Source organism: Pleurodeles waltl, chromosome 2_1 (genome assembly GCF_031143425.1).
Source record: "Pleurodeles waltl isolate 20211129_DDA chromosome 2_1, aPleWal1.hap1.20221129, whole genome shotgun sequence".
Lineage (NCBI taxonomy): Eukaryota > Metazoa > Chordata > Amphibia > Caudata > Salamandridae > Pleurodeles > Pleurodeles waltl.
Window position 1 is genome coordinate 224,522,704 of NC_090438.1, and position 72,089 is coordinate 224,594,792.

A 72,089-nucleotide genomic window follows, 5' to 3' on the forward strand; every position below is an offset into this window, starting at 1 on the left:
TGGTGTGGCGGACTTTTGTGGATGTCTGTATTTTGGCGGTTTGCCTGTTGTGGGTCAGAATGACTGTGGCGGTTTACCGTGGCGGTGTTATGGCGGTCTTCTGAACGGCAGTAAGCTCCTTTTACCGCCGAGGTTGGAATGACCCCCTTAGTGTGAAAGTGGTCAGCAATCGGTTTTGCATTGGACATGCCACCTTCAAACAACTTGCAGATTGCCACTGCCCCACATTTACTACAAGCTTGAAACCTGAGGCAGCACCCTCAAACAATGCCACCCTAAGGTGCCCTCATCATTGTCCTATCAAGTCAAATACCCAATACTCTCATTGTGTTTGCTTTTCCTATGTGTGGTGCATAGTGCAGCACAGAGTAAAATAGGAAATTGCCGTCACTGATGGATCATGGATAAGAAGGGACACCTTACTGCAATGAAACAATCAAACCCACAAAACTGTCATATTTCTACATGCATCAAGGGTGCCTACAGTGTACTTTGGCAGCTGAACTACTGCCAGCGCATACTGCCAGTAGACATGGCACACTGTTGACTTTTACCGGTGATGTCTGGCAGTGCAGAAAATCACCTCAGGCCCTGTTGTGTGCCACTGGTGTTTGCTAATTTGTCACATGCATAGCAAAACATCTCAAGTTACTATGCCACATTCTGCATGATCTCTACATACACACATGCATGCTACCCAGGACTCAGCGACAACAGATTAGTGTGCAAGGGAGGTATACCGTGTCTAAGGAGAGGTTCATATGCAACACACAGTGCACGATATCTGTCTTACGTCACACAACATACAAAATAGGTACAAATGTATCCAACATGACTCTATTGCAGGTTAAAAGTTATGGGACTAAGGGACAATGACTTTCAATATCACACATATCCTGCATGTACAAACTGTCATGACAGACAAATCCCACATCACCATGCCCCTGAGCCACAGCCCGTGACTGGAAAGTGCACCACCACACACGTACAACAATGCATGCAAACAGGAACATACACACTGCCAGATGCCAGACAGAATTTCCACTCCAATGACAAATATTGTGCCAGGCCAGTTAGAAAGAAACACAAATACAAGTCTGACACTGTTTCTCACCTTCCATTGCAGCAGACCAAGGTAGTGGCATCCAGCCATGGGTAATGACCCCATATTGAAACCCACATACAGATGCTGAGAAATCTTACAGTGACGCACCCAAAAGGACCAGAAATGTGGAGGAGAAGGCATTTGGCATCCAGGAATGCTGGTCAAGGTGTCCAGATCTATTATATGCCCCACCTCTTGTGTGCAAAATAACACTAGTCTGTGCAATTCTATGTCAAGACCGAAGGCTTCGGATTATGCTTCTCTTTCTTTACTGTCAATCAAAACAGCAGCCAATAAGTTTGCAGAAAATAAAAACTACAATTCCCATGAACACCTGTAGTCCAGCCTGACCAATCCCAGATTAGCCCTTCACTATAAGAGTCACCATAACAATAGTCCTTCCTCTGTCTTTGCTGCTGCGCAGCCGGAGATAAGTCACCCTTTTATCTTACTAGAACAATTATCTTGTATTGTTGACTTTATTGTGTGTATTAGGGCTGTGGAGCGGGAGCGGGACTGAGCGGCACTCGTTTTTTGGCTTTTGATCTAGGACATGTTTGCGGTCCTGTCCTTGTGCTGTTAAACCGCCTGCGGGATCGGGGACCTTTTCCTTTTCCCGATCGCGCGTTGCAGCTTTTCCCTTTGCATTCTCAGTAGTACCCGCCTGCGTGAGCTTGAGGTTTCCCCTCTTTTGCACGGCCGGTCGGCGGTTGAGTTAAACAAATTCAGACCTCCATGGGAGGCCTGCCGAGCGCGGCCACAGAGAGCAGTCTGCTCTCTATTTTTAATCACTTTGCCCTCGTGCATGCACACAACAGGAGTTGCCGATTTTGAATCGTGCAAACTCTGTTAATGCCCCTGGAATTCCCGACACGGCCAAAAACGTTTGAGGCCTGACTTACGAGGTTAATACAGGTGCTCTCTCCACCTATTATTGGGCCCTATTGAGACAGTGTCTCTGTGACTGTCAGGACAGTTGTTTCTGCCTTTATTGGACATGTAGGGGCTTTCCTACCCCCATTGAACTCCTTCTGTGCACCTACCATGGCTTATTTTGCTGAGGAGGATGAATACTATCAGGAGGAGGTGGAAGGAACATTCCCTGAACAGTTGGAGGAAAGAGTGGTACAGCCCATGGCCACCATGTACAAGACTCAGTTAATCAAGCTTTAATTAAAGCATTGAAACCCTTTACAGCACCCTTGGTCAGATATGGGCAAATAGAGTTGATGGGACCTCCACCCTCTGGGTCACGGAGTAGAGAGCCTCAGTCTGAGAAAGGTGGTTTTAATTCCAGAACATCCTCGGGGTCGTTATCCTCTGCAGAAATTCTTTCTCAGATGGCCAGTGAGGTCCTTAGAGATCACAAATGTGGTCCTGGTCTTGCTGCCGCTTCTGATATTTTTCCACCGCCATCAGACTCACGCAAAGAACTCTTGCAGTCTTTGGATTCTCATTCAGACTTCGAGTTCTCTGTGCCCAAGCAATCGGGTAAGCGCAAACGTGAATCTCATCACACTCCAGATGAGATGATGTCTCAAAAAAATGTATTTTTTGATCCAGAGAACATCATTCACCCTCGTTCTACAGAATGGGTTCCATGTGTGGAAGTGGCCCACTATGTGCAGGATAGACTGCGCAGGAGTTTCAATAAGGATGTCCGCAACAACTTGCGTTCTGAGTGTCCTTGTCCCTCTCTGTTGGGGAAGGTGGCTGACACTCCGGAGCTTGACCCTAGTGTGGCTACCTTCTTGGAGAAGTTTACGAAAGACCCCAAGAAAGGACTTGATCGTGCCTGGATGGGCTGTCAGGACAAAATGTTAGCTCTTTCGGGCCCCATTACAAAAATTCTGGAATTAGCGGTCCAAGCTAAAGAGACTAATACGCCTTTGGATCCAGAAGCCGCTCTTGAATGGGCACAGAGAGACATCTGTCTCCTGGGAAATGCGAACTGTGCCATATACACAGAGCACACAAAATCCTTTCTTATATACATCAACCCGAAATTGGCGGAGCTAGCTCCTACTGAACCAGGTTCCCTGACTAATGGACTCCTCTTCAGGTACAAATTTGTTGAGGACCTGGGTAAATATGTTTCCACCTTTACAGTGCTAGATAAGGCCCAATTTTCAATGAAACGGATGTTCAGTGGTGGTCTTTTTACCAGGGCGGGGCGCTACCGTGGTCGTGCGCCAGGCTGTGATTTTCAACAGACCTCCAACAAGTACACCCGTAGAGGCCGAGGTTACTACTAGTCCTCTTCAGGATTTTATCCATCCAGAGCCATAAGAGGTCGAGGTTGTGGTTTTAGAGGAAAGTGATTGGAGCGCAATCAAGACTCCTCTGCCTCAGGTGAGAATTATTCCCTTTTCAGAGGTTATTTTTTGGGAGGGATTAGAGAGTCATGCTCAAGCCTGGGGTTGTATTACGCAAGCTCCCTGGGTTCTGCAGACGGTACTTGGTTTCTGACTAGAATTTTATTCCACCCCGGTTCAACACCATCCTCCTCTTCCTCTCCTTTTTTTCCCAAACAGAGAGTGCCTTTTGTAGACATAGAAATCAAGGATCTTCTTCACAAAAATGCAATAGTCTGCTCAGCGCCACACCCAAATGGTTTTGTCAGTACTATTTTCCTAGTGCAAAAGAAGGGCGGAGGTGTTCGCCTAGTACTAAACTTTAAAGATTTCAATTCCTGGATATTCTATCGTCATTTCAAGATAGAAGGTATCCATTTATTACAAGATCTGCTGCAAGAAGGAGATTAGTTAGTACGTCTGGATCTCAAAGACGCCTATTTAGCGGTGCCAATTTTCTGTCCGCACCAACGCTTTCTGCAGTTTCTTTTGGTAGCACCAATGGTATGAGTCCAAGGTTCTCCCCTTTGGCCTATCTTCCGTCCCTTGGTGTTTCACCAAATTGCTACACCCTGTAGCGCAATTCCTTCAGGAACGAGGCATTTGCCTCATCATCTAGCTCAATGACATGTTGATCATGGCCCAATTCAAAGACTTAGCCTTACTCCATCTGACCTGGGCAATTCAACTCCTCCAGGATCTGGGGTTCTTGATCAACAGCGAGAAGTCAGTAACTCTCCCCTTGCAATGTGTAGACTTCTTAGGTTTTAAGGTGGATTCTGTTCAGGCCCAACTAAGGTTACCGTTGACGAAACGGTCTTCAATCAAGAGAGAGTTACGGAGAGCCCTTGCGTCTCCGACTATATCCTTACGGATTTTGGCCCAATTGGTGGGGCTGCTGGCTTCGTCAATCCAGGTAATTTTTCCATGCCCATTACGTTATCGGGCTCTTCAACGCCTAAAGATTTTGCATCTCTGCAAAGGTCTGGCTTGTATGGAACAGATTCCGTTATCGGAGGAAGCCAAATGGAGATCATTTGATGGCTAAACCATATGGAAGCCTAAAAAACAGCAGGGCCATTTTTGCATCCTGAGATTGTGATAGAATCGTATGCCAGTCAGTGGGGTTGGGGAGCTCGTTATGGCTCGGTGGAGACAAGAGGACGGTGGTCCTCGGAGGAATTGAGTCTTCACATCAATTGCTTGGAGTTGCTATTTTATTTATTTATTTATTTATTGATTTTATATAGCGCACAGCTACCCGAAGGTTTCCCGGCGCTAAAGACAATGCAAGACAAAGGCAGGCTCAGGCGAGCAACTTAGGCAATTACTGGTTAAAGAGCCATGTCTTAAGCTCTTTGCGAAATCTAATGAACACCCTTTCATGACGCAAGTAAGAGGGAAGAGAATTCCAGAGAGAGGGAGCTAGGAAAGCAAAAGAGCGTCCCCCCCATTTTGGCACGTCTGAATTAGGGCACCTGGAATTTTAGTTGATTAGAGGATCGAAGTAAACGAGAGGGCCGGTATTGTTGGACCAGGATATTAAGGTAGCTAGGAGCTAGGCCCGTATTAATTTTATGCATGTAGCATAGGGCTTTAAATTTGATACGATTCTCAATTCTTAGCCAATGAAGTTCACGAAGTGCACCAGAAGTAGGAGTGATTCTGGGAAGTTGGCAAAGAAGCCTGGCCGCCGAGTTCTGAACAACTTGCAGTTTATGTAGCGCTTCTTTATTCGCACCCAAATAGAGCACGTTTCCGTAATCCAGTCTAGAAATAACTAGCGCTTGGATCACAGTTCTCTGGGCAGCCATAGGAAGCATCCAGAGAATTTTGCGAAGCCACTTCAAGATAGCGAAACAGGTAGAAGCTACTTTGGTCACCTGTTTTTTCATATTCAACTGATCATCAATTATGATGCCTAGGTTACGTGCAGAGAGGGAAGGCATAGGGGGGGCACCCAACTCAGAGGGCCAATGTTGGGGGCCCCAAAGAGATTTTTTATTTCCAAAAATGAGGAGTTCTGTCTTACCTCCATTAAGTTTGAGTTTATTAAAATGGATCCAATTGGCTATCTTAGATAGTCCCATTTGCAAAGAGGGAGGGTTAGCGGTTTCTTTAGAAGAGAGTGAAAAAATAAGTTGAGTGTCATCGGCATAAGAAAAAATTGTTAAACCAGCTTGTTCTGCTATGCTCGCCAAAGGACTGACATATATATTAAAGAGTAGTGGACTGAGAATGGAGCCCTGGGGAACTCCATAAGGGGATGCATGAGTCAAAGAGGAAGCTATATGAGAGAAAACCTGAAAAGTCCTATTAGATCAAAAACTGGATAACCACAGAAGGGCTTTGCCGCCAATGCCCTTAGTATAAAGAGTTTTTAGGAGATATGAGAGAGATACAGTGTCAAAAGCTGCGCTTAAATCCAATAGGATAAGAGCTACAGTTTCTCCTTTGTCAATTTGTTGGCGGATATTTTCAGTCACACCCAGTAAGGTCGCCTCAGTTGAGTAGCCAACACGAAAACCAGATTGGGAAGGGTGGAGGATGTTATTGGTTTCTACAAACTGGGATAATTGAAAATTAACATGTTTTTCCAAAATTTGGGAAAAAACAGGCAAAAGAGAAATTGGGCGAAAGTTAGAGAAAATTTCAGGATCAGAGTTAGTTTTCTTAAGTAAAGGAAGAACCATTGCATGCTTCCATGATGCCGGCACATAAGCTTCGGTAAATGACAAGTTAAGAAACTGCATAATGAAGAGAAGTATGGAGGGGTCAAGCTTTTGAAGTACTGAGATGGGGATAGGATCTTGCGGGGAACCAGTTTTAATGCTTGTGAGAATATTAGAGAAAGAGGCAGTATCCATAGGAAGCCATTCATTGAGTAAGTTAGAATGATTGACTTGGGTTGTTTCTTGAATGATAGGAAAAGGTAAAGAGTGAGTAGATTGGGATTTAGTGATAATACTGGCATGATTAGAGTCATTGTGGAATTCAGCATAAATTTTGTCAATTTTATCCACAAAGAAGGTCGCCAAATCATTACATTTCTTGGAGTCAAAGTCAGGGGGCTTAGATAGGCGAGAGCCACCAGAGAGTTCCTGAACTACTTCAAACAGCACTTTGGGGCAATTCTGGGATTGTAGAATAATCTCGGTGGCGTGTTTGGCGCGCGCGATCTTACATAATCGGTGATAATTAAGAAGGGCTAGTTTGTAAGTAGCTTTTCTGTCTGGGTCATAGTTTTTTCGCCATTTCCTTTCCAAGTTCTTGCATTTAGTTTTTTCTATTTTAAGGGTTTCTGAAAACCAAGGGGCAGGAGGATGTTGGTAGCCCTGTTTGTTCTTTTTATTTGATAATGGAAGACATTCATCAGTGGCAAATGAAAGCCAATCAACAATGACCCCATCATCTCTTATACTCGTGATTAAAGGTAACGTTTTTCCCAACATCGAGTTCATAATATCAATATCTAAGTTTTTCCAATTCCTGTAAGTGCTGGATTTGGCGGAGGAAGAGGAAAGAGTCAGACCCTGTTTTGGTACATTCGAAAATTCCACCAAAAAATGATCAGACCATGGAATGGGAATGGCTTGTTTACATGAAATCGTAGCAAGATTGGAAAAAATAGGGTCTAATAAATATCCTGCCTTATGCGTGGGGCCTGAGTTGTGTAAAAAAACATTTAATGCCGCTAAGTTATCTAAAAGAGTAGCGCTCGTAGTACAGGATATATCATTAAAATGTAAGTTCAGGTCACCTAAGATCAGAAAGTTAGTGGTTTCTAATAAAAAGGGAGCAATAAGATCGGGGAAGGTCGATGCCCAGGGACCAGCGGGGCCAGGAGGACGGTATATGAGGGCCCCGGAAAGAGTGAAGTTAGGTGATAGTAAAAGTTTAAAAAACCCGGCTACACAGTTTTTAAAATCCAGATCTACCCATTTACATGTATGGTCTGTTTTAAAAATTAAAGCTATACCCCCACCAGTTCGGTCAATGCGATTTCTTCCAAGATAGGTGTAATTGGGGGGAAGTGCATAGGCCATATCGGGTCCAGAACTCACATTGAGCCAGGTTTCGGTTAAGAAAAGGGCATCAGGTTGTCGGTCCGTGAGAATGCTCAGAATATCGTCCTTATGCTTAGGTAGTGAGCGACAGTTTAAGCTGAAGAAAGTGAAGGGGGTAAGAGATAAGTTAGTCTTGTTAGTCAGAAGAGGAATTCGGCTAGACTCGTAACGAAGGGAGCTCAAATAAAGGGGTGGTGAAAGAGTAAAGCTGCAGCAAGAGCAGCTGTATGGGGCTATATCAGGGATAAGGAGAGAACAAAAAGGATTGGGAACAGGTCGTAGGATCAAAAGATTATTACGTGTATAAGCAACAGAATTCTGAGCAGGGGTTCTGGCCCCAGGCCCCGGACGGTCACGGACGGTCACGGACGGGCGCAGACGGGCTTGCCTTAGGCACGCCTTCGGCGCGCCAACGGCGCGCCCGCTGTGCGCGTCCGCTGCGCGTTGCGGGAGGCATCTGAATTTAAACTAAATAGTCAGCTGTGGAATTTCCAATTAATGAGCAACCCGGAAGTGGTTAATCACTTCCTGTTGCACCAGTCGTCCCTCCACACAATCCAAACAATTGGCGGTGGATCGGGGACGCAGTGCAGGTAAGGGGAACGATTCAAAGATTAGAATAACTAATCCAAAGGTGCGATGAAATAATGAAAGACAGAGTCTGGTTTTAATTTAAAAGCAGCACACGCGAAAAGTACAATGATTAAAGAAACCGGAGCCCTTTACCAGGCGCTCCGCTGCAGCCAGTGATAAGCGCTGTACTAAAGTTAAAATATGAGCAGATATATCATTAAAATATTAGCGGCGAAAAAAAAAAACACGGAGCCCTTTACTCGGCGCTCCTTATCAGCAGATTCAAGCATAGTCATAAAAAAGGAACATTCAATTCGAAATTCGAAATTACTAAATTACAGGCAGCAGAAGACAGAGCCCTTTACCAGGCACTTAGTCAATTTACCAAAGTTAGGGAGAGCTGCCACTCATCCAGCGCGTTCGCTGCGCGTTGCGGGAGGCATCTGAATTTAAACTAAATAGTCAGCTGTGGAATTTCCAATTAATGAGCAACCCGGAAGTGGTTAATCACTTCCTGTTGCACCAGTCGTCCCTCCACACAATCCAAACAATTGGCGGTGGATCGGGGACGCAGTGCAGGTAAGGGGAACGATTCAAAGATTAGAATAACTAATCCAAAGGTGCGATGAAATAATGAAAGACAGAGTGTGGTTTTAATTTAAAAGCAGCACACGCGAAAAGTACAATGATTAAAGAAACCGGAGCCCTTTACCAGGCGCTCCGCTGCAGCCAGTGATAAGCGATGTACTAAAGTTAAAATATGAGCAGATATACCATTAAAATATTAGCGGCGAAAAAAAAAAACACGGAGCCCTTTACTCGGCGCTCCTTATCAGCAGATTCAAGTATAGTCATAAAAAAGGAACATTCAATTCGAAATTCGAAATTTGAAATTACGAAATTACAGGCAGCAGAAGACAGAGCCCTTTACCAGGCACTTAGTCAATTTACCAAAGTTAGGGAGAGCTGCTATTCATCCAGCGCGTTCGCCAGCAGGTGCCTTTGAGATTCGCTCGCTCTCCCTCAGCAAAGCCCGTTGCTGTATTCTGCTTTGAATGGACAACGTCTCAGCAGTGAGATATATAGATCGACTGGGCGGGAACAGATCTTGCATGCTGGTGGAGATTGCCAAGGAGTTTTGGCATTATTTTCTACGGAACCAGATTCATGTGATAGCGGAGTACATTCCAGGTCACTCCAATGTTGTGGCGGATTGGAACTCTCATTTTCTGAGAGATGGCAGCGACTGGAAGCATCACAAGTCGATATTTCAGACTCTGACACAGAAATGGGGTCCCTGCTCAACAGACCTTGTTGCATCACAGCTCAACTCCCAACTGCCTCAGTTTTTCAGTTGGAGGCCAGATCCCTTAGCGATGGGCTTGGATGCATTCCTTCAGAGCTGTTGTCTGGATCTGCTTTATGCCTTTCCCCCATTCTCAATGATTCAGAAAGTCCTTGCTCAGGTCAAAAGGCAACAGTCCGAGATCATTTTAGTGACACCGCTCTGGAAAGCTCAAGTTTGGATTCCTGTTGCAATGTCCCTATCATGTGCACCCTCAGTTCTTCTTCCATTGTTCCCGTCGTTGCTTCTGGATCCCTTGGGTCTTCCCCATCCTCTAGTAGTACAAGGACAATTGAACCTCATGGCTTGGTGACTTTCCGGAGAGGTTGGCAAATGCCAGAAATTTCAGAAGAAGCTATGTTTTTCAGATCTCAATCATGGGCTCCCTCCACCCATAAACGTTGTGAAGCCCCCTAGAGGAGAAGGGTGGGTTGGTGCAGTGAACGGAGTATTGATCCCTTAGGGGCCCAGATTTCCATGATCGCTAATTTCCTCTCAGAATTGGCAACTCAAGGTCTCGCTTACAGACATGTTAATAATTTCAGATCTGCAATCTCAGTGGGGCTTCCGCATGTGGGTGGTAAGCCAATTGGACAACATCCTTTGATTTCTAAAATCCTTTGGGGTATTTGAATGGTTAATCCTCTTCAAAAGTGATATTTGGTCCTTTGGGACGTGGATGTTGTCCTTCGCTTTATCAGGTCTTGGCCATCCAATGATGATTTGTCACATAAGCAGTTATCTGCCAAGCTTGAGGTTCTTTTGTGTCTAATCTCGTGTATCACACAAAGAAGTACGGGGTTCACTAATAAATCAAAGAGCAAAAGTCAGGGGTACAACTTGTGCCCCCGACTAATCAAAGTCCTTTTTAGGAGAATGAGGTCAGTATGATGCTGTGGAGTATTGGATGGACACAGGGGAATTCCCTTTACAGACTAGGTGGTCTCACACACTATATAGTGTCATGCTTCATCATTTTACCACCTAGTCCCACCCAGGTAGGACAGTGCCACCTGGGCGGAGTCAACCTCACTGTTAAAAGAACAGGAGGGAGTGCGTAAATTAATTATTGGTCTGAAAGATTTGGGATCCAGCTAACCTAGGGAAAATAAAAACACCTCACCAGTCACCTGTGCGAAGTTACAGTTTAATAATGGTGTCTGTTTGGTGTAGTTAAAAACATAAGTGGGACACCTCTGTGAGAGCAAGGACTCACAGGGTCACCTATCTAAAAATCAGTAGCCATGTTTCTGCCCTTAATTGTGAGCCAAGGAAGGTCTCGGGCATTCATCAGGGCCTCGGATCCCTAAAACTCAAATTAGAGTGAAAGAAACTATTCCAAATTAACGGAGAGTGAGAGTTAAGATGAAAGGCCTACCTTACCCAAGGAAATAGCTTGAGGTGGCCTGAAGAATGCAAAACAGAAAAGCAATTAAAACAATAGTGAACCACAACACTGCACAGCAGACCAAACACACACGTGACAGAGAAATTTACTCATGCGCAGTATATATACGTAGTAAGCACTTCTACCACTAAGAGGAGGTAGAAAATCTTACCCTATCCCTAGAGACTAATGGCCTCTGGTATCCAGGAGGGGGAGTGTCCCCTTATTGTCAAACACTAAGGATAAATAAAATAAAACAAAAATTAAACAAAACAAAAGAAGCAAGGTAAAGGGTGAGGAGTTCACACTAAAATGGGAGGATGACCCAAAACTGTATCTGCGTCTATCAAAGAAAAAGCGGAAAGAGGGAAGAGCCCAAACGGTTACCAGCACTATCTGGAAAAAAGGGCTGGTTGGTAGAGCACAGAGAGGTCTATACCAGATCAAGGAGGAGCTCGACATAAGGGAGTGTACCACTGAATGAACAATTAGTAAAATACAATCAAACCGGACAATGCGTGGAGGGACACAAGAATAAGGAAAGAAGAAATATATTATCTCTGCTGCGTGAAGTCCGATAAGTCACTCACTGCTTCAAAGGGTACGCTCGCTGTGCGCCTATGCCGTCCTCTCCTTGGACCCCTTGATAGAAAGGGCCGAGGAGAGGCTGTCTTTTATTGAGGGTGTAAGTGAGTGGCGCGCAAAATTATCGCTGCCACCGCTAAGAATCCTTGAAACAGGTGTTCAAAATCACCGTCGCGGGCCCGTGGGGCAGCTGGGGGCCGACGCGGAGACCGGAAACGTGTCTCTACAGTCGGGTCCGGCGACCCGGCATTGTACTGCAGTAGGCCCGCGGACGCTGGGAAATGCAGTTCCCAGCGGCCGCGCGGAGCTCTGAGGCACTGCAGGAGGTCCGTGGCCGCTGGGAAATGTAGTTCCCAGCGGCCGCGCGGGGTTCCGATGTGGAGGAGAGGGAGGAGAGGAAACGGCTCCAAAGTGGAGGAAAGTTGAAAAACAAACAGGAACACACTCAGGAACAACAAACAACTACACACAATGCACTTATAAATGAATGTGTGGGTGAGATGTATGCATAGCCTGCTCTACAAATATTTCAACACAAATATCACACAAGTGTGTCTGGTTGACATTTGACAGCAGCCACACTGAAAAAACATGTGAAGACTGCTATCTAGATGTGTGGCCTAGGAAGGACAAGAGCAGTCAGTATTAACAACAGTAGGTCAGTGACTGCTATGTATCAAATCAATGACTGAATGCTACAATCAATGTTGACAAGTTACACCATACCCCTTAGTGGCACTCACATGTATGACTAATAGAAAGTTAAATACAAAGGACAAAAAATGTGAATGTCTTGGTCTGTCAGACTCTATCCAGTTGGTATCTTGCTTGCATGTCAATCAATATCAAAACAAGTGACAAACCCTTGACAAAGTGTATGTGTGAATAAGGACACAGACATGTTAAAACAGTCATGTTCTACTCATAGCTGTCAGGAGTATTCACACAATTCAAACACACTTATAGTGCATGCGACAAAGAATGGTGAACAAATCTGTGTATGAGTGCTCATGTAAAACAAACAAACGTGGAAGGACAGATGAGACACTCCTCTACTTAACATTGCCAGCCAATATGTGGATGTGACTCAGACACTACACAAGTGCTGTGGCAGCTGTTGAGAGATGTGTGGGGTCAGTCATCTCATCTTGCAGACAATGGAAATGGTATGAAAAATAATGCTCAGCCCATAGAAGAAGCAATCCATTAATAAAGTTCACAAGTATGAATTACTATGATGTGCATGAAGGACCGGTCAGTGGGGGTAAGGAAGATGAGTAACTAGTAAATCTGAAGAAACTGTGCCAGCAATGTTGATCTAGAAGCCTACATCACACACTCTAGTTTCAGTGTGTGTAAATGATCACTCATTGTCAACTACTCAATATACAAAACAATATTGTAGCCATGTAAGTCCAGACACATTTTCACACACATTGTGTGGGGCAGAAATATCCTAGTCACATTGCCAACAACAACACCTGTGTGCCTGGCCAGCACAAACAAGTGTAACCGATGGAAGTGGCAACTGGCACTATCTGTACGCTGGGTCTGCAGACATGACCCTGTTCCACCGTCTACCAATGACCTTGTGATGCATAAGAGAAAGAAATATCAATTAATAAAACATAGTCATGTCAATCCCTAGTAAATGATAAGTCCAACACAACAAACCTGTAAGTTCCTATTACATAATAGGGCAAGGCTGACATCAACGACCTGTGAGTTCCTAGTGCATATTAGGGAATCAACAACCTGTGAGTTCCTAGTGCATATTAGAGCATCAACAACCTTTAATTCCCTAGTATATAATAGGGCAAGGCTGACATCAGCAACCTATAAGTGCCCAGTACATAATGGGGCAGGGGACTTCAGTTGCACAGTTAGATTTCTGCACTTGACTGCACTGCAGTGCCAAAATTAAACTTGAGAATGCCACCCCCCAAAAACAAAAATCATCCCAAGGGGGTTCTATCTACTCTGTACACAGTCAGGGGCCTGCTGCCTGTGCACAGTAAACTGTGCTGAGAAGGCCACCTTGATCTTAGGCCCACACCACCACCAATGGGGATGGGGGAGCATTTAAAATGCTACTGGTTCACTGATGGGTGGACTGCCATCCTTGTCTGACAGCAACCCTGCCATGCCGATTGTATGCTAAAAGGGAAGTCCTTGCAAAACTCCATGGTGAGTAACTGTGCAGTCAAAGTGTATGTGCTAACAATATTGACACTAAATTAATTCCCACATGTCCCCCCTAAGTGGCCTGGGCTTGGTGTGCCCTGTTACTTTGCATATAGACAAAGGAAAACATGCAACATATGTCATGGTGTTTGAGAAAATAAAATGTTTAAAACTGATATGAATAAAGAGTTTTGTTATGATAGTGCACAATTACCCATGAAGGATATCAAAGCAGAATGTATATCCCTAAACACACCACTGTAGTAGGTATTACTGATCACACATGAAGAACTCATTCCACTCATTAGTATTTCACATAAATACCAACCATAACACATGTCTACCATATCCAAATACTTCCATGCAAGGCGAACTGTCATTTACACATGTTGCATTACATCATGATGTGAGGCCCTTGGTAAAAACCATAGGTTGTCACACACATGCACAAACATAGTCCTGGGTTAGCTGATCATATACCAGGCAAAGTCTCCAGCATCCCTAGGTATACAGTTGTCAAGGGTATCACGTGCATGAACTCATCTCACACATAGGCCAGCTATCAGAAGCTGTGTGTTGAAACAAATAATGGAAATGTAAAAACTGCGTTGTGTAAGACCAACAATGCAAGTTTATTGACATATGTACACTTACAGTACACACATTGTATACATGTGAAAACAGGCATGTAGGAAATTGGATCATACACATGCACACTTGCACCCTATATCACTCCTCTCACCCATCGCACAAAGTAACATACCTAAAGTAACAGATTTCACCATTTGTGTAAAAATAAATGCATGCGGTCATTTTCAACCATTGTGCATTCATAAAATGGCGCATCACACCACCATGTCAAAATTTAACTGTTATGCCTTGTCAGCCATCCTTAAAAAAACATCCATGGCTGTCATGCATAAAAATATAGCATGTAACATGAAACCGTGAGACATACACCTAGGAAGTGATGCAATTGAACTTACTTGCTACACACATGGAAAAGTGAAGTTACTTTTATTTTCCTTTTACAGTCTTTTTGTCTGTGCTAGGGAGTGGTTGTGTGGTGCCGGTGCTGGTGTGAGGAGTGGTCTTTTGTGAGTCTTTTGTGCTTTCTGCTGTCTGTGTTGTGTCCCTGAAGTCTTTTTTGTGCTGTTTTTTGTAATTTTGTGCTGTCATTTACTGTGTATTGTCAGGTGTTTATTTCCGGTGCTGGTGTGAGGAGTGGTATTTTGTGAGTCTTTTGTGGTTTCTGCTTTCTGTGTTGTGTCCCTGAAGTCTTTTTTGTGATGTTTTTTGTCATTTTGTGCTGTCATTTACTGTGTATTGTTGGGTGTTTATTTCTGGGGTAGATAAGTTAGTTGGGGTAGTTGGGTTATTTTGTTTGGGTTTTTTGTTTGCACTAGAGTTTGGGTGCAACCTATCAGTGAAGGGCAAGGAGAATGACTGGGAGAGTTTATTTGGCTGTTCTGCCACTACCTTCCCAGTATGGTGGCCATCGGTGGGCATGGAATTCTGGTGTATAAGGCACGGAAGATACAGTGGGGCAAGGTGCTATCTCAGCATCTTTGCTGTGGAGCGCACAGGCCACCAGTTGAAGCACTAGTGGGCAGACTTAATTTACCAGAAACAGGACCTCCTGGATCATCTGAAAATAGAGGTTGGCGGAACTGTCAATAAGTACACCTTCTATGTTGCTCCATTCTAGTTTGCAATTGCATGACTGAAGACCATAGGGGTTACTTTATCATGTTATGACAAAGGCCAGGACTACAAGTAGTGTGTCTGCATCAACCTGCATCCATGAGAAGGGCTGCAATCACCATCAGTAGACAAAAGGCATATTCCATTCCTTGTTCCTTGTGTTTAGCCAGAAACATTTGATGTGCACCAAAGCCAACACACATGTGTCTATGTGTAAGTGTACATGGTTACCAGGCACAACTGTCCATGTCCATCCAAGGCCTGGCCACTGTGGTATTTTGCATGGTAATGTACATGTGATGATAGACATTACCCCGGAGTATAGGTAGTCATGTATGTTCAGAGTGACACAACAATGTGCAATGCTTGTCAAAAATGTCAATGGACTGTCCTCTGCAAAATGTTACCAATGTTGCTGACACATATACATAGGGTTCAAGCACATATTTTAACATTTTAGCCTGGTCTACAAATGGCTGTGAAAGAGACATGTTGTAGGGCTCACTTGAATATTCCCTAAACTAATTCTTCTATGTCCATCCTCAAAACAATTGTCCATATTGTTTATTGTTCAACATTCACAGTGCTATGTCTCATGTCATGTCTTGCAGGTGGACTTGCCCCTACACCATAGGTGAGATTGCAAGGTTTGCAGACCCTGATTCTACCAGTAAGTGTCATCTTGTATGTCTAATGTGTAGTGCAAGGATTGTATGTGATGTTGTATGATGTGTGCAATGCCATGGAAAAATTGCATTTGTGGACAATATTATCCATCTTTGGATATTGACACTATGGCCCTCATTATGACTTTGGTGGTCTTTACCAAAGATTGCCGTAGTGATAGATGCAAAAAGACCGCTGCAGAGCCATCAATCTGCCTGCCAGAAAATGACTCAGAAACACCAAACCGCCAGAAATCAGCCAAAACTATAATCCTGCCAGACCCAATGAAGGCGTGAAATAGTCTGCTCCCAACACACTCTCCATCATGCCTGCAGCACAACACTCTCCAAATAATGTCCAATGAATCACCACAGTGGTCACTCAACGCAGTTACACATTGGCGGCGCGAATCGCCGCAATCGATTTTGCCACTCCACACCAACAGAAGCCAATATTGGTCAGATTGAAAAACCCACACCTGATACATATACACACACCGTACACACCCACCAACAGCATTATAAAACACATCCCCACACAACGCACAATAATTTGCAAGCATGAAAACTTAGCTACATGTTGCCAGTACAAACATTTCCTGAACTGCACACACAAACCACAACCACCTATACACCCGTCATGTATCACACACCACACACCATACCTATACACCTAACACACAACAACACTGAACACAATCAGAACTTCACAGCTTTCCACATACTCTCATGTCCACACAAAAGAACCCCTGTTTCACTGATGAGGAGTTGTGGGTCATGGTAGACAAAATCGGAAGGGTAGAGCCACAGCTGTTTGGTGCACAGGTCCAGCAGATATCCATTGACAGGAAGATGGAGCTATGGCGGAGAATCGTGGACAAGGTGAACTCCGTGGGTACCTATCCACGCACAAGAGATGACATTCACAAGAGGTGGACCGAACTACGGGGGAACGTGCATGCAATGGCATCCAGGTACCACACTGCAGTAATGAAGACTGGTGCTGGATACCCACCTCCTCCCCCAGATTTGACAATATGGGAGGAGAAAGTCTTGGCTATCCTGCATCCAGAATGCCTCACTGGAATCACTGGAGGGCTGGACACTGTTAAGTCACCATTACTTCCCCACCACCACCTTCATCTGCATAGTATGTCTCCCCATCACTCCAACTCATTTCGACCCCACTCCATCCCAAACAGAGAACCACCCCACTAACCATCCACAACAATTTACCCCTGCATGCCCTACCCACAACAATCATACCACTCCAAGGTCAGCATGTACACACATCAGTAATGCATGGGCAGCATGTAGCACTACCAATCCCACAATGCATCACCATACACAAGCCAAAGGTGTCCACAGGACCCCAGCCAATGTCAGCTGGCAGCATGTCCCACATCAACCCAGTCTTCCACCAGAAGAAGGCCCCAGTGATGACAGCAACTCTGGATCTGGATAATCTCCTGGCCCATCTGGTACCATTGGTCAGTTGAACATCACATGCAATACCCAGCCCCCCCTCAACAGCCCACATGGGACACCACCACCACAGCAGCCACCCAACATCCCCAAACGTCTGTCTCCAGGACATGTCAATCATCAGTGTTGCCACCTGTACAGGGACCCAAGTCGACCTCACACAGGCAAGACAATGAAGGTCCTGGTGTCAGTGTGAGTGGTCACATAGTTCAGGGGACACAGGCACAGTGGGCCAGGGCCAGTGGGAGGATATCTGTGTGTCAACCCAGGGAACCAGTTGCCCAGGAGGCACTGCCACATATCCGGGGAGCATGCCAGAAAGCCTAGGACAGGATGGGCCAGGTACTTATCATCTAGCCAGAGAACCAGAGGCTGCAATGGGGACACCACCAGGAGGTCATGCAGCAGTTGCAGGCTTTAAATGCTAGCATGGTCTCCATTGCAGGGATGCTGAGTAATATGGCTACCATCATGCGTGAGTACACAACACATCAGCGGGCCCTTTTCTCTAGCCAGTGTACTGACCAGCCCTCCACATCTGCTGCAGCTAATGGACAGGAGGACCTGCCACAGGATTCACAGACCACCAGCACCCCTCCCTCTGCAACAGAAAAACCACCCGCTAACGTTCCCTGCGACCCAGACAGCCACCAGAGACTGTAGCCAAGACCCAAACCACTGCCAGGAAGAGAGCCTCACCAACATGCCTTCCTTGTGTGCCACTAAGGCACACTGTTTACTTTGTACTGTCATTGCTCCTTTTCCTACAGCCTTATGGATACTGGACCTGTGCTACACCCATCTGGGCCACGAACTGAAGATTTTGTCCACCATCGCCCGACTCCATTGCACTATCCCTACCTTTTTGTCAATTAAGTGAACACACTTAAACACAACTGAAGAATGTGTGCTTTAATTTCAACAATATGCAATGTTTTGATCTTTATTGTCCAGTACAAATGTAATATAAAGTGTGCATCCATTCAATGGACAGTCAGTGTGGGGTAGAACATGCCACAAGTCACCATCCACCAAACTGTGTGCAAGCAGTCTATAGGCATAGCATGAGTACATAGTAGTGACTACTCCAACATCTGTAAAAAGGGAAACCATCAGTAACATTCATATGAGAAGTCAATGAAGTAGAGCAACATTAGCTCATATAACACAACAGCCTACATTCAGCTGGTCACATCAACTGAGAAATTTGCACTGCTATTGACTCCACACAGCAGCAGTGAGGAGAAGCATCTCATTTCAGTCCCTCACACAAGATAGCACAGTATTAGCTATGCCAGATTGTCAGTATGTCAATATATCCTCTGTACCACCTAGTCTTGCCCATGCTGTCAGGCACATTTGAAGACAGAGAGCAGTTGTGTAAGCACATTGTAACTCACATAACATTCCCAACAACAAATGCTAAGTATTGTATGGAATGAGGACACTGTTTAAAGTGGGCATGTATTTGTAAATGCAAAACAGCTGATATATTGCATGGGCTGAATAATCTTTATCACTATCATCATAACACTGGCATGACTGACCACAGCTGGAACAGTGTCAAGTTACCTAATGCACACATTTGTGCTTGTACATCATAGCTGCCGCACAGCTCTTTATTGTAATGGTGGTGTGAACAGAAGTAAAGTCTTACCTGAGTGTCATTGGAAGTACTGCCGTGTCAGATGTGTCATGCTGTTTACATCCTCCTCCTCCCCATCTTCATCAGTGTTTTCAGTGCCCTCTGCTGACACAGGTGCATTGTATCCCCCCTCCCTCTGAAGGAATGGCACATGCCATTTGAGGGCCAAATTGGGAAGCATGCAGCGGTCCACCACTATCTGGCAGACCTTTCCAGGAGTGTAGAGTAGGGATCCACCATAAATATAGAGGTACCTGAATCTGGCTTTTAGTAGCCAAACAGTCCTTTTGATTACTCTTCTGGTCCGTCCATGTGCCTCAATATAATGATTCTCTGCCCTTTTCCTCAGATTTCTTACTGGTGTTGAAAGCCAGGATAGGATTGGGTAGCTAGAATCACCTGGAAATAATGAGAGACACACATTACTTATGTACAATAGCACAGAGGACAATTCCAGGTGGCATACAGTGACATACATTGTGTGAAACATCAAACTCACCTATGAGCCAGACTTTCCCTCATCTGTGGCACACTGCTGTTACTCAGTAGAGAGGCATCATGCACAGATCCCCGAAACATGGCAAAAATACTGATCAGCAAGGAACTCCATCTGCACATTTATAGAATGGTAATTCTTCCTATTTCTGTACATCTGCTCATTTGTCCTGAGAGGGACCAAAGGAATATGGGTCCTGTCAATAGCCCCAATCACATGTGGAATGTGTCCCATCGTGTAGAAAGCAGCCTTCACAGTGGGCAGATCATCACTGTGAAGGAATGAGATATAGTTGCTCATACGTTTTAGCAAGGCAGTCAAAACTCTACTGAGCACAGTAGAAAACATTGGCTGTGACATACCTGCAGCCAAGCCTACAGACACCTGAAATGATCCACTGGCCAGGAAGTAGAGCAATGGCAGCACCTGTACAGTAGGGGGTAATTGCTGTAGAACTATGAATAGCAGGAATGAGATCTGGCTCCAATTGTGCACATAGTTCAGTGGTCGTTGCCCTGTCCAGATGATAGGCGAGTAGAATATGGCGTTCCTCCAGTGTAGCCAAGTCGACTAGGGTTCTGCACGCGGTTGCATGCCTCCTCCTCCTCCTACCATCCGCAGTGGATGATATCTAATCAAACCAAACATCAAAAGTGTGTGACAGCAGGAAGGATGGACACACTGCATCAAAGTATACAGAGCTGTCTCATACAATGCACGTAACCAATTATTTTAATCTGTACTGGTGTACTCTACATGCAAAGGACTTCTGAAAGATGTAGTCAGAGTCGTGTGATGGGATTTGTAGCATCACATTGTACATGTTCTGTCAACTACTCAGCTGCAATCAGTGCACTGGTATGAGATCTAATATAAGAGCAAGAGTCTACAACCAAACTAAAATATAGATGGCTTGGAATTCTCTTGATATGTTCCATCCGTACCTATGACGCACATTAAATTGAATGCCATGAATACCATCATCAGGAAATGGCACCCGCCTGCCCAGCATGCAGGGACAGGTGGAAGTGACCTCACTCCGCCGGCGTTTGGTGTCATGGCAGAGGGCGCTCTTAACTGCTGTGCAACTCTTTATTGGTTAACATAGAAGTCTTTGAAGTACAGGGGACAATGATGATCACCACCAGCAGTGACGGTGTTCAACAGCGCGGATGCAATCACCATTTTCAGGAGCCCATTTTACTTGACTCATCACCCTATCAACCCCTCCACTGTGTGTGCTGCTATGTCCTGTGTCTGGAACCCACAATGACCGGCTCTTCAGCCTTCATATCTGAAGAAATGGAGAAGCTTGTAGATGGAGTCCTCCCCTTGTATGGACAGTTGAATGAGCTTCCAGAACAACGACTAAGTACCTTTTGAGTATGTTTGATGCAACATGGCTGTATGTAGATGTGTGTGTGAGTGCAGGTAGTGTGTCCTCTTTGGAATGCTTCTTTTCCTACATACAATGTGTACGCTGAGGTATTAGTTATGTGTTGGATGAATGTGGGATCAATGCAGCATGTAGTCTACTGTAACAGAATGTAGTGTGGAGTTCACGGTGTCCTTTCGTCTGTGTTCCCTATGCAGGTCAGCGGCCATCAGAAGAAAGGGTTGTGGCATGCCACCACCAAGGCCATGCAGACCCTCCGAGGGCACTTAACTGGTGGAGCACCCACTACACAAAGAGATGGTAGGATCTGCGATGCTGGGCCCGGAAGACCTTGGAGGCCCAGCTGGGGATGTCCTCCCAATGAGGGAGGGGTGCCATTCAGACCATGACCCCACTAATGGCCCGTATCCTGGTGGTGCCCAATCCGGAGTTGGATGGGTGCTTGAGGGCAGCACAGCAGCCACAAGGGGGTGAGTACACATTGTGTGGAATTCTTTCTGGATGCCTGCTATGGTGTATGGATGCAAGGTTCTAATCAGTGGAAGTCCCAATATGCCCATTTAGCTAATCTTGTAGAGTCCTACTTAGCAATAAAGAGCAGAATGTACATTTGGTATTGACAAGTAGTTGGCATACCATGGTAGACATGGCTTAGTGAGTCCCAGTTGGAGTGCAGATGGTAGTGTTTCAGTTCATTTTGGCTGTTGTTCCCAGTCAAGGGTTTGGTTTTGTGGTTGTTACTGCACTGTGTTTGTTCCAGTGAGTCATTGTGATGTGTATGCCATATGTGCTGTTGTTTTTGTAATTGACCCAGTGCTACCTTTCTTTCTCCTCCACCCTCTCTCCTTTTCTCATTCTGTCCTTATGCATCAGCATCATCTGGTGAAGGAGCAGGGGCAACAGCGAGTGGGGGAGTTACAGCCCACGGGACCCAGGAGGTAGAGCCCACCACTGCCGGAGGACCAGTGGGTTTAAGGGTGAGGAGAGCACCACAAGAGAGACAGGAGCAATGACAGCAGACCGTGATTCCTCCTCCAATGAAAGCTCCCTGGTGGTGGCAGAACCCTCTGGGACTACCCCAGCTACATCATTTTCTGCCACCCCGTATTATCACTGCCCTCCCAGTAGCCCCCCACCCAGTTGCCCGTACCCACTCACCCAGGAGTGTGGGTGTCTCCTTCGCCCCAGGCACCTCAGGCCCTGCCCCAGTCAGCCCTGCTGCCCACACTGAGGAGGCTATTGACCTCCTGAGATCCATCTCTGTAGGGCAGTCAATCATAGGGAATGCCATCCAGGGGCTGGCATCCTAGATGTAGCAATGCCTACCTGGATGGCATTCACGTGACTTGACTCCCCTACAGAGATCATTTAAGACTCTGGACTCCTCTTTGATGGCAGCCAGTGTCTCTGGTTCTTCTGCCTCCCCTCCAACTACCTGTTCCCAGTCCCAAAGCCCTCTCTCTGCACCCATCCCAAGCACACAATCAGACCAGCATGTACCCAAAACAACAAACAGGACTCAGACAGACAAGCACAGGCACCACAGATCACACCACAAGCATACACACAACCAACACACAGAAGCACACACAACAACAGCCACTGCCTCCACTGTCTCCCACTCCTCTACTCTTCCTCCCTCACAGTCACATCAGCACTCACACCTGCAAACCCTGCATCTTCAGTCCCAGATCCTGCCACCTGTACAGCCTTGCCTACAGGCAATACAACAGCAGACACACAGACTAGCACCCCTTTTACCACATGTGCAGTCACTACCACCACCATCACAACCACATGCAGCACACCCACCTCACTTGCAGACACCACCACAACATACATGCACACAACCTGTTAATCATCTTCCTCCCTGTCTGCCCACCCTCTCCAAAAACACATAAAGGCTCCCACTCAGACACTCAACAGCATGCATACTGTACATGCACTTGCAACCCAGTCCAACAGACCTACTCCTCCTACAACCACTCCCTCTACCTCCACTCCCAAACCTGCTCTGACAACCCACCCTATTGGACCAAAGAAACTTTTCCTTGCCCGCCTTGACCTCTTCCCTCCTCATCCCCTCTGTCCTGCATGGGAAAGGAAGGAGCCTCTCCCCAGCACAGTACCTCTACCTCACAGTCCTCTCATTTCCGTCCCCCTGCAGCAAAACCTACCATTAAGGGGCACAAGACTGCCACTCTGAGCCCCAGCTCCAAACCCACTCCTCCGCCCCTAAACAAAAGAGAAAGGACCCACCGCTTTCCAAACGCAAGTCCAAGGACCCCCTCCCAAGAAAACCTCCCCACCTTCGCCCTCCCCTGCCTCCTGATGAACCTGCCTTCCATCATGATGTCCCTGTCCAGTGGAGTGACTTACGCTGTCAGGAGTCAAGTTGGGCCTTATACGTTGCCATGTGGGTTGAACAGAACATTGGACTGGCCAATGGCCCTTTGTATGTATAGTTATTTTAATGTAATCGCTATTCCCACCGAAATACAGTGATTGGACCAAATGTATGTGTCCTGGCTTTCTTTACTTCTGGCTTATGTTGTTGTTGAATTCTCAGCAGATTGTTCTCAGTGTGTGGTATGTGTGTATGATGTGTGTTGTGCCTGTGGGTGTGTCACTCTCCCCTCCCTCCCTTGTGTGCTAGGCGCCTATACTCACCGTCATCAGTGCCGTTGCTGCTCATGGGTTGCCATCACGTGGTACAGCATCGCCAAGGTTTCAAGTTCAGGTTCCATGGCAGCTGCAGACTCCACTGTGTCCCTGGAGATGAGTGTCTCCTATATATGAATTGTTTCCATCAGGCTTTTTGTGGTGGTGGTCCCGCCTCTGAAATCCTGGCAGTCTGGCATGTCATAATATGGTGGGCGGGGAATGGTGTTCCACCAGCCTGTAGATGGCACCCGTCGTGGTCCGTGGCCGGACTGCACTGGCGTTTCAAGTGGTACTTTGGCTGTCTATGGGAGGGATCACCACCATGGTCATAACTTGGTGGTCTTCACCAATGCCATAATAAGGGCCTATGTGTTGGATTTGGCAACATGTCATCCTCATGGATCTTGACATGTGTGTATGACATGAGGGATATCCATACAACATTGTCATATAACATGACATTACTCAGTACAGGAAGTTCAGGTCTTGAGAATGTCCAGTAATGTTATGCTAACAGCTTCACATAAGGTACAGTATCAGCCAGTGCTGTTACTAGATCACTGTGCAGTAAGATGTGGGGCATGCATGCACCCACTTATCAGATGGTGGTGCTGAGTGTTGTTGTGCAACATACTGACCTGAACTTATTGACACATATACAGGCATTGGGCAGCATAGTGTGACACATTGAGGTGCATTAGGACTATGCATGTTGTCATGGCACATACCATCATGTAGTGAGCTGAGTGGATATTAGAGTGGATTACCACATCTCTGTATCATATCAGTGAGTAATCCACATACAATACATGTCACATGTAGATTCAATATAGGAGTGTGTCCAGATAAATGACTTTGTCATATCGGTCACATAGGGGCTTCTTTACAAGCCCCTTACACAGCCAGTGCGTCACTTTTTATATGTAAAAAAGTGATGCTTCGGTGGTGCAAAGGGTTTGTTGAGAAGCCCCATAGCTTGTTGAGTCCACATTTGAGTGGCAGACTTTGTACAGATGAGTGTGGTACATGGGAACGGATCTCTGGTAAATGATGTATACACAGGGACATTCATGAGCTATCCAGCATGATGAGTGAGACCAACCAAGGTTACACAACTGCTGTATAGGATGAGTATGGTGAATGTTTACCTGGTAACTAGGAGATGTTACAAGCTTGTGCACTGGTAGTGTGCAACATTGGACACCTTGGCCATGAACAATATGAAGATGATGGTTGTGATGAAGTTGTGTTTTCACCTTGGCATTGATGATGGTATTGTGAGTTTGTTTTGGCCCAACGTATGTGATCTGAAGATGCTGTTTCTATTGCATGCTTGCTCTTCCTCTGCCCAAAGCACAATTTGATAACATGTTTCCTTCATGTTTCATCAGCCACCATGAATTCAGCACAGACGTGTGCTTTCAAGAAGTGTGCTGAAAGGTATCAGCAAATCTGTGCGGTTGTAAAAAGATACCGAAAGATAGACCGGCTTTACAACAGTGAGAATGCATCGGGGTCCTGGCTGGCATTTCACAATGGAGAACCTCTCAAACAGCCAGCAACTAGCAGCCACACACCTGGAAAGTTAACACAAAAGGACAAGGGCGGCTCTGCAGGTTTTATGTTGAGACTATGTTGGTCATTACATCATTGGCGGTAAAAGCCGCTTGCCGCCATGCAGAAGACCGCCAACACAACGCCGCGGTCGTAGAAATCCGCCACAGCTATTATGAGACACAGCACGGACTTTCAGACACCCACACAAGTCAGCCACACCAAAGGTCAGTGATAAACTGGCGATAACAAATCCTCAACCGTCACAGCAACAGAAATACGCCCACACTATCACGACACACAAATCCACGCAGCGGTCTTTCAACCGCGGTATTCCATTGGCGGTACACACCGCTGCACTCAAAATACACACACTCTTACAAAACACAGCCACATTGGACAATTCGAAATACACTCACCTGATACACATTCACACATCACTCCCACACATGCAATACAATATAAAACACACACCCACATCACCCACAAACCCCTATGACCACAATTACCGAGAGAAGGCCAGAGAGAGACACTACAAACTACTACCAAGCATCCACAGGCACACAATACCATCACCCACATAACTTCCATGCACCTCACACAACACACCACTACATATCAGCACACTTATCACCACACACACCACCCCTCACATCACCCACACCACCCCATGGCACGGCAAAGACACCTCAGGTTCTCTGAGGAGGAGCTCAGGGTCATGGTGGAGGAAATCGTCCGGGTAGAGACACAGCTATTCGGATCACAGGTGCAGCACAACTCCATAGCTAGGAAGATGGAGCTATGGTGCAGAATCGTGGACAGGGTCAATGCAGTGGGACAGCACCCAAGAAATCGGGATGACATCAGGAAGAGGTGGAACGACCTACGGGGGAAGGTGCGTTCCGTGGTCTCAAGACACCACCTTGCGGTTCAGCGGACTGGCGGCGGACCCCCATCTCCTCCCCCACAACTAACAACATGGGAGGAGCAGGTCTTGGCGATTCTGCATCCTGAGGGCCTCGCAGGAGTAGATGGTGGTTGAGGGGATTGGGACTGGGTAGAGGAAGTTGGAGGGGGGATGCTAGAGACAGGGGCAATGGCTACCATCACTGACTCTCAGATTCACATACTGGTTCTGTAAATGAAGAGCTGCATCATTGTTACAATAGATGTGTGAATGTGACCCTCTGCTCAACGTTTTCCTCCCTAGGCTTCAACCGCTGAGCATGAATATGAGATGGAGACATCCTCCAGTGTACAGACCCCTGGTGGACCTTGCGACAATGGAGGACAGACACATTATCCTAACATACAGACTTGATGGGGCCACAATCCAAGAACTGCGTGCCCAATTGGAGACAGACCTGATATCAGCTATCCGCCAGCCCACAGGTATCCCACCTCTAGTGCAGGTCTTGACAGTGCTCCATTTCCTGGCAAGTGGTTCCTTCCAAACAATAGTGGCCATGGCATCAGGGATGTCTCAGCCAATGTTCTCAAACGCGTTGACCAGAGTGTTGTCTGCTCTGCTGAAACACATGCACAGCTATATCGTATTCCCCCAGGTGGATGATTTGGCCACAGTGAAAGCTGACTTTTATGTCCTGGGACATATCCCCAACATCATTGGTGCCATTGATGGTACACATGTAGCATTTGCCCCCCCCGAGAAATGAACAGGTGTTCAGGAATAGAAAAAGCTATCACTCTATGAATGTGCAGATGGTGTGTTTGGCTGATCAGTACATCTCCCATGAGAATGCCAAGTATCCTGGTTCTGTGAATGATGCCTTTATCTTGAGGAATAGCAGCATCCCATATGTGTCTAATAGGTAAGCCCGAGGTACCCACGCAGTATATGTTGGTGTCTCAGTATGGGGTTGTCCCTAAGGGTTAGTGTGTGTCTAACAATTGTCCCTCGATATTTGCAGGTGACTCTGGTTACCCCAACCTCTCATGGCAACTGACCCCAGTGAGGAATGTCAGTTCAAGGGCAGAGGAACGTTACAGTGAGGCATATGGGCGAACAAGGAGGATTATTGAGAGAACCTTTGGCCTCCTGAAGGCCAGGTTCAGGTGTCTCCATCTGACTGGTGGATCCCTGTACTACTCACCCAAGAAGGTGTGCCAGATCATCGCTGCATGTTGCATGTTGCACAACCTGGCCTTGAGACACCAGGTGCCTTTTCTGCAGGAGGATGAGCCTGGAGATGGTCTTGTGGCAGCTGTGGAGCCTGTGGACAGTAAGGAAGAGGAGGCAGAGGATGAAGATGTGGACAACAGAAGTAAGATCATACAGCAGTACTTACAGTGACACACAGGTAAGACATTGTAACTTCACTTTACTTTTCAGTTTTCTGTTGGACATTGTACATGGCAGCATGATTTCCCTATGTCTATGGCCATTTACTGTACCCTTTGGCATCTCTATTTTCAGATCTCTGTGCTCCACTCTGGGTCCTGGTGTGTTTACTGCTGCCCACTACAAGTAATACCAATGTATAAATTGCTGTACATATGATTTGCAATGTTTTCAGAATGTTGTACTAATACATATTTCAATCAATTGACATACTCCAGAATTGTATTTGTTCAAAGGGTGTTTATTTAAGTGCTAATAAGTAGAGGGGTATGTGCAATGGGCTGGGGTGATTGTGTAGGAATATCCAGTTAGAGTCCAGTCTCTTGGTGTCACAGGTGCATTGTCCAATAGGGCATAGTAAGTGGAGCAATGGCAGTTCAAGGTGGACAGGGTGAAAGAATGGGACAGAAGGGTGTCAATCAGGAGAGTCTTTTTTCCTGGCAGGGTCTTGGCAATGTTCTCTGGCTTCTGCCTGGATCACAAGGACCGTTTGTAGGGTGGTTCTCCTTCTGCAGGTGGTGGGGTGCTGGTGGCCTGTTCCAGTGGCGGGCCTCCTGACCACTAGCACCGGCGGAGGAGGAGGGCTGTTCATTGATGTGGCTAGTGTCAGGGGCCCTTTGGTGTGCCACTGCCTCCCTCATGGTGATGGCCATGTCAGCCACACCCCTGCAATGGTGACCAGGATGGTGTGGAAGTGTTTCAGGTCCTCCCTGAACCCCAGGTACTGTCCCTCCTGCAGCTGCTGGGTTTCCTGCAACTTGGCCAGTATCTGGCCCAAGGTCTCCTGGGAATGTTGGTATGCTCCCAGGATCCCTGCAAGTGCCTCCTGGAGAGTGGATTCCCTGGGCCTGTCCTCCCCCTGTCGCACAGCAGTCCTCCCAGCTTCCCTGTTGTCCTGTGTCTCTGTCCCCTGAACCGTGTGCCCACTGCCACTGACCCCAGGTCCCTGATATTCTTGGGTTTGTAGGGTTGCCTCGGGACCCTGTAGTGGTGGACACACTGCTGATTGATGTGTCCTGGGGACAGTGGTATGGGCCCACTGGGTGGGTGGTGTGCTGGTGTTTCCTGAGGGGGGAAGGTCTGTTGTGGTAAGGGACTGTAGTAGGGTAACCGACTATTCAGAGGTCCCTGATGGGTCAGATTGATCATCGTGATCCAGGCGTGCAGAGCTGCTGTTATCACTGTGGGCCTCTTCTATGGGGGGACTGGATGTGGTTGGAACCTCCTCTCCGGTGACGTTGAGTGGGGGTCCTGTGGGGATGAAAATGCAGTGTTAATGTATCTGTGTATGCCATCTTGTGCATGGGTGTGTTTCCCTGTATGGTTGTGATTGCCCTGTCAGCTTTGCCTTGTGTGCGCAGTGAGTTTGTGGGCTAGGTGATTCCCTCTAATGGGCATGCTGTGGTGATGGGTGTCCATGCAGGTCTGTGACGGATGTCCATGCATAGGTGTTGCATCCAGGGCTTGGTATTGGGATGGGTGGGTTGTGATAGTGGGGTATATGTGAGGTGGTGGAGTGATTGAGGTGAGGGTAGGGGTAGGAGTTTGTGATGTAATGCAGGTAGGGTGGGGGATATAGTAATAAAGATTTGACTTATCAGAGTCCAGTCCTCCTGCTACTCCTGCGAGGCCCTCAGGATGCATGATCGCCAAGACTTGCTCCTCCCATGTAGTTAGTTGTGGGGGAGGAGGTGGGGGTCCACAGCCAGTCTCCTGAACAGCTATCTGGTGTCTTGCAACCACAGAGCGCACCTTCCCCCATAGGTCGTTCAACCTCTTCCTGATGTCATTCCTTGTTCTTGAGTGCTGTCCCACAGCATTGACCCTGTCCACGACTCTCCACCATAGCTCCATCTTCCTTGCAATGGAAGTCTGCTGCACCTGTGATCCGAATAGCTGTGGCTCTACCCAGATGATTTCCTCCACCATGACCCTTAGCTCCTCCTCTGAAATCCTGGTGTGTCTTTGGGGTACTATGGATGTGGTGTGAGTGGAATGTATGAGGATGTGTGGGGTGATACGTTGTGGTGTGTGCTGTGAGGTGCGTGGATGGTGTATGGGTGATGGTGTTCTGTGGCTCAGATTGAGTGGATGCTCCTGGTTTGTCTCTCTCTCCGGTCGCAATCTTTTATTTTGTTGAAAGGTTTGTGGGTAATGTGGGTGTGTGTTTTATAGTGGTCTGAGTGTGTGGGTGAGGTGGGTGTATGTGTGTCCGGTGTGTGTAGTTAGAATTTTCCAATGTGGTGTAGTTGTGTAGGTGTGTGTGTATTTTGAGCGCAGCAGTGTGTACCACCAATGGTTTACCGCAGTTGAAATACCACCACAGTGATTCGTGGGTCTTGATACTCTGGGCATATTCCTGCTGGCGTAACGGTGCAGGTTTTGGTACCGCCAGTTGATCACCGACCTTTGGTCTGGCAGACTTGTGTGGGTGTCTGTATAGTGGCGTATTTCTCTGTGTGGGTCATAATACCCGTAGCGGTATACCGCTGCAGTCACGGTATGTTGGCGGCCATCAGCACGGCGGTAAGCGGCATTTACCGCAAGGTTGTAATGAGGGCTTTTGTGTATCTCACATGGCCAAGTACCTGTAATGATGGCAACTGCATTACATCAGACACTCAAGACACTCTTGAACATTGTTCATGACACTGTGCTTGTGTATTGATACACATCCCAAAACAGGTTATCTTACACAACTCATTTGTGTTGGCAAGTAATGAGACTTTCATTGTTTAGAAGTTGTAGTCATTGCAGTCCCCCTAAACTGGGAAATTGATACTGGTACACTCGTGGCTTTCCCCTACAGTCTTATACATGTCTAATTTTGTTGCCACATCAGTGTTATATTGTTGCTAACATCCTAGCTTTTCCCAGACATATGTGTAGTATATCATACAAGCCATCGCAAAAGGTGCATGCTACCTGTTGCATGACATGCTTGGGAGACTCAAAAATTACTTGCCAGACTATATTGCTGTTAGTCACCTTAATCATGTTTCAGCCATTGTGTGTGGCTTGGTGCCTGACACTAAGCCACACATTTACTTTTGTTTGGTACTCAGGGCCAGATGTAGGTAGGAAATATTTTGCGAGTCGGAAATTGCGAGTCAATGCGAATCGCAATTTCCGACTCGCAAAATGGGATCCAAGAAAAAAAAACGACATCAATTTGCGTCTTGCAAATGATGTCGCACCGCAGATTGCGAGTCCGCTGTTGGCGAGTTCGCTTTTTGCGACCTCCCTAACAGCGAACTGGCAATTTGCGAGTCGGGTGTCGCAAATTCCGACTGGCCCGCAAATTGCATGCAGGTGCAGCAAAACAGTTGGAAAAACACTTCTTGGCTCTTGCTGATGACATCAGAACCAGGAAGTCATCAAATACACCTGGGAGGAGGGAGAACCACACCCTTTTCAAACTGCTGTGCAACTACCTGGAGAGAGGAGCTGCTGCTACCATGGAAGACACAGCCAGTGCAGGAAGGAAAATGAAACTCAAGTTCTCAGAAAAAGAACTTGAGGTGCTAACAGAAGAATGCTGCCAGCACCATGACCATCATTTTTGCAAGGCAGCCCTGAGTGTCCCAGACACTGAGAAGAGGAACATCTGGCTGCAAATCCATGAGAGGATCAATGCCATTGGGGTGAGCCACCGAACCCTTGATGAAATCAAAAAAGGTGGTACGACCTGCGCTCCAGAACAAAGGAGAAGGTGGCAGAGCGCCTCAGGGAAATGAGGGGCACAGGAGGAGGCCCATCCACCATCCCACCACCCACAGCCATGGAGGAATTGGTGGTGCAGACACTGGAGCCTGAGGCTGTGTCAGGAATGGGATCATTGGACACTTGAGCGCAAGGGACATCCAAAAGTGAGTATCATGAAATATGCATGTACACCTACAAATGCTATATCCACACTCTCCCAGTACACAGCAGCAGGAACAACCAGACAAGCTCCATTCCAGACTAGCAACCGCCAGAATGGTGCATTATGGGCAATGTAGTACAGTAATCAGCATATAGGCAAATGTTTATTATGAGGCATACAACAGATGTTAGAGACTGACAGTGTGTTCCCTATGTCCCACAGGTCTCCCACATGACATCCCCACCAGCCACACCATCCAGGGAGAAGACAGCAGGCCACAGGCAGTGCAGGAGGCTGCAGCAGCCATTCCAGGACCCAGCACGACACCACCACAGTCCACTCCAGAAGAAGTACAGGACATGGAGGAAGAAAACACAACACCTGGCCCCAGCCACACAGTGAGACATCCAGAGCCAGCAGCACAACCGGGTCGCAGACGCAGAGGCCAAGTCCAGGCGGTGCCCCAGGAGGATATAGGGGAGGCATCAATGTCTGCAGTCAAGACATCCCTCTTTTCCGGTCAGCGCCTGCAAACAAGGCAATTACGGATAATATCAGGTGCATTGCAGAGACCGGAAAATAATATGACACATGGCCTGGCTGATGTGACCACACAGTTCACAAGACTAAATGACAATGTTAGTGAACGTACACAGTCAATTTGCCAACTGTTGACGGAACTGGTGGCTGAGAGACACAGCGCAAGGTGCTGGGAACGCCACCTAGTTACTAGATTTGACCGCATGGCAGCGTCCATTTGCCGTCTTACCATGAACACTACAGGCCTGTCAAGACGGACCGTGAGTCTGCAGGTGGAACTTGGCCACTTTGTAGGGGATGTGGCATGGGGACTGGGACGCATTAGCCATGGAGTGGACATGTTGGAGGCCAGGCAGGTGGCAGGGGGCACTGGTGAGACCCCTCAGGACAGTGAGGAGGGGTCCACTATCAGCAGTGTATCTGCCACTGACACACGTGTACTGAGGAGTGGAAGTGCACGTCAGGGGTCAGCTGACCCACGTTGGGACGAGCCATGCTGGGCGAACCAGGAGGAGGATGTAGGCAAGAACACAGCAGGACTCGTGATGCACATGCAGTTAATGTGTCCTCATAAAGGGTGGACATGTGCAGCCCCTTACGGACAGTTATGTTCTTTCAACATTTGGTTCACTAATTAAAAAGTTTTGTTTGTTCCAATACACAACTCGGCTCTTTGTGTGTGACATTAGTGAGTGTGGTGTCAGTTGCCACGTACCTTCCAAAGTATTGGGTTGCAATGTGGTCCCGTCTCTGTCTGCCTTGATTTCCAATGCTTCTATCTCCAGGCTGCCGATGTGGTAGCTCTTGCTCCTCATCCTCCAAATCTGCGTCTGCAGGGGTGAGATGTAGCCCACGTCTGGTGGCGATGTGTAGTATTGCGCATGCGCCAACCATCTTGAATGCTGTTATTGGGGCATACTGGAACGCACCTCCACTTCTGTGGAGGCATCTGAATCTTGCCTTTAACAGTCCAAAGGTCCTCTCTATGACATTTCTGGTCCGCCGATGTGCACTGTTATATTGCCTCTCATTCTCATTGCTAGGTGTTAGGTACGGGGTTAGTATCCATGGTCGTAGTGCATATGCACTGTCACCTGTTTGACAAAAATAAGCAATGTTAGCACAGCATGGATGGTTTCTACAGTGACCTGTGTGTATGGCTTCAGGGTGTATTCAGCAATACCTAATAGATATCCGTCTCCAAACTTCCCACGTTCTAGGCGTTGGTGTATCCCACTGTGCCTGAAAATGTAAGATTCATGTGTACTCCCTGGAAATTTGGCAACAATGTCAGTGATGACATTATGGGCGTCACATACCACCTGGATGTTCAGTGAGTGGGTACATATCCTATTGCGGAACAGATATTCCAGATTTGCAGGAGGGCAAATTTGTATATGTGTCCCGTCCACACACCCTATTACATGAGGGAAGTTGGCACTTCTGTAGAATTCCAACTTGGTGCTGTTAATTTCTACCTCATTCCTGGGTAGGTATATGTATCTGGACATGTGTGTGAGTATGGCATCTAGGAAACATCTGAAGAACCGTGAGAGTGCACTTTGGGATACCCCACCTGCCACTGCAATCACCCCCTGATAGCTACCCGAGGCCAAGAGGTGCAGTGAGCATAGCACTTGTACATGTGTGGGGATGGCGCTGCCGCGCACAGTCTGGCGTTGAAGCTGCAGATTGAGTAGATCAATTAATTCTAATATTGCTTCACTGCTGAGTCTGTATTTGTCATATATATGCTCCTCAGTTTGTTGGAAAAGTGTCTGCCTGGTTCTGTATATCCTCTCCTGTCTCTGGCTCCTCCTCCTCCTCTGCTGGGCGGCATGGACTCTCCTCCTCCTTGCTATCACATATATTTCAGCCATTTTGAGTAACCCACATGCCTTCTGGGTCTCCTTTCATACTTTGGTTCTGGTTACCACCTGCTCTGACTTAGTGGTAATTTGGGTGTGCAAAATGGGCTTTTTGCGACTAGTCGCAATTTGCGAGTGGCTTTTTCATATGGTTTGCGACTCGCAAATTGCGACTTCCTATTTGCGGGTCGCAAAATCAGGTCGCAAATTTTGCGAGTCGGTAATGGCTCGCATCGCAATTTGCACTACGAAAATTGTATTTTTGCATCCCGTTTCCGATTTTGTGGGGTCGCAAATTGGGATTCGAGCCATTCTCGACTCGCAAAATTTTGCTACATCTGGCCCTCAGTGTTTTGGCTTCACACATTGCATACAGTTCAAACAGACACAAAATCAACACAAATGTTACTTTAGTAACTGTATTTACATGTGCACGTTTTGTTTCTGATGATGTACATTTGCAGAAGATTGCCCCCAAGAGATATCCCAAGCCATCAGATGATGCAGTTAGAGCCTGGGGGAGTATGTCATGAGACATGTGTAGGAGAGGAGTGCATCAGTGAGGAAGTGTTCAAGTTGCCATTAGGTGGGATTTGCCACAATGACAGTCCATGCATGGTAAATCAACAATGGGAGAGTAGAGAGGGGACGTTGACAGTTGTTACAACACTGGCCTGATCTTAAGTACAGATCTAAGGAGAAACTATGCTTGTGCCACATACTGTAGCTATCGGATGTTTTTTCGGCTGAATGATGTTCCTTCCACATCTTCATCCTCTGATGTGTGCAGTGCCTCCTTTGCCATAGGTGGAGCAGTTGTTGAAATTCAGGGAGGAGACACACATCAGGGGCTGGCTATGTGATTTTAAAGGTCCCGGCAGTGCCGTGTGCAGAACGATGAAAGGCATCACTGCAGCAAAGAGGAACTGCTGATTTCAAAACACAGCAGCAACATCATGGCAGTAGGCAACCAGGTTGTCTGCGAGGGAGCCGAGCATCTGCTGCATGAACTCCAAGACAGTTTGGATAGACCCCAGACTGTTGTAAATCACACTGATGCAACTGTGGAGGGGGGCTTTGTTCAAACCTCTGCTTCAGGACACTAGCTATGTTGGCTAGGGACTGCTGGAGTCTACGTAGCGGAGAGTGGGGACCTCTGATGGCAGTAGAATTGTCCTTTTTTGGACTGAGACACCTATGGACTTCCTCTAGGCTGCCCACCATGGTCTCCATCCCCACCCACATACCTGCTGTGTCACCTCTTGCTACACTCCTACCACTGTTTTTTGGAAGCTAATGTCTGGGTCCTGGGAGTCCAGGGCTGTGGGTGAGTTGGTGAGCGGTGTGCATTTGATGGGTCATGTGGAGACCTTGCAATACTGCGTGCCCTCTCTGTGACAGGAGATAGTGTCCGGATGGTGCCCAGGACATTCTGGAGAGTGTTGACATCGATAGTCGGCACCTGGGCAACCAATTCATCATAGAAATCCAGGACAGGCAGCTCGGCAGGAGGTAAGACATCATCCTCTGCAATGAGATAGTGACATGTCAATCTTGGACTGTAGTAGCTGTTGACATAAGTCATCAGGTATTAGATACTGGTGCCTTAGTGACATTGTGCAGAGCCACACATCAAAGCCTCCTTTATGGGCCCCTAATGGCACACAGTGCCACCAGACCATCATTTTTAGTTACGTTCCATTGGCACAATCTTCCAGTCCACAATTCACAGACTTATACCCACCTTGCATGCCTTCTGATGGCCTGGTAATTATATGCCCCTCACACTCCTGACACTGCATGTAGTTGGCATTCCATGTGTATTGCTGGGGGTATCCCCATGCAAAATATGTCTACCCACCCAGCTTCTGATGCCTTCCAAATTTGTCATATATGGGGTTGCTTCAGTTTTGTCCAACAACTCAAGTAGGAGTGACAAGAGGGAGATTTTTGTATGTCCTGTGAATTTAGTTGTTCAAGGTGTGCTGCATTGTGCATCACGCAGCGTGTTCAATGTACATGACAATGGTGCATCAATACTGATGCAACATTTTCCTTTTACCCTCCTTGCCCCACCTAACGACACCATGATAGCGCCATATTCACAATATCGTGTACCAAGGCGGACATTTCCACAGTAGCCTCATGAATTATGGTACTATTGTGGTGCTTTACTGCATTAGACTCATACATTATGGCACTAGTGCGCAAATCACAGAGTGTGTCACTAGAACGTCTGCCTTTGACAGGTCTTACAATTCACTTCAAAAACTTGCACAGTGAAATATTTAGAAATCAACTGCCCCATTTTTTCTGCCCCTGTGGAGGAATGTCCCTCTTGCATACATCATATCTGGCACAGGCATTTTGTGGTGCAAGGATTCACAAAGTGGTGCTATTCTGCATTGTGCAACTTTGTCCATATTACAAAACGGGAATTGGGCACCTTAAGGCCACACTGGTATCAATCTAAATGATGATGGTGTTGTGCTAAGGCCTTATAGATATGCCCCCTAGTCACACAGTAAGACCACTTGTAGCTGCTGTTATGAATGAAGGTGTCCCTTAGTGTACAACACCAACCATCCCCACCACACAAGCACCATTGCAGCATGGTGTCATGGCATCTATTTGTACAGCAGATCCGATGATGATCACAGACATGCCCCATATATGGTGTATTATCACATTTGTGGCATTCCCAATGGTGATGTGAGGCATATCCAAGTTCTTGCTGGCCCACCCTGCGCAACAGGCCTTGTACATGTTGCCCAATGAGAGTTACACATGAGCAGATGGAACAGTTGCCACAGTGGAGGGAGTGATGTGAGGGTTGAGAAATGGTCTGTTCATATAGAGGGGAGGTGAGTGCCCATTACATGTGTTTAACCATTATTGTTCCACCATTCAACCCTTTAGTATGCATAGAGTGGCTCCTATGTGCCTCCCCTTTCGGAAATTTGTTGGTTACCAGATTGCTCCCAATACCACTTACCCTGCATTTGTGGTAGTTCTCTTGAAATGCTACAGTGTCCTGTCCTGGGACTCTGATGACCAACTCCTCCTATACTCCAGCTCATCCAGCTGCTCCTGGGGTGCCAGACTCCTGTGCTGCCTTTCTGTTGCTGGCCAGTTTCTCTTTAGTTCTGCAGTTGCAATCATGCCAGCACTTCTTACAATCGGTCACAGTTCTCTTCATTTCTGCCGCACTGTTGGCTTTGTTGAATATTGACTGCCATATGGCCTCCTTCCTATATACTGGCAATTTAAACATGGCAAAGAGCTGGTGTTGGTGCTCAGTCACCTCTCTGACCAAGGTGTTATTCTCCTCCTCACTGAAGCAACACTTTTTCTTTTTCCAATTCTCGTGTGAGTCTGACTGTCTATCCTAGCTTGTAGAGGGATCATTGGGGTATCTCTGGGGTCTTGCCTTACCTGCATTCGCCATCTTGAGTTCTCGTGGCTTGTGTTTGGCATTTTCGCGGACTTTTTTTTACTCTTTAAATGCAAAAATAGCACAAGCATGATTAGCAACAAAACCTGTGCTACAAATCATGTTAGCGCCACTTTTACAGCTTTAACATTATTTTTCTTTACAAACTGTCACATTTTTTTAATTGTAGCCTTTTCTTAGCACTATCCTGCTCTGTTTGATAAACATGGTGCTCACATGGCAGAAAGTGGTTATGTGGCATTAAAAATGTTGAAGCACAATTGCGCTTGTACAGTTGTGTTTCATTTTTCATAAATATGCCCCATAGTTTTTGTCCAGTCAGGACCCCTTCCTTCACAAACCTATGCTGCCCACAAAGCAGCCACCTTTGCATTGTGCGCCTGGGGTGTCTGCATTGGAGCATGGCTGCCAGCTTAGGGAGAGAGAGGAACTGTTACACTTCGTAGTTCTTATGGCTCAGTCCTGCTCTCTTTGTAAATCTGACCCACTATATTTTTGAAAAAAACAATTCGGAGCAGGAGGAAGCCTCTATATTATAACTAGGACCTTTGTCTATTGTTTGCAGGTGTTAAAATCCTAAAACATGACCAGATTCATTAGTTTTTTTTACGCTGGTAATGAAAACATACACCTTCAAGAAACCTGCATGTACCTGGCCCCTATCATGAATTCAGAGAATCGTGATCAACTGACATTTCACTAGTAAATATTGCTTGCACATCTGCAAAATACAAGCCACCTGTCACTGTTGAGGATTATCTGCTCGTGAAAATCTCTGGCTATATTTGAAAGGAGGGTTTTATAGGCATCAGCCATGTCTAGTCAAAATTTTGAATTCATGAATGTGACATAACTTTAATTTCTTTATGTTTGGGGATTTGGTTCGAAATGCCTTAATCAACTTTCACGGCAGGCTGTTTCAAATAAAAAATGCTTTAATTACAGGAACAGGAAAACGAACAGAAAGCCACATTTTCTCTTAAGGCAGTTTCCAACAAGTATTCTATCTTCTATCAATAATGTTCTCAGTAAATAATACTGTTGCTAGGGTATTGTGGTCTGTAGATCATTATGGTCAATAATATCGAATGTAAGAATATATGTATTGTTCATGTTATAAATATAAAATAATGTTATTATTATTGTTTTAATCTACATCATTGGATTTTCTGTCTTTATTTGTATTGGCTTATAGTTATAGTTACTATTTTTTCTAAATGAAAATGTTTAATTTGTTATTCAGAAATAATGTTAACTTTTTTTAAACGACTTATTATATTTTACTGGAATTACATTTGGATATATTTTTGTACTATTTGAATAGTTTTTTTAGTTTTTTTGTAGTTGCTATTTTTTTGTTTTGAAAGGTGATTGATTGACTATGGATAGTTGCATTTGTTGGGAGTTTTTTTAATAATAATAAATAGTGATAATATTTTTTCGAATAACAATTTATCTAATGGATCTACTCATTTGATTCACTTGATTAATAGTTTTCATTATGTATTTATCGGTTGTTCAGTCTGCAGTAAATACGATGGGCAATCTTTAATTTAAAGCATTAGGATTTTTTATTTACGTTTAGTTATTTTGATTGTTCAATTTTATAAATATGTTAATATGTATTTATATTAAACAAACATTAATTTGGTAAAATATTATATTTTAATGTTTACAATTAATAGCATGACCTTTTATTATTTAAAATCCATATAGGTTTTATTTTATTGTTGACTGCAGCAGAGGCCCACACGGTGAGGTGGCCGCAGGTTCCCACCCTTTAAAGGTGATCAGATCTGCTTACAGCTACTATGGACGTCAAAGGCCACTCTATGTTTGCCTCCCCCCAATACTGGAAGTGAATCTTGTAGCATTTGCTATTTCGAAAATTGGCTGAGAAGTGCAAGTAGATTACTATTATAACTATGCAACAATCCTTTTAAAGTAATTGCTGCCTAGTGTCCCCATTGTTATGCGTCACACTTTCAACCACTTATATCATGTCGCTTAAAGTATTTTGCATTTAATAAATATTTGACATAGCAATTATTATTTTTTTATTTTAATCGGGTGAAAAGTTGTTAGTCTAATATAATATACATTATATTATTTTAGTTGTATTTATTAATGTACTTCTTTATTTTTTGTGTTATTTCAAATATCATTAGGTCTTTTAATTTTAACAATATATAATTTCATCTTTTTTGTGTTTTTTTTTAAATTGGATGTCACTATCTTAAGTGAATCATTTAATTATTATTACAAATGAACAATTTTTATAAATTGTTATAATATTCATGGGAAAATATCCTAAAACTTTATAATATAATAATTTAATAACTCAAATTAGGCTTTTTATGGGCCACTGAAATGGTTTTCAGTAAAGCAAACAGGATGTCCTGCAACAGAGGGAGTACCCAGGAACCACCTTCATACACTGGCTTGAATTGTACAAAATTAGCAACTGAACCTCAGTTCCTCAGAGCATATTTGAATCAGTGGATGAACAGAAGAACAAGAAACCTTCAATTTGTGACCTGTGTGAAGAACTGAATGGCTGGACCTGTTCCCACATGTACCCAGGACTAAGTGGACATCAAGGGTCAGTTGTTTGACCTCTTGTGTGGCTGCAGAGACATCAATCAAAGGCCTGGAAGGAGTTTAAACCATGCTTTTTATTGTTCAAGTTTTAAATATGCTTGTTACATGAAATTTAAAAAATCATGCCATTACATCACTCATTTGTGGTTAAAAAGGTACCATGAACAAGAAGAAAACAAAACACCATGTTATTTATTGCTGTGTTTTTTTCTTTAGATGATTTTATTTAGCCTAAAATGTAACCTTGCCTCAAAAATTGGCAGATGGGTAAACTTTGTCATAAAATATGGCACATAATGATGGACTTGCATTTTGCATAATTACATGTAATATCACATAACTTTGCCAAAATGTAGTGTGTTATACTGAAAGCAAATTACACACATTTAACACACCCATAGCGAAAAACTATGTGAAATCTTTTTTATGCAGTGTCTATGCTGACCAACTTTAACTGGATCCTACCTGGACCCTGCAGGTTGCCACTGTTGGGTAAATATAGGCCCCAATGTGCTGTTCCTGAAGTTTTGGGATCCTTAGTAGTGAGCAAAGAAAGTTACTCCACTAAAGATAGGACTTCAACATCTCTAGAGCTTCAGTAAGATCTTGTGGCTAAAGTATGTGATTTTGAGACAAATTAATTAGTTACTTAAGGAAATGCCTCTTTTTAGACTTATGCTGCTGGTTTCTCTCCTCTCTGCACTGAGTGCACTGAGGCCTGCTAACCAGGTCACAGTGCCAATGTTTTAACCAATACAAATTGCACTTTGGACTGACTTACTTATAAGTCCCAGGGCATGTAAGAAAGAGTGTTCACTCAGGACTATGGCACTGTTTTTGTGACCCCTTTTCTGACTATGTACAAAATGGCTCCCAGCCTGCCACTGCAGACTTGAAGGGCAGTGTTTGCACTGCCAGTTTCACTTTGCCATTTAAACATATAGCAAAGTTACCCTATCCCTGAACATTATATATAAGTCTTCCCTAAGGAAATCATATCAAGCACTATGGCACCCCCGTCCCGACACCCCCTCTGTTACCTATCTCCCTATCCTCTCACTCTACCTCTCACCCTCACCCACCTCTACCACCCCCCTCCCCTATCTTTTCAACCCTACTCCTATCTATCTCCCTATTCTCCTAAAACTCTAACACTCACCCCCCTCCACCCTTAAACCCCCCTCTCCCAGCTCTTTTCACTCTACCTGTCCCCCCTTCCTCACGCATTCCCGCCGCGACCTCCTGCACGCCCCCGCCCCCCAGCTCCCATTCGCCCCCAGCTGACCCCTCCCCCCCTCTTCCCTCTTATGGCGGCCGCTGAGCGACCGCGCCGCTGGCACGCCGGAGGTGCGCCAGAGGCAAGCCCGTCTGCGCCCGTCCGCGCCTGGCCCGCGCCCAGCGCCACGACCCCTGGTCCCCAGCCCTCCCCTACCCCGCTGACCCGCTACGACCCCACCACCCTCCACGCCCTCAACCCCGGGCTCTCCAACACCTGCTTCCAAGCCCACCCCAAGCGCACCCATGGACCCTTCGCCTGTAACTCCTGCAAACGCATCTTCCACCACGCAACTACCACGACCACCAGCCCACGCGCCATCAACCACCTCAAGTGCATCCTGGTCAACGCTCGCTCTGTCCACAAGCACGCCGTTGAACTCTGGGACCTCCTGGACTCCACAGCTCCGGATGTCGCCTTCATCACGGAAACCTGGATGAACGCCTCATCAGCTCCAGACATCGCCACTGCCATCCCCGAAGGCTACAAGATCTCCAGAAAAGACCGCACCAACCAAGCAGGAGGAGGCATCGCCATCGTCTTCAAAGACTCCATCAGCGTCACCACCTCCACCGAAGACACCCCTCTCGCCGCTGAACATCTGCATTTTCAAATTCGCACCGACCCCAGGACCACCCTCAGAGGATCCCTCGTCTACTGTCCCCCCGGACCGCGCGCCCCTTTCAGCGACGCCATCGCCGACTTCATCTCCCCGCTCGCCCTCGCCTCGCCGGACTACATCCTCCTAGGCGACCTCAACTTCCATCTGGAACAGAACAATGACCCCAACACCACCGCCCTTCTCGACAACCTCGCCAACCTCGGCCTCAAGCAACTGGTGAACACCGTCACCCACATCGCCGGACACACGCTCGACCCTATCTTCTCCGCCAGCAAACACATCTTCTTCAGCCACACCTCCGCTCTACACTGGACCGACCACAGCTGTGTCCACTTCACATTCCGACGCGAGACCCGCCACCTCCGCACTCAACCCATCCCTCGTCGACAGTGGAACAAGATCCCCGAAGAGCAACTCCTCTCCGCACTCGCCGCCAACCAACCCACCCTCACCACCGACCCCAACGACGCAGCCCTCAGCCTCACAAACTGGATCTCCAACTGCGCAGACAACCTTGCTCCCCTCAAACGCACGCATAGACAGACCAACACCAAAAAACCTCTCTGGTTCTCTGACACCCTCAAAGAATCAAAGAAAACTTGTCGCACCCTCGAGAAGGCCTGGCGCAAGGACCACACCGCTGACAACATGACCGCCCTCAAGAACTCTACCCGCGAACACCACCACCTGATCCGCGCTGCCAAAAGGAACTTTTTCACCGACAGGCTGGACAAAAACAGCCACAACAGCAGAGAACTTTTCAGCATCGTCAAGGAGTTCTCCAACCCCAACGCCAACGCAAACGCCGTCACGCCCTCACAGGATTTGTGCGAATCCCTCGCCACCTTCTTCCACCGCAAGATCAGCGACCTCCACGACAGCTTTGGACACCAGACCAAACCTAACATCACCGAACCCGCACCCCCGGCCTTCACCCTCAACAACTGGACCCACATCAACACTGAAGAAACCAAATCCATCATGAACTCTATCCACTCCGGCGCCCCTTCGGACCCCTGCCCTCACTTCATCTTTAATAAAGCTGACGACATCATCGCCCCGCACCTCCAGGCCGTCATCAACTCTTCTTTTTCTTCTGCTACCTTCCCCGAATGCTGGAAACACGCCGAAGTCAACGCCCTCCTAAAGAAACCTACGGCTGACCCGAGCGACCTGAAAAACTTCCGCCCCATCTCTCTCCTGCCTTTCCCAGCCAAGGTAATAGAGAAGACCGTCAACAAACAGCTGACCACCTTCCTGGAAAACAACAACCTACTCGACCCTTCACAAACCGGATTCCGAACCAACCACAGCACGGAAACCGCCCTCATCTCAGTCACAGACGACATCAGAACCCTGATGGACAACGGTGAAACAGTCGCCCTCATCCTCCTCGGCCTATCGGCGGCCTTCAACACCGTCTGTCACCGCACCCTAATCACCCGCCTCCGCTCCACCGGGATCCAAGGCCAGGCCCTGGACTGGATCGCCTCCTTCCTCTCAAACCGTTCCCAAAGAGTTTACCTCCCACCATTTCTGCAGCGTACCTCAAGGCTCATCGCTCAGCCCGACACTCTTCAATGTCTACATGAGCCCCCTCGCCAACATCGTACGCAAGCACGACATCATCATCACCTCCTACGCCGACGACACCCAACTTATACTCTCACTCACCAAGGACCCCGCCAGCGCCAAGACCAACCTACAAGAGGGTATGAAGGACGTCGCAGATTGGATGAGGCTCAGCCGCCTAAAGCTGAACTCTGACAAAACGGAAGTCCTCATCCTCGGCAACACCCCGTCCGCCTGGTACGACTCCTGGTGGCCCACGGCCCTCGGCACCGCACCGACCCCCACAGACCACGCCCACAACCTCGGCTTCATCTTGGACCCCCTTCTCACCATGACCAAGCAAGTCAACGCCGTGTCCTCCGCCTGCTTCCTCACCCTCCGCATGCTCCGCAAGATCTTACGCTGGATCCCCGCTGACACTAGAAAAACCGTGACGCACGCCCTCGTCACGAGCTGCCTGGACTACGGCAACACCCTCTACGCTGGGACCACCTCCAAACTCCAAAATCGCCTGCAACGCATTCAAAACGCCTGGTACGACTCCTGGTGGCCCACGGCCCTCGGCACCGCACCGACCCCCACAGACCAGGCCCACAACCTCGGCTTCATCTTGGACCCCCTTCTCACCATGACCAAGCAAGTCAACGCCGTGTCCTCCGCCTGCTTCCTCACCCTCCGCATGCTCTGCAAGATCTTCCGCTGGATCCCCGCTGACACTAGAAAAACCGTGACGCACGCCCTAGTCACGAGCTGCCTGGACTACGGCAACACCCTCTACGCTGGGACCACCTCCAAACTGCAAAATCGCCTGCAACGCATTCAAAACACCTCGGCCCGCCTCATCCTCGACGTACCCCGCAACAGCCACATCTCCGCACACCTGAGACACCTGCATTGGCTCCCAGTCAGCAAAAGGATCACCTTTTGACTTCTCACCCACGCACACAAAGCCCTCCACAACAAGGGACTGGAATACCTCAACCTACGCCTCAGCTTCTACGTCCCCACCCGCCTCCTCCGTTCCTCTGGCCTCGCGCTCGCTGCCGTCCCTCGCATCCGCCGCTCCACGGCGGGTGGGAGGTCTTTCTCCTTCCTGGCAGCCAAGACCTGGAACTCCCTCCCCACCAGCCTCAGGACCACCCAGGACCACTCCGCATTCCGGAGACTCCTAAAAACCTGGCTTTTCGAGTGGCAGTAACCCCCTCCTTTCCCCTAGCGCCTTGAGACCTGCACGGGTGAGTAGCGCGCTTTATAAATGTTAATGATTTGATTTGATTTGGCAGGGAGCAATTTTTTACTAAGTAAGAACTATGCTTTACGATATATCTTAGCAGCAACACTTCCAAATTGTTGTTTTTCTGCAAGCAAAGTTGGTAGCCCCATTCTGCAATATATGGTCACCGAGTGGCATCCTCACCGGCCTAACATTTGACTGGGCCTACCAAACTGGTTCAGTTGAGGTATCAAATTGATTGGGGTATTAGATTCAACCTGATTCTCAGGTCAAAATTATTGTCACTTTAATAGTGGGCAGCTTTTAGAAAGTTACCCCACTATGCGGTGCCTGTTCAGCAACCACACAAAGACATACAGACTCAGACAAGCTTCTGACTGCCTGGGGAGACATGTGAATGATTCCCAGGTCCAGGAATGAAGGGCAGTGGAGCAGCAATGGGGTGTCATCCCCTCTGACCAGTCAGCCATTCTATGGGTTAGGCCAGAGGCAGACTTCAAAGGAGAAGTCAGCATTAATGGGCCACCAACTCAAATATGTGTGATCAGTATGCCTTTTGTTCCTGTAGACAGCTTGGAAACAGGACCAGAGAGGGAAATCTCAACCCTGAAACTAGTATTCCCATGGTTGTGTTATCCTCAGTTAGCAACATCTCTAGGGTAGGCTACCTTGCTCCACATGACCAAGGAAGAGTCATGCCATCTTGAAGGGGACAAGCCATCTTGAAGGGGACAAGAATGTGGCATTCTGGGAGAGCCCACATCAAAGGAACTTCATCACAAATTGGAAGGGACCCAGTAGCCCATTGGCTAATGACCGTGTGGTCCCCTCAGGGAACTTTCCGGGGAAAAATATGGCACCTCTGGCATATTGACCCTCTTTACGTACTAGACTTGGAAGAAAGATGAGAAGAACATCGCTTTGCACCCATTAGATGTATGCAAACTGTGAAGCCGGAGCAGCTGCACCTGCTGCACCTTAGAGTAGCAGAGTTTGGACCATGTTCTGTGTACCTGGCTCAGGGATAAACTGATTCCTTGCCCCAGTCTGAAGCAGAGACTCCAAGAGTCAGTTGGCTGGCCCACCAGAATGGCACTAGGAACATCAAAGCTGAAAGATCCCAAGACAAATCTCTGGTAGCTACCTCAGTACTTATGCTGCTACAGGATGCCAGGCACCCTAAAAGACAACTCAGAGATAGCTAAAAGCCATACCTATGTCTGCTGGACTCATGATTGTTGGTTGTGACTGGATTCATCTATCAAAGGGGACACCAGCCTCCACCAAACATTTCCACCATGACCGCTGTGTTGCAAAAGCACAAGGTCTTCATCAGCAGAACTTAGAACATTGCAAAGAGTTTTTGTGGGACTCTGAGATCCATCTGCAGAGTTGCACCCTCTCACCTGTGGATCAAGGACTCAACTGGACCTTACCCTCGTCGATCATGCAGCCACAGGAGCATCCCTGGGCATCTTTGAGCCTGTAACCCTGAGCATCAGGACCACACCATTGTCGTCTTTGGTGGTCATCCCGTACGTTTGGTTTTTGCTCTAAAAATTCTCTGGTTACCAGGTAACTGTCCAAAGTATCCTTTCCAGTGCCCTAGACGTCTGTCTTTTTGGAGTTGGTCAACCAACTTGGGCCAGAACTGTCGAACTAACTGTCTTTAAACTTTTGACCAATGCTTGTTTGCAGTTGATATATAAGTTATGTAGTGCTTCTAAAATCTGTATCTCTGGAACCCTTTGGTGGATGTTGATGATTAAGGTCTCTAAAATGTTTTTTAAATCTGCTTTTGTTTTTTAGAAATCAGTGTCTTATATCTTTTGTGTCATGTGACTTTCTTATTCTGTTATTTGATGCTGTTATATTGTAAACATATAGTTTCTTTGCTAAGCCTTACTGCTTACAGCCACAACTACCCAGGGCTGAGCTTCAGGTTCAGTAAATATACCTGACTGGACCCAAAATGGTATTTGAGAGTGTAGTGGATGATAAGGTTTCCCAGCCATACCATATAGTACACCCAAGTCCTCCCAGAAACTGCTTTCAGGCTTGTCCCCCACTAATTATACTTGTATTGCGATGTAATGCACTGGTAATTATGCAGATGGTACATGCAAAACTTTTAATCAGGGCAATCTAATGCACTGGCAATTATGGCAATAATGCAGACAGGATATGCCAAACTCCACATCACGCAGAGTCTGAGCATTGGCATCTTGACTGGACAAAGGTGAAATAAGTATTAGGGTCTGATTTACTTGCTGGATTAGAAATACATAAGTTTGGATTGTATCTTGTTGTTTGGCAAAATAAAAGAGAAGTGAGGTCCTCCGATCAGATTACTGGGAGTGAGCCAGACCTTTCCAAGTGATTATGTTAAAGCAATAGCTTTTGTAGTCAGAGAAGCTTGGAGAGGACCACCATGTACAAACCTTTTAAGAGGTACTCTTATTCTTTTAAGCAGTGTTAGAAATTGTGTCTCTAGTTGGAAGAGGTATGCACCCAGTCCAAGTAGGGACCACAATCTTAGCCAGGGTAAGTCACTACACAGCCTATTTTTTCCTCTGCTTACCCTCTAGTTGTGTGGCATAGGGCATGGCTTAACCTAGAATGCAATGTGTAAAGTATTTGTGCGATAACTCATACAGTAACACAGTGAAAAGATCACAAAAGTGCTCCACATCAGTTTAGGAAATAAGATGCTATTTAACTGAAGAAAATAAGATCAAAACAACAAAAATCCAATACGCCCAAGTCTAGATGTCACTTTTAAAAGGTATAGATGAGTCTAAATCCTTAAGAATTAGTGGTTGGGATGCCTCAAAAATAATGACATATGGGGCCGCAGAGGAGGAGATGAAAAATAAGGCGATGTGTCAGATTTTCCGGCGCAGCAAAGACAATGAATCATTTCTTTCCACACTGCAAGCTGATGCGTTGATTTCCAGGAGTACAGGATGGGTTTCTGACTGCGATGCAGGGATATTTTGACACCCAGGGGCAATGCCTCAAAAATCCTTGACATGCTGGTAAGAAGGAACAGGCACCTCATTGATTCAGTAGGTGATGCAGTGATTTTTCAGCCATGAGGCAGGTGCTGCATCAATTTCTGCAGGTGATTTTCCAACACATAGGGATTGCCTTCTCTTTGGTGAAGTCTTTGTGTCCCGGAAACTTCAGAACAAGAGGCAAGCTCAATCCAAGCCCTTGGAGAGCACTTGTAGGGAATGCAGAGTCCTTCCAGCAGAGTCAGGGGCCAGCAGGCAGCAGGGCAAAAAGCAGGGCAGCAATCCTTCCAGCACATAGACCCAGTACATATACCCAAAAATGCCTTTGAAGTGAGGGAACTTCAAAGAGTGGTATTGAAGTGCACAAGGTCCCCTTTCAGCCCAGCCCTGTCTGCCCGGGAAGGGGGTGGTTATCAGTCCTTTGTGTGGGTTCAGGCAACTGGCCTTTGAATTGTAAGTAAAAGCCCCTCCAGACTTCCTGCCCAGGGAGACCTGTTCAGTATGCACATAAATGCAGATATGGCTGAGTGTCCTGTGTTTATGGCTGTCAGTGTGGAACGCACAAGGTGCGCTGTCAACCAGCACAGCCCAGATGTGGATTGGAGACAGGCTGTAAGACACAGAGGGTAGGAAGTACAGGGGAAGGCCCACTTTCTAAAAGTGGCATTCCTAAAATAGGAATGTTAAATCCGACTTCACAAGTAAGTAGGATTTTCTATTACCATTCTAGCCATACTAAATATGATTGGGCTGCTCCTTTCAGATGAGAATCTACCACTTAAAAGCATATAAGGGTGGTTCTAATGCTGGCCCATGAGAGGAGCAGGCCTCACAGTAGTGAAAAGAAAATTTGTGAGTTGTTTCACTCCCAGAACATGTAAAACGCATAAGTACATGTCCTGCCTTTAACGACATAGCACCCTACCATATGGGTTACCTAGGGCCTGTCTCAGGGGTGACTTCTAAGTAGCAAAAGGGGAGTTTAAGGATTGGTAAGTGGTTTTAAATGCTAAGTCGAAGTGGCAGTGAAACGGCACACACAGGCCTTGTAATGGCAAGCCTGAGACATGGCTAAGATGCTATGTGGGTGGCACAATCAGTGCTGCATGCCCACTAGTAACATTTAATTTACAGGCCCTGGGCACATGTAGTGCACTTTACTAGGGACTTATAAGTAAATCAAATATACCAATTGGGGAGAAACCAATGTTATCATGTTTAAGGGATAGAGCATATGCACCTTAGCACTGGTTAGCAGCGGTAAACTGTGCAGAATCCTAAAACCAGCAAAAACTGTGTCAGAAAAGTAGAGGGAGGCAGGCAAAATGTTGGGGAATTCTCACTCTAAGGCCGTCAGGTCTAATAGCTATGCACACATTTATTTGGCACACACATAATGAACCTACAGTTAGAAATGAGTCCCTGAAATCCTGCTATGTGGGTCCCAAAAGCTCTATATCCTGGTGTATGTGACATGGAAATAACAATGTCACACAGGAAGCATTTCAGCAATGTACACTTCAACAAGTAACATATGTCACAATAGATTCAAGGAGTTAGTATCAATGTAACTCAGATAGGCGTCAGATGTGGCATTGAACGGAACAGTATTGAATTCATGTTCAATATGTCAGGGAGAGATGTCCCCAGAATGAACAACATAGCGATTTTGTAAAATCCAGCATAGTCAACACCAATATCTGACATCCATTATAATGAAACTTCTGTGGGTTTCTGTAGTAGACGTTTGTCCTTTGTATGTTGGGGAGACACAGAACTTCAAAATAATATTAGAAGACCTTCAACCTGTTGCCCTATGAGCACCAACATCACTAACCACATTTTGGACATCCCAATCCTGGTTTCTGTCTCTGGATGAATGCCTGTACCCAAACATATGTAATGTAAACATCACTGCAACTCACACCATAATGCATACCAACAGTCAGGGTACAATCCTCAATCATTAAACATGTGCAGTGAGGTTGTCCACATGATTGAAAATCAAGGGCATAGATAAACACAAAGTGGTTCCACACTCTGGGCCTACCTCTTATCTCCCTCATAGTAACTACAGTTGTACATGCCAAATAGCATACTATGATCGATAAAGGTATATGTCAGATAATGAACTATGGTGACACACTCCTTTCTCTGGCACCACATGAAAATGGATGACCATTGTAGATTTACCTTGCCACTAACAGTTACATATGTCTATATATGAAGGAATATAGACATTACCCCATCATCACAGTAATTTGCTACAGCTGCAAACAAATAGGCCATGTCATATGTATGATGGACACCTACACATCACAGACTGCAGCGAGGCACCCATCATACACAGAAGATGACTAACTCCTAGGTGGCAGATTTCTACATATATCCAGACACATAGCAGAGTACAGTGATCCACAATCAAATTACCTTTGGCCTGGAACATATAGTGATATGTTGGATAGAAATTAGACCCACTAGAACAATCAACAGTAAATGAATCATCACTGTATACATGCATTTGTGGTCCCTGCTGAGCAATTGGTCTGAGGATTCCTCCCCCAGTTTTGTCCTAAGTCCCAGGTGCAAAGGGCAAGGCACACCAGTTTGGTACACATGAAAAAGTAACACAAAGAATCTCCCATCTACTATGTGACACATGGCCCATCCCTCATTATAAGGGGGAGCAGTCAGTACCTCACTTAATCTCCTGGCTATGGGATAGGCAGAAATTTGCCTTTTACTCACCCTCTTGTGACTGATGTGCTGCCATCAAACACCCATCCAGCTCCAGGTAGGCCACTGCCAGAATGCTGGCCATTAGGGTGTGATTGTCCAATGGAAAACCAGCCCAAATTAGGAGGACAGCCACAGCTGGGTCTCTTGATCTTCCAGGCCCAGCGTCTCGGTTCCTCTCACATCTTGTGACAGTGGGTGCTTCACTGGCAGTGGTCCCCCAGGGTCCACACCTTCTTGGCGATGGCTCTCCAAATCCCTTTCTTTTGATGGGTGATGATCTGCATGGATTCAAAAGACAAAATGGCACATATATGTCAGTATACCAAAATGAAAACATCCTGTCTTGCCCATACTGCCCAAGTGTGGCATATAGCAGTCATTGAATACAGGGAGATGACTACAAACACTTCCTAATATGCAGGCCTACCCACCACCCTGGCCCTGCATTGACTAGGTAGGTCAACTGACATCTTGTGGAACATGATCTAGCAATCTGACAGAGATCTGAAACACTATTAGACACATCACACCTATATGGCTTCCGGGAGGTAAACTCCTCAGCCATAAACGCATCCAAAAACTCACTATCAGTAAGAATGATCATCTGCTTCCAGACTGTACAGGCTACTGCCAAGGTATAAGCTCTAACATCACACATGGGTAGCAATGAAGGGATTGGTATTGGGGGGTGTGTGGAAATGTGCAGATACAGATCCATGCCACTTCAGGGTGAGCAGACAGATCTATATTAAACTCCATTTCCAACACCTCCATGTGTGACAGTACATCATGTATCCAACAGTCAATTGGCATGTGGTGTATTTGTGCCAACCTGAGGGGAAGAGTAAGTCATGATATGCTTTCCAAACAACCGTTTAGCAAGGGCAGATGTGATTTGAAATGTCTGTGGCACCATATACATAGCTTGTGTTACACAAAACTGACACAGACAACATGCATAGAATGCTCATGGTGTCTTTCAAATATATGTGCTCTCACATTGATGATTTTCATACTGTAAGAGATGTCTAGGGATGGCTGTTATGTCACCTCACCTAGTTATGTGTCTCCAACACAAGCTGGATCAGGGTACACTTAGGGCCAGATGTAGCAAATTCCCAAATTGCGACTTGCAATTTGCGAGTCCCTGTGACTCGCAAATTGCAAGTCGCAATTTGGGATGCACAAAGGTGTCTCAGACACCTTCTGCAAGTCGCTATGGGGTCGCAAAGACCCACCTCATTAATATTAATGAGGTGGGTCGCAATTTGCGACCCCATTGCGATTCAGGGCACTCACGGGGATGGTGGCCTGCTGGAGACAGCATACCACCATGTCTGTGACTGCTTTTCAATAAAGCAGTCTTTTTTTTTCAAAGTGTAGCCCGTTTTCCTTAAAGGAAAACGAGCTGCACTTTGTAAAAAAAAAAAAAAACTTTAGTTTCGGTATTTTTGAGGGCAGGTAGTGGTCCATTGGACCACTGCCTGCTCTGAAAAATTATTTTTTGTTCCAGACACAAAGGGACCCCTTCCCGTTTGCGCCTGGGTTACCATCCTCTTCAAGTGGATGGTAACTGCGCTTTCATTTGCGACCGCAATCGCGGTCGCAAATGAATATACATAGCATTGCGAGTCGCTAATAGGAAGGGAACACCCCTTCCTATTAGCGAGTCGGAAATTCATTTTGCGAGTCAGTTCCGACTCGCAAAATGCATTTCTACAGAGCAATGTGGCTTTAGCGACTCGCAAACAGCAATTTTTGCCGTTTGCGACTCGCTAAACCATTGCTACATCTGCCCCTTAGTCTCTCAACATTGTATCAGAGATTAACACATGGCACTGAACACAATTACATGCACAATGATTCCCCCATTGATGCACACTGGATACACCTAAAGTGCTTAGGGTTCACATTATGTCACACACGGTCACATTCTTGCCTGTGAGGAGGGAACATATGTTGAAGTACAGAGAAAACAATGCAGATGAGGCACTTACCTGTTCCTTTAATGTACCATAGAGCTGTACCTACAGGTGTCAGACCTCAAACATCTGCTCCTGCAGCCCCTCCATGTCTTGTGGAGTAGGTCAATCATCCACCATTTTAGAGGCGTGAAATGTGTTATATGGCTCCCACAAATGTGTCACACCTTCAAAATAGTTGGGCTTTGCATCATTAACTGATTGTCTTTTCCAGTCATGCAGCCCCTTCTACTCAGACACCATTGTCGTACATTGCTGGGCATTTATATTGTGATTTGCATTAACAAAGGTCATTTCAATGCTTGGGACATCAAGTAACAGTCCGAGAGGCATGCTTTTTTGCACAATTGTTGATGACCATTCACATGTGTACACATGTATGTCAAAGAAAGGGGGTGACAGGTGATGGCTGTGTGATAATCAGTTGTGATGGGTACTGTGTATCATGTCCAAAACTCAATACATGCCTTGTCATATTTTAATATTGATATGCATCCTGTATATTGCAAGAGACACATTGAATAATGACAATACTCATGTTTAATCATACCTAGATACCCAGGAAGGGGAAGGCTTAGACAACCTCCTGTCTATCGTCCTCTGCCAGACGTTCAGACCATGGAAGAATGGCACATCATCCAGATCCACTGTCTGAATTGGCTAAAAATTGTGGACCTATGTCATCAGTTGGAGCCAGATCTGATGTCTGTCATTCGTCATGTAAATAGCATTCTCCCCATTGCACAAGTTATGGCAGTGTTGCACTTTCTGGTCACAGGGTACTTCCAAAACACAGTGGCCATATCTGCTGGAATGTCCTAGCCTATTGTCAGTCCGGTTATGAAGGATGACCTCTCAGCAATGTTGAAACAACTAGACAGCTACATCCGCTTTCCTCAAGGATTTGACCCATGTGAAGGCTGACTTCAATGGTTTGGCACACATCCCACACATGTTGCCTTGGTCCGAATGCATGGCAAAGAACAAGTGTACCACAACGTAAAGCACTACCATTCCATCAATGTCCACGTGGTTTGTTTGGGTATCTCTACATTTCACAAGTCTGTCCCCATATCCAAGATTCAGTCTTTGATGCCTTAATTATGAGGAATAGCGCAATCCACAAATAAGCTCATGACTGTACCCATAGAGGGTCTGGCTAGTTGGTAAGTCAAGTTTGTTCTTTTTGTGTGTGTGCAATGCCTGCTGCAACAAGCCTAATACGAGGGAATCATAGTTGCACATACGTTCCATTCTATAACAGGGGACTCTGCATACCCAAACCGTCCTTGGTTGTTGATGCAGGAACCCAACTACACCAGGGAAAGTCAACTTCAGCAGTGCCCATGGAAGAACACAGGGTGTCAGGGAATGAGCTTTTGGGCTCCTGAAGGTCAGATTTCACTGTCTGGACAAGAAAAGTGGAGCCCTCCTCTACTCATCTGAAAAGGTGTGTATGATCATTGTGGCCGGCTACATGCTCCACAACATTGCCCTGCAAAGGAATATCCCATACATTCCAGATGAGGGGAGCCCAGCAGTGTCCCCGGATAAGAATAGTGAAATGCCAAGTGAGGATAACAGTGATGAAGAGGAAGGTGAAGACTCTGGGAAGATCTCATCAATCACTACTTTACCTGAGTGTAGGTAAGTGTTGTTATGTTGTCACTGTGACTGTAAGAGGAACTTTAATTGTCAGGATGTGTAGACCAGTGTGTTTTTCCTACAGATTGTAGATGCAATACTTTGCCGTATACATCAAAGCTTTGCTTGCTATGTCTGACTTAAACATTTCACTACCTTGATTATCTGCAGGGTTTGTGTTATTCTCATTGCAATGTAAGTATATCCACTAATGTTTGATACGAGCTTATGTATATAGGTATAACTTCCCAAGCTAAACTCCTTGTATTACTCATCATCCAGGTACCTTCACAATGCCATCCTCATGTGAGCATTTCAGAGTCATGACATTGGCTGGTATCTGATGCTATCCTGACATAGGAAGAGGACATGGATGGATCCAGGTAATGTTGGTCACAGATTTTAGGTGTATGAACCATGTGCCAAAGCTTGGACAGTGTGTGGATGAACATCTGAAGTGCGGATATACTGTTTTGATGTGGTGTGTTGGTCTAGTTGTCACATGTGTGTGATCATATGGCCTTGAGCTATGTTCTAATCAAGTGCAATCCATGCATTCACCCTTCACATTGTGTTGACAATGATCCTGTATGACCTGTCGGTAACTGTAGATGTGTTTCCTCATTGCAGGACAGAGTGTCTGTACCAACACACTGACATAGGTTGTAACATACCCACAGATGTTTTGTCATTATAATGGAATGTAGCCATGATCAGGAACTGTTGTACTGCCTCTTGTCTATGCCATGGCTTAGGTAATGCTGGCAGACCTGTTTATGGTCTGTGATAAGGCTCAAGCTGGTGACAACATCCACCAATCTTTTAGCCTATTCTGCAGGACAAGGTCTGACAATGCTCAAGCTGGTGACAACATCCACCAAACTATTAGCCTATTCTATAGGACAAGGTCTGACAACACACTTTCAATGGTCTAGGGGATGATGCTTTGGCATGCCTAGCCTGAACATGGCACCACCTGTGACATATCCCTAATTCCATTACCATCTTGTGTCTTCCTCATGTGCATCACAAGCTCAACGTTTCATTATGTGGCACAGAAGCAAGCAGGCAATGTTTTTCTGTTTGGTGAGTTTATTTACATATCTGCAGGACATAAGAAACTCATGCTACAGAAGATGAGAGTGAGGGGACCAGTCGTGGTGAACGTAATCTTATTAGTAGATGGCACAGCATTTGGAGTCCAAAGTCCTACTACAATAGAAGATGGAACATGGTGGGAGAACAGTCAACGGATTGAACAATTAGCACACAAAGGAGAGAAATCAGGAAGAGGTAATTTGCTGGCAGTCATTGGTGTTTTGCCATATGCACCTCCTGGAGTCTTGATTAAAAAGTCCCCATTTGTGGGGGGTCCTGCAGCTACAAAGGCAGGGAAGTCTAAGGCAGGTCCTTCCCCTGACAGGGCCTCCCTTCCAATGGCTGCCACTGTTGTAGAAGAGCCTGGTATTTCCGGGCCAAAGGATATAGTCTGGTGGTGATTGTGGTCCCTGATCAGGGCACTGTTATTCTCTCTTAACACCCCTTATAGGGCAGCCAGAATGGTGTATGTTCCCCCTGCACTTTTCCAATTACTCTTGATAGAAGTCCCTCTACAGCTGATTGATTCCCCTGAGTTCAATAAGTATTTAGCCCATCACACCTTGGAATTGTTGATAGGCTCCTAAGACTTAGCTGATGGTGTCCTGGCCAGAACCCTCCCCAGTGGCCCCATGCAGTTGGCCCACAACATCCCGCCCATGCACCCTACCCTCACTTGTCTGTATCCTTGGCTCAGTTTGCCCCCTACCACTGTTTCCAGGACAATCTTTGTTGGAGGTGTTTTGCTGTGACTCAGGATCCTGGACTGAGGGCACAAGATGATAGTCACTGTCCTTGGGACAAAGGTTGGGGGGCAAATGGCTGCCTGAAATGTAAATACAACCGGGCTGGGAGAAGTCGATATGGTCATGGAGAGGCTCACTGGTACCATCTGACCAGGTTGCCATGATGGGCCAGAACCAACTTCAACTTACAGACATCCAGGAGTTTTGTCACTGAGAGTTTCATCCATGGGGGTAGTGGCAGTCTCTTCAGCAGTCTTTGTGTTCCCAGTGGAAGGTCGACCTGTTGATGGGAGTGATACAATGTTACAGGTTGTGCTGTGACATCTGCCTTCAATAGTTTACAGTGACATTTAGCCAACGCTCTGTACACATTGGATTGGCAGTTTTTCCTTTTGGGACTGGCACACATGTTATCAGGTGTATAGACCTTACGTTTCTGAGATCTGGCAATTCCATTTCAGTCAACCAGCTGCAGAATGTAGGAGTTCATTAGCACTTGGGAAGATGGTCATAGACTTACATCTTGCCAGCAATTCAGGCAAAACTGTGGCTTGGCAGGATATCGCTTTGATCCTTTTAAATCCTAATTCACTGTTATGCAGGCAGACCCTGGACATTGTTGTATTTGGGATTGTAGTCAACGTGTGGTCAGTGCATTGTGAATGTATCTGCTGCCGATACCATTTAGGTGACGCATCTTGAGGGCTTTGGTTCATGTTTTTTTGGGTGCACACAGGTTGAGCTGTGCTTCCTGTCCTTAATAATTCCCTCTTGGCTTAGCTGCTAAAGATGGATCTAAGTGTTTATCCACATCACACAGTGTACCATGATCTGGCTCTTGGTCCCTCTCAGGTGAGTAAAGTCAATTTGCAAGTTGGTGATTGGAGTTACAGGGATTCGTCTTCCTGGAATTTACAGTAATGTACTCCAAGTACTACACAGTATACATATGTTATCCTCCTAGGTGTATACCATAGCATTGCAAGTTGACAATAAAGGATATTGAGACAGATACACATGGGGCTTGTGTTGGATTTTGTGGAACAGAGCCTCTTGGCCTTAGCAGTCATGTCCCACCCTGTACTTCATACAGTTGTTATATGTCATCCCCCCAGATGAATGTACTTCATGTGTTAATTCCCAAAGAATGGTATATTGGCAAGTGTACAGTAGACTGGTGTTTGGGGTGACAGTAAGGGAGCCTTCTGTGAAATGCAGCCATTTAACTCCCTGGACTATATTTAACTATACCTATGGTTTCCTCCCATTTGAATACCCTTTAGTGATGATTTGGTATACAGATGTATTTTGAGGGAGGACACAGTTTTGGAGTCTTGATTTGTGGGAGCAGTGCCTGCTGTGAGTTGCAGTCCTGTCAGTGCTTGTACTTTACAAATGTCATCCTCTCAGGTGAGCTTCAGGTTCAGTAAATATACCTGACTGGACCCAAAATGGTATTTGAGAGTGTAGTGGATGATAAGGTTTCCCAGCCATACCATATAGTACACCCAAGTCCTCCCAGAAACTGCTTTCAGGCTTGTCCCCCACTAATTATACTTGTATTGCGATGTAATGCACTGGTAATTATGCAGATGGTACATGCAAAACTTTTAATCAGGGCAATCTAATGCACTGGTAATTATGGCAATAATGCAGACAGGATATGCCAAACTCCACATCACGCAGAGTCTGAGCATTGGCATCTTGACTGGACAAAGGTGAAATAAGTATTAGGGTCTGATTTACTTGCTGGATTAGAAATACATAAGTTTGGATTGTATCTTGTTGTTTGGCAAAATAAAAGAGAAGTGAGGTCCTCCGATCAGATTACTGGGAGTGAGCCAGACCTTTCCAAGTGATTATGTTAAAGCAATAGCTTTTGTAGTCAGAGAAGCTTGGAGAGGACCACCATGTACAAACCTTTTAAGAGGTACTCTTATTCTTTTAAGCAGTGTTAGAAATTGTGTCTCTAGTTGGAAGAGGTATGCACCCAGTCCAAGTAGGGACCACAATCTTAGCCAGGGTAAGTCACTACACAGCCTATTTTTTCCTCTGCTTACCCTCTAGTTGTGTGGCATAGAGCATGGCTTAACCTAGAATGCAATGTGTAAAGTATTTGTGCGATAACTCATACAGTAACACAGTGAAAAGATCACAAAAGTGCTCCACATCAGTTTAGGAAATAAGATGCTATTTAACTGAATAAAATAAGATCAAAACAACAAAAATCCAATACGCACAAGTCTAGATGTCACTTTTAAAAGGTATAGATGAGTCTAAATCCTTAAGAATTAGTGGTTGGGATGCCTCAAAAATAATGACATATGGGGCTGCAGAGGAGGAGATGAAAAATAAGGCGATGTGTCAGATTTTCCGGCGCAGCAAAGACAATGAATCATTTCTTTCCACACTGCAAGCTGATGCGTTGATTTCCAGGAGTACAGGATGGGTTTCTGACTGCGATGCAGGGATATTTTGACACCCAGGGGCAATGCCTCAAAAATCCTTGACATGCTGGTAAGAAGGAACAGGCACCTCATTGATTCAGTAGGTGATGCAGTGATTTTTCAGCCATGAGGCAGGTGCTGCATCAATTTCTGCAGGTGATTTTCCAACACATAGGGATTGCCTTCTCTTTGGTGAAGTCTTTGTGTCCCGGAAACTTCAGAACAAGAGGCAAGCTCAATCCAAGCCCTTGGAGAGCACTTGTAGGGAATGCAGAGTCCTTCCAGCAGAGTCAGGGGCCAGCAGGCAGCAGGGCAAAAAGCAGGGCAGCAATCCTTCCAGCACATAGACCCAGTATATATACCCAAAAATGCCTTTGAAGTGAGGGAACTTCAAAGAGTGGTATTGAAGTGCACAAGGTCCCCTTTCAGCCCAGCCCTGTCTGCCCGGGAAGGGGGTGGTTATCAGTCCTTTGTGTGGGTTCAGGCAACTGGCCTTTGAATTGTAAGTAAAAGCCCCTCCACACTTCCTGCCCAGGGAGACCTGTTCAGTATGCACATAAATGCAGATATGGCTGAGTGTCCTGTGTTTATGGCTGTCAGTGTGGAACGCACAAGGTGCGCTGTCAACCAGCACAGCCCAGATGTGGATTAGAGACAGGCTGTAAGACACAGAGGGTAGGAAGTACAGGGGAAGGCCCACTTTCTAAAAGTGGCATTCCTAAAATAGGAATGTTAAATCCGACTTCACAAGTAAGTAGGATTTTCTATTACCATTCTAGCCATACTAAATATGATTGGGCTGCTCCTTTCAGATGAGAATCTACCACTTAAAAGCATATAAGGGTGGTTCTAATGCTGGCCCATGAGAGGAGCAGGCCTCACAGTAGTGAAAAGAAAATTTGTGAGTTGTTTCACTCCCAGAACATGTAAAACGCATAAGTACATGTCCTGCCTTTAACGACATAGCACCCTACCATATGGGTTACCTAGGGCCTGTCTCAGGGGTGACTTCTAAGTAGCAAAAGGGGAGTTTAAGGATTGGTAAGTGGTTTTAAATGCTAAGTCGAAGTGGCAGTGAAACGGCACACACAGGCCTTGTAATGGCAAGCCTGAGACATGGCTAAGATGCTATGTGGGTGGCACAATCAGTGCTGCATGCCCACTAGTAACATTTAATTTACAGGCCCTGGGCACATGTAGTGCACTTTACTAGGGACTTATAAGTAAATCAAATATACCAATTGGGGAGAAACCAATGTTATCATGTTTAAGGGATAGAGCATATGCACCTTAGCACTGGTTAGCAGCGGTAAACTGTGCAGAATCCTAAAACCAGCAAAAACTGTGTCAGAAAAGTAGAGGGAGGCAGGCAAAATGTTGGGGAATTCTCACTCTAAGGCCGTCAGGTCTAATAGCTATGCACACATTTATTTGGCACACACATAATGAACCTACAGTTAGAAATGAGTCCCTGAAATCCTGCTATGTGGGTCCCAAAAGCTCTATATCCTGGTGTATGTGACATGGAAATAACAATGTCACACAGGAAGCATTTCAGCAATGTACATTCCAACAAGTAACATCTGTCACAATAGATTCAAGGAGTTAGTATCAATGTAACTCAGATAGGCGTCAGATGTGGCATTGAACGGAACAGTATTGAATTAATGTTCAATATGTCAGGGAGAGATGTCCCCAGAATGAACAACATAGCGATTTTGTAAAATCCAGCATAGTCAACACCAATATCTGACATCCATTATAATGACACTTCTGTGGGTTTCTGTAGTAGACGTTTGTCCTTTGTATGTTGGGGTGACACAGAACTTCAAAATAATATTAGAAGACCTTCAACCTGTTGCCCTATGAGCACCAACATCACTAACCACATTTTGGACATCCCAATCCTGGTTTCTGTCTCTGGATGAATGCCTGTACCCAAACATATGTAATGTAAACATCACTGCAACTCACACCATAATGCATACCAACAGTCAGGGTACAATCCTCAATCATTAAACATGTGCAGTGAGGTTGTCCACATGATTGAAAATCAAGGGCATAGATAAACACAAAGTGGTTCCACACTCTGGGCCTACCTCTTATCTCCCTCATAGTAACTACAGTTGTACATGCCAAATAGCATACTATGATGGATAAAGGTATATGTCAGATAATGAACTATGGTGACACACTCCTTTCTCTGGCACCACATGAAAATGGATGACCATTGTAGATTTACCTTGCCACTAACAGTTACATATGTCTATATATGAAGGAATATAGACATTACCCCATCATCACAGTAATTTGCTACAGCTGCAAACAAATAGGCCATGTCATATGTATGATGGACACCTACACATCACAGACTGCAGCGAGGCACCCATCATACACAGAAGATGACTAACTCCTAGCTGGCAGATTTCTACATATATCCAGACACATAGCAGAGTACAGTGATCCACAATCAAATTACCTTTGGCCTGGAACATATAGTGATATGTTGGATAGAAATTAGACCCACTAGAACAATCAACAGTAAATGAATCATCACTGTATACATGCATTTGTGGTCCCTGCTGAGCAATTGGTCTGAGGATTCCTCCCCCAGTTGTGTCCTAAGTCCCAGGTGCAAAGGGCAAGGCACACCAGTTTGGTACACATGAAAAAGTAACACAAAGAATCTCCCATCTACTATGTGACACATGGCCCATCCCTCATTATAAGGGGGAGCAGTCAGTACCTCACTTAATCTCCTGGCTATGGGATAGGCAGAAATTTGCCTTTTACTCACCCTCTTGTGACTGATGTGCTGCCATCAAACACCCATCCAGCTCCAGGTAGGCCACTGCCAGAATGCTGGCCATTAGGGTGTGATTGTCCAATGGACAACCAGCCCAAATTAGGAGGACAGCCACAGCTGGGTCTCTTGATCTTCCAGGCCCAGCGTCTCGGTTCCTCTCACATCTTGTGACAGTGGGTGCTTCACTGGCAGTGGTCCCCCAGGGTCCACACCTTCTTGGCGATGGCTCTCCAAATCCCTTTCTTTTGATGGGTGATGATCTGCATGGATTCAAAAGACAAAATGGCACATATATGTCAGTATACCAAAATGAAAACATCCTGTCTTGCCCATACTGCCCAAGTGTGGCATATAGCAGTCATTGAATACAGGGAGATGACTACAAACACTTCCTAATATGCAGGCCTACCCACCACCCTGGCCCTGCATTGACTAGGTAGGTCAACTGACATCTTGTGGAACATGATCTAGCAATCTGACAGAGATCCGAAACACTATTAGACACATCACACCTATATGGCTTCCGGGAGGTAAACTCCTCAGCCATAAACGCATCCAAAAACTCACTATCAGTAAGAATGATCATCTGCTTCCAGACTGTACAGGCTACTGCCAAGGTATAAGCTCTAACATCACACATGGGTAGCAATGAAGGGATTGGTATTGGGGGGTGTGTGGAAATGTGCAGATACAGATCCATGCCACTTCAGGGTGAGCAGACAGATCTATATTAAACTCCATTTCCAACACCTCCATGTGTGACAGTACATCATGTATCCAACAGTCAATTGGCATGTGGTGTATTTGTGCCAACCTGAGGGGAAGAGTAAGTCATGATATGCTTTCCAAACAACCGTTTAGCAAGGACAGATGTGATTTGAAATGTCTGTGGCACCATATACATAGCTTGTGTTACACAAAACTGACACAGACAACATGCATAGAATGCTCATGGTGTCTTTCAAATATATGTACTCTCACATTGATGATTTTCATACTGTAAGAGATGTCTAGGGATGGCTGTTATGTCACCTCACCTAGTTATGTGTCTCCAACACAAGCTGGATCAGGGTACACTTAGGGCCAGATGTAGCAAATTCCCAAATTGCGACTTGCAATTTGCGAGTCCCTGTGACTCGCAAATTGCAAGTCGCAATTTGGGATGAACAAAGGTGTCTCAGACACCTTCTGCAAGTCGCTATGGGGTCGCAAAGACCCACCTCATTAATATTAATGAGGTGGGTCGCAATTTGCGACCCCATTGCGATTCAGGGCACTCACGGGGATGGTGGCCTGCTGGAGACAGCATACCACCATGTCTGTGACTGCTTTTCAATAAAGCAGTCTTTTTTTTTCAAAGTGTAGCCCTTTTTCCTTAAAGGAAAACGAGCTGCACTTTGTAAAAAAAACAAAACCTTTAGTTTCGGTATTTTTCAGGGCAGGTAGTGGTCCATTGGACCACTGCCTGCTCTGAAAAATTATTTTTTGTTCCAGACACAAAGGGACCCCTTCCCGTTTGCGCCTGGGTTACCATCCACTTCAAGGGGATGGTAACTGCGCTTTCATTTGCGACCGCAATCGCGGTCGCAAATGAATATACATAGCATTGCGAGTCGCTAATAGGAAGGGAACACCCCTTCCTATTAGCGAGTCGTAAATTCATTTTGCGAGTCAGTTCCGACTCGCAAAATGCATTTCTACAGAGCAATGTGGCTTTAGCGACTCGCAAACAGCGATTTTTGCCGTTTGCGACTCGCTAAACCATTGCTACATCTGCCCCTTAGTCTCTCAACATTGTATCAGAGATTAACACATGGCACTGAACACAATTACATGCACAATGATTCCCCCATTGATGCACACTGGATACACCTAAAGTGCTTAGGGTTCACATTATGTCACACACGGTCACATTCTAGCCTGTGAGGAGGGAACATATGTTGAAGTACAGAGAAAACAATGCAGATGAGGCACTTACCTGTTCCTTTAATGTACCATAGAGCTGTACCTACAGGTGTCAGACCTCAAACATCTGCTCCTGCAGCCCCTCCATGTCTTGTGGAGTAGGTCAATCATCCACCATTTTAGAGGCGTGAAATGTGTTATATGGCTCCCACAAATGTGTCACACCTTCAAAATAGTTGGGCTTTGCATCATTAACTGATTGTCTTTTCCAGTCATGCAGCCCCTTCTACTCAGACACCATTGTCGTACATTGCTGGGCATTTATATTGTGATTTGCATTAACAAAGGTCATTTCAATGCTTGGGACATCAAGTAACAGTCCGAGAGGCATGCTTTTTTGCACAATTATTGATGACCATTCACATGTGTACACATGTATGTCAAAGAAAGGGGGTGACAGGTGATGGCTGTGTGATAATCAGTTGTGATGGGTACTGTGTATCATGTCCAAAACTCAATACATGCCTTGTCATATTTTAATATTGATATGCATCCTGTATATTGCAAGAGACACATTGAATAATGACAATACTCATGTTTAATCATACCTAGATACCCAGGAAGGGGAAGGCTTAGACAACCTCCTGTCTATCGTCCTCTGCCAGACGTTCAGACCATGGAAGAATGGCACATCATCCAGATCCACTGTCTGAATTGGCTAAAAATTGTGGACCTATGTCATCAGTTGGAGCCAGATCTGATGTCTGTCATTCGTCATGTAAATAGCATTCTCCCCATTGCACAAGTTATGGCAGTGTTGCACTTTCTGGTCACAGGGTACTTCCAAAACACAGTGCCATATCTGCTGGAATGTCCTAGCCTATTGTCAGTCCGGTTATGAAGGATGACCTCTCAGCAATGTTGAAACAACTAGACAGCTACATCCGCTTTCCTCAAGGATTTGACCCATGTGAAGGCTGACTTCAATGGTTTGGCACACATCCCACACATGTTGCCTTGGTCCGAATGCATGGCAAAGAACAAGTGTACCACAACGTAAAGCACTACCATTCCATCAATGTCCACGTGGTTTGTTTGGGTATCTCTACATTTCACAAGTCTGTCCCCATATCCAAGGTTCAGTCTTTGATGCCTTAATTATGAGGAATAGCGCAATCCACAAATAAGCTCATGACTGTACCCATAGAGGGTCTGGCTAGTTGGTAAGTCAAGTTTGTTCTTTTTGTGTGTGTGCAATGCCTGCTGCAACAAGCCTAATACGAGGGAATCATAGTTGCACATACGTTCCATTCTATAACAGGGGACTCTGCATACCCAAACCGTCCTTGGTTGTTGATGCAGGAACCCAACTACACCAGGGAAAGTCAACTTCAGCAGTGCCCATGGAAGAACACAGGGTGTCAGGGAATGAGCTTTTGGGCTCCTGAAGGTCAGATTTCACTGTCTGGACAAGAAAAGTGGAGCCCTCCTCTACTCATCTGAAAAGGTGTGTATGATCATTGTGGCCGGCTACATGCTCCACAACATTGCCCTGCAAAGGAATATCCCATACATTCCAGATGAGGGGAGCCCAGCAGTGTCCCCGGATAAGAATAGTGAAATGCCAAGTGAGGATAACAGTGATGAAGAGGAAGGTGAAGACTCTGGGAAGATCTCATCAATCACTACTTTACCTGAGTGTAGGTAAGTGTTGTTATGTTGTCACTGTGACTGTAAGAGGAACTTTAATTGTCAGGATGTGTAGACCAGTGTGTTTTTCCTACAGATTGTAGATGCAATACTTTGCCGTATACATCAAAGCTTTGCTTGCTATGTCTGACTTAAACATTTCACTACCTTGATTATCTGCAGGGTTTGTGTTATTCTCATTGCAATGTAAGTATATCCACTAATGTTTGATACGAGCTTATGTATATAGGTATAACTTCCCAAGCTAAACTCCTTGTATTACTCATCATCCAGGTACCTTCACAATGCCATCCTCATGTGAGCATTTCAGAGTCATGACATTGGCTGGTATCTGATGCTATCCTGACATGGGAAGAGGACATGGATGGATCCAGGTAATGTTGGTCACAGATTTTAGGTGTATGAACCATGTGCCAAAGCTTGGACAGTGTGTGGATGAACATCTGAAGTGCGGATATACTGTTTTGATGTGGTGTGTTGGTCTAGTTGTCACATGTGTGTGATCATATGGCCTTGAGCTATGTTCTAATCAAGTGCAATCCATGCATTCACCCTTCACATTGTGTTGACAATGATCCTGTATGACCTGTCGGTAACTGTAGATGTGTTTCCTCATTGCAGGACAGAGTGTCTGTACCAACACACTGACATAGGTTGTAACATACCCACAGATGTTTTGTCATTATAATGGAATGTAGCCATGATCAGGAACTGTTGTACTGCCTCTTGTCTATGCCATGGCTTAGGTAATGCTGGCAGACCTGTTTATGGTCTGTGATAAGGCTCAAGCTGGTGACAACATCCACCAATCTTTTAGCCTATTCTGCAGGACAAGGTCTGACAATGCTCAAGCTGGTGACAACATCCACCAAACTATTAGCCTATTCTATAGGACAAGGTCTGACAACACACTTTCAATGGTCTAGGGGATGATGCTTTGGCATGCCTAGCCTGAACATGGCACCACCTGTGACATATCCCTAATTCCATTACCATCTTGTGTCTTCCTCATGTGCATCACAAGCTCAACGTTTCATTATGTGGCACAGAAGCAAGCAGGCAATGTTTTTCTGTTTGGTGAGTTTATTTACATATCTGCAGGACATAAGAAACTCATGCTACAGAAGATGAGAGTGAGGGGACCAGTCGTGGTGAACGTAATCTTATTAGTAGATGGCACAGCATTTGGAGTCCAAAGTCCTACTACAATAGAAGATGGAACATGGTGGGAGAACAGTCAACGGATTGAACAATTAGCACACAAAGGAGTGAAATCAGGAAGAGGTAATTTGCTGGCAGTCATTGGTGTTTTGCCATATGCACCTCCTGGAGTCTTGATTAAAAAGTCCCCATTTGTGGGGGGTCCTGCAGCTACAAAGGCAGGGAAGTCTGAGGCAGGTCCTTCCCCTGACAGGGCCTCCCTTCCAATGGCTGCCACTGTTGTAGAAGAGCCTGGTATTTCCGGGCCAAAGGATATAGTCTGGTGGTGATTGTGGTCCCTGATCAGGGCACTGTTATTCTCTCTTAACACCCCTTATAGGGCAGCCAGAATGGTGTATGTTCCCCCTGCACTTTTCCAATTACTCTTGATAGAAGTCCCTCTACAGCTGATTGATTCCCCTGAGTTCAATAAGTATTTAGCCCATCACACCTTGGAATTGTTGATAGGCTCCTAAGACTTAGCTGATGGTGTCCTGGCCAGAACCCTCCCCAGTGGCCCCATGCAGTTGGCCCACAACATCCCGCCCATGCACCCTACCCTCACTTGTCTGTATCCTTGGCTCAGTTTGCCCCCTACCACTGTTTCCAGGACAATCTTTGTTGGAGGTGTTTTGCTGTGACTCAGGATCCTGGACTGAGGGCACAAGATGATAGTCACTGTCCTTGGGACAAAGGTTGGGGGGCAAATGGCTGCCTGAAATGTAAATACAACCGGGCTGGGAGAAGTCGATATGGTCATGGAGAGGCTCACTGGTACCATCTGACCAGGTTGCCATGATGGGCCAGAACCAACTTCAACTTACAGACATCCAGGAGTTTTGTCACTGAGAGTTTCATCCATGGGGGTAGTGGCAGTCTCTTCAGCAGTCTTTGTGTTCCCAGTGGAAGGTCGACCTGTTGATGGGAGTGATACAATGTTACAGGTTGTGCTGTGACATCTGCCTTCAATAGTTTACAGTGACATTTAGCCAACGCTCTGTACACATTGGATTGGCAGTTTTTCCTTTTGGGACTGGCACACATGTTATCAGGTGTATAGACCTTACGTTTCTGAGATCTGGCAATTCCATTTCAGTCAACCAGCTGCAGAATGTAGGAGTTCATTAGCACTTGGGAAGATGGTCATAGACTTACATCTTGCCAGCAATTCAGGCAAAACTGTGGCTTGGCAGGATATCGCTTTGATCCTTTTAAATCCTAATTCACTGTTATGCAGGCAGACCCTGGACATTGTTGTATTTGGGATTGTAGTCAACGTGTGGTCAGTGCATTGTGAATGTATCTGCTGCCGATACCATTTAGGTGACGCATCTTGAGGGCTTTGGTTCATGTTTTTTTGGGTGCACACAGGTTGAGCTGTGCTTCCTGTCCTTAATAATTCCCTCTTGGCTTAGCTGCTAAAGATGGATCTAAGTGTTTATCCACATCACACAGTGTACCATGATCTGGCTCTTGGTCCCTCTCAGGTGAGTAAAGTCAATTTGCAAGTTGGTGATTGGAGTTACAGGGATTCGTCTTCCTGGAATTTACAGTAATGTACTCCAAGTACTACACAGTATACATATGTTATCCTCCTAGGTGTATACCATAGCATTGCAAGTTGACAATAAAGGATATTGAGACAGATACACATGGGGCTTGTGTTGGATTTTGTGGAACAGAGCCTCTTGGCCTTAGCAGTCATGTCCCACCCTGTACTTCATACAGTTGTTATATGTCATCCCCCCAGATGAATGTACTTCATGTGTTAATTCCCAAAGAATGGTATATTGGCAAGTGTACAGTAGACTGGTGTTTGGGGTGACAGTAAGGGAGCCTTCTGTGAAATGCAGCCATTTAACTCCCTGGACTATATTTAACTATACCTATGGTTTCCTCCCATTTGAATACCCTTTAGTGATGATTTGGTATACAGATGTATTTTGAGGGAGGACACAGTTTTGGAGTCTTGATTTGTGGGAGCAGTGCCTGCTGTGAGTTGCAGTCCTGTCAGTGCTTGTACTTTACAAATGTCATCCTCTCAGGTGAGCTTCAGGTTCAGTAAATATACCTGACTGGACCCAAAATGGTATTTGAGAGTGTAGTGGATGATAAGGTTTCCCAGCCATACCATATAGTACACCCAAGTCCTCCCAGAAACTGCTTTCAGGCTTGTCCCCCACTAATTATACTTGTATTGCGATGTAATGCACTGGTAATTATGCAGATGGTACATGCAAAACTTTTAATCAGGGCAATCTAATGCACTGGTAATTATGGCAATAATGCAGACAGGATATGCCAAACTCCACATCACGCAGAGTCTGAGCATTGGCATCTTGACTGGACAAAGGTGAAATAAGTATTAGGGTCTGATTTACTTGCTGGATTAGAAATACATAAGTTTGGATTGTATCTTGTTGTTTGGCAAAATAAAAGAGAAGTGAGGTCCTCCGATCAGATTACTGGGAGTGAGCCAGACCTTTCCAAGTGATTATGTTAAAGCAATAGCTTTTGTAGTCAGAGAAGCTTGGAGAGGACCACCATGTACAAACCTTTTAAGAGGTACTCTTATTCTTTTAAGCAGTGTTAGAAATTGTGTCTCTAGTTGGAAGAGGTATGCACCCAGTCCAAGTAGGGACCACAATCTTAGCCAGGGTAAGTCACTACACAGCCTATTTTTTCCTCTGCTTACCCTCTAGTTGTGTGGCATAGAGCATGGCTTAACCTAGAATGCAATGTGTAAAGTATTTGTGCGATAACTCATACAGTAACACAGTGAAAAGATCACAAAAGTGCTCCACATCAGTTTAGGAAATAAGATGCTATTTAACTGAATAAAATAAGATCAAAACAACAAAAATCCAATACGCACAAGTCTAGATGTCACTTTTAAAAGGTATAGATGAGTCTAAATCCTTAAGAATTAGTGGTTGGGATGCCTCAAAAATAATGACATATGGGGCTGCAGAGGAGGAGATGAAAAATAAGGCGATGTGTCAGATTTTCCGGCGCAGCAAAGACAATGAATCATTTCTTTCCACACTGCAAGCTGATGCGTTGATTTCCAGGAGTACAGGATGGGTTTCTGACTGCGATGCAGGGATATTTTGACACCCAGGGGCAATGCCTCAAAAATCCTTGACATGCTGGTAAGAAGGAACAGGCACCTCATTGATTCAGTAGGTGATGCAGTGATTTTTCAGCCATGAGGCAGGTGCTGCATCAATTTCTGCAGGTGATTTTCCAACACATAGGGATTGCCTTCTCTTTGGTGAAGTCTTTGTGTCCCGGAAACTTCAGAACAAGAGGCAAGCTCAATCCAAGCCCTTGGAGAGCACTTGTAGGGAATGCAGAGTCCTTCCAGCAGAGTCAGGGGCCAGCAGGCAGCAGGGCAAAAAGCAGGGCAGCAATCCTTCCAGCACATAGACCCAGTATATATACCCAAAAATGCCTTTGAAGTGAGGGAACTTCAAAGAGTGGTATTGAAGTGCACAAGGTCCCCTTTCAGCCCAGCCCTGTCTGCCCGGGAAGGGGGTGGTTATCAGTCCTTTGTGTGGGTTCAGGCAACTGGCCTTTGAATTGTAAGTAAAAGCCCCTCCACACTTCCTGCCCAGGGAGACCTGTTCAGTATGCACATAAATGCAGATATGGCTGAGTGTCCTGTGTTTATGGCTGTCAGTGTGGAACGCACAAGGTGCGCTGTCAACCAGCACAGCCCAGATGTGGATTAGAGACAGGCTGTAAGACACAGAGGGTAGGAAGTACAGGGGAAGGCCCACTTTCTAAAAGTGGCATTCCTAAAATAGGAATGTTAAATCCGACTTCACAAGTAAGTAGGATTTTCTATTACCATTCTAGCCATACTAAATATGATTGGGCTGCTCCTTTCAGATGAGAATCTACCACTTAAAAGCATATAAGGGTGGTTCTAATGCTGGCCCATGAGAGGAGCAGGCCTCACAGTAGTGAAAAGAAAATTTGTGAGTTGTTTCACTCCCAGAACATGTAAAACGCATAAGTACATGTCCTGCCTTTAACGACATAGCACCCTACCATATGGGTTACCTAGGGCCTGTCTCAGGGGTGACTTCTAAGTAGCAAAAGGGGAGTTTAAGGATTGGTAAGTGGTTTTAAATGCTAAGTCGAAGTGGCAGTGAAACGGCACACACAGGCCTTGTAATGGCAAGCCTGAGACATGGCTAAGATGCTATGTGGGTGGCACAATCAGTGCTGCATGCCCACTAGTAACATTTAATTTACAGGCCCTGGGCACATGTAGTGCACTTTACTAGGGACTTATAAGTAAATCAAATATACCAATTGGGGAGAAACCAATGTTATCATGTTTAAGGGATAGAGCATATGCACCTTAGCACTGGTTAGCAGCGGTAAACTGTGCAGAATCCTAAAACCAGCAAAAACTGTGTCAGAAAAGTAGAGGGAGGCAGGCAAAATGTTGGGGAATTCTCACTCTAAGGCCGTCAGGTCTAATAGCTATGCACACATTTATTTGGCACACACATAATGAACCTACAGTTAGAAATGAGTCCCTGAAATCCTGCTATGTGGGTCCCAAAAGCTCTATATCCTGGTGTATGTGACATGGAAATAACAATGTCACACAGGAAGCATTTCAGCAATGTACATTCCAACAAGTAACATCTGTCACAATAGATTCAAGGAGTTAGTATCAATGTAACTCAGATAGGCGTCAGATGTGGCATTGAACGGAACAGTATTGAATTAATGTTCAATATGTCAGGGAGAGATGTCCCCAGAATGAACAACATAGCGATTTTGTAAAATCCAGCATAGTCAACACCAATATCTGACATCCATTATAATGACACTTCTGTGGGTTTCTGTAGTAGACGTTTGTCCTTTGTATGTTGGGGTGACACAGAACTTCAAAATAATATTAGAAGACCTTCAACCTGTTGCCCTATGAGCACCAACATCACTAACCACATTTTGGACATCCCAATCCTGGTTTCTGTCTCTGGATGAATGCCTGTACCCAAACATATGTAATGTAAACATCACTGCAACTCACACCATAATGCATACCAACAGTCAGGGTACAATCCTCAATCATTAAACATGTGCAGTGAGGTTGTCCACATGATTGAAAATCAAGGGCATAGATAAACACAAAGTGGTTCCACACTCTGGGCCTACCTCTTATCTCCCTCATAGTAACTACAGTTGTACATGCCAAATAGCATACTATGATGGATAAAGGTATATGTCAGATAATGAACTATGGTGACACACTCCTTTCTCTGGCACCACATGAAAATGGATGACCATTGTAGATTTACCTTGCCACTAACAGTTACATATGTCTATATATGAAGGAATATAGACATTACCCCATCATCACAGTAATTTGCTACAGCTGCAAACAAATAGGCCATGTCATATGTATGATGGACACCTACACATCACAGACTGCAGCGAGGCACCCATCATACACAGAAGATGACTAACTCCTAGCTGGCAGATTTCTACATATATCCAGACACATAGCAGAGTACAGTGATCCACACTCAAATTACCTTTGGCCTGGAACATATAGTGATATGTTGGATAGAAATTAGACCCACTAGAACAATCAACAGTAAATGAATCATCACTGTATACATGCATTTGTGGTCCCTGCTGAGCAATTGGTCTGAGGATTCCTCCCCCAGTTGTGTCCTAAGTCCCAGGTGCAAAGGGCAAGGCACACCAGTTTGGTACACATGAAAAAGTAACACAAAGAATCTCCCATCTACTATGTGACACATGGCCCATCCCTCATTATAAGGGGGAGCAGTCAGTACCTCACTTAATCTCCTGGCTATGGGATAGGCAGAAATTTGCCTTTTACTCACCCTCTTGTGACTGATGTGCTGCCATCAAACACCCATCCAGCTCCAGGTAGGCCACTGCCAGAATGCTGGCCATTAGGGTGTGATTGTCCAATGGACAACCAGCCCAAATTAGGAGGACAGCCACAGCTGGGTCTCTTGATCTTCCAGGCCCAGCGTCTCGGTTCCTCTCACATCTTGTGACAGTGGGTGCTTCACTGGCAGTGGTCCCCCAGGGTCCACACCTTCTTGGCGATGGCTCTCCAAATCCCTTTCTTTTGATGGGTGATGATCTGCATGGATTCAAAAGACAAAATGGCACATATATGTCAGT